Source organism: Kogia breviceps, chromosome 4 (assembly GCF_026419965.1).
Source record: "Kogia breviceps isolate mKogBre1 chromosome 4, mKogBre1 haplotype 1, whole genome shotgun sequence".
In the NCBI taxonomy this organism is placed as follows: domain Eukaryota; kingdom Metazoa; phylum Chordata; class Mammalia; order Artiodactyla; family Physeteridae; genus Kogia; species Kogia breviceps.
The window spans coordinates 179,103,362-179,153,931 of record NC_081313.1 but is presented as its reverse complement, the minus strand read 5'-3'; the positions used below and the strand labels follow the sequence as shown (position 1 = coordinate 179,153,931).

The window sequence follows — 50,570 nt, the reverse complement described above, 5'->3', positions numbered from 1 at the left end:
CTGAGATTCTGAGTTAATTGGTCTGAAATGGGGGCTGGGTACATAATTCAAATGCGCCACCAGGGTGTAGTATGGTCGTTCTAGGTTTCCTAATTTCCTGAAAAGACCAAGCTCACCCATGTTTCCAGGTCTTTGTGAAGCTGGTGCCTCTGCTGGAAATCCCTCCCACTTGCTCTGCACCTATTTAAGTCCTCCATGACTGACTTTCTCTTGTCTTTATAATCATTTATTTTTAATTTTGAGAAAAGTGAAGAAGAGAGAGGGCTTCCCTAGTGGTGCGGAGGTTAAGAATCTGCCTGCCAGGGCTTCCCTGGTGGCGCAGTGGTTGAGAATCTGCCTGTCAGTGCAGAGGACACGGGTTCGAGCCCCGGTCCGGGAGGATCCCACATGCCGCAGAACGGCTGGGCCCGTGAGCCACAACTACTGAGCCTGCGCGTCTGGAGCCTGTGCTCCGCAACAAGAGGCCACGACAGTGAGAGGCCCGCGCACCGCGATGAAGAGTGGCCCCCGCTTGCCGCAACTAGAGAAAGCCCTCGCACAGAAATGAAGACCCAACACAGCCAAAATTAAATAAATAAATAAATTAAAAAAAAAAAAAAAGAATCTGCCTGCCAGTGCAGGGGACACGGGTTCGAGCCCTGGTCCGGGAAGATCCCACATGCCGCGGAGCAACTAAGCCCGTGTGCCACAACTACTGAGCCTGCGCTTCTAGAGCCCGCGAGCCACAACGACTGAAGCCCGTGCGCCTAAAGCCCATGCTCCACAACAAGAGAAGCCACCGCAATGAGAAGCCCGCGCGCCGCAACGAAGAGTAGCCCCTGCTCACCGCAACTAGAGAAAGCCCGCACGCAGCAACGAAGACCCAAAGCAGCCAAAATTAAATCGATAAATAAATAAACATATAAATTTATTTTAAAAAGTGAAGAAGAGAGAAAAGTGCAAAGACGAATATAGCAAACACCTGTGTGTCTTCCACACAGGGCTGACTATAAATGGTTAACACTTGTCATATTTGCTTCAGGTCTTTTTCATCTTTTTAAGAAACAAACAAAATGTTAGAACGTTTATATATGTACATTCTCTCAAGCACATATATCCATGAACAGTGAATAGGATTATTTTGTGCATTAAAAAAAAAATACAGGGAATTCCCTGGAGGTCCAGTGGTTAGGACTCCACACTTTCACTGCTTTCGTGGACGGGGTTCAATCCCTGGTCGGGTAACTAAGATCCCACAAGTCTCGTGGCGCAGAAAAAAAAAAAAAAAAAGACATTAATGTACTCATGGTATATATAATTCTGCAACTTATTTTTTTCACCTAATGTTGCATTTTTGACTGCCTGGGTTTGAATTCAAGCTCTGCCATGTGAAGGCTCTGTGACTTTGAGAAAGTTACTTAGCTTCTCTGTGCCTCAGTTTCCTCACTATTTCAGAATAACAAAATACTCTAAAACTTAACAGTTTGAAAAAACAAACACTTATTATCGGGACTTCTCTGGTGGTCCACTGGTTAAGACTCCATGCTCCCAATGCACGGGGTCCGGATTTGATACCTGGTCAGGGAACTAGATCCCACATGCTGCAACTAAAGATCCTGCATACTGCAACTAAAAAGATCTCACATGCCGTAAGGAAGATCTCGTACGCAGCAACAAAGATCCCGAGTGCTGCAACTAAGACCCAGCACAGCCAAATAAATAAATAAATAAATAAATAAGTAAATAAGTAAATTCAACAACAACAACAAAAACAGCTATTATCTCATTTCTAAGGGTCAGAAATCTGAAAGTGGTTTAGCCGGATGGTTCTGGCTTGGGGTCTCTTATGAAGCTGCAGTCAAGACATTGGTCCTGGGACTTCCCTGGTGGCGCAGCAGTTGAGAATCTGCCTGCAAATGCAGGGGACATGGGTTCGAGCACTGGTCCGGGAAGATCCCACATGCCACAGAGCAACTAAGCTCGTGCGTCACAACTACTGATCTTGCGCTTTAGAGCCCGTGAGCCACAACTACTGAGCCCGTGTGCCACAACTACTGCAGCCCACATGCCTGTGCTCCGCAACAAGAGAAGCCACCACAATGAGAAGCCCGTGCTCCGCAACGAAGAATCGCCCCCGCTTGCCACAACTAGGGAAAGTCCTCACGCAGCAAAGACCCAACGCAGCCCAAAAAAGTAAATAATTTAAAAAAAAAAAAAGCCAGTCACTAAGTCCAGCCCACCCTCAAGAAGAGGAGAATTAGTCTCCATCTCCTTGAAGAAATCATCAAAGAATTCATGGACATATTTTAAAACTCCCACATTTGGAAAATACAGGTACTAATACTCTTTTTTAGCAGGTACTTTTTAAAAAAAATTTTACTTATTTTAAAAAATTTATTTATTTTTGGTTGTGTTGGGTCTTTTGTTGCTGCGCGCAGGCTTTCTCTAGTTGCTGCGAGCTCTTCGTTGCTGTGCACTGGCTTCTCATTGCGGTGGCTTCTCTTGTTGCGGAGCACAGGCACGTGGGCTCAGTAGTTGTGGCTCGTGGGCTGTAGAGCACAGGCTCAGCGCACAGGCTTAGTTGCTCCGCTGCATGTGGGATCTTCCCAGACCAGGACTCGAACCCATGTCCCCAGCACTGGCAGGCAGATCCTTAACCACTGCACCAACAAGGAAATCCCTAGCAGGTACTTTTTAGTAGTTGTTTTAGGGTCGTTTTCTAAGGGATGCTATTTGTTATTGCACACAGAGTGCTTAGCACAGTACCTGGTTCATTGTAGGTGCTCAATAAATGTTAGAAATTATTACTGTATAGATCTAACTACGTCCTTTTGGACTGTTCTACACTATTCCATTGTTTGAATATGGCTTAATTTACGTGCCTGTTCTCTCAATGGATTTTTAGGTCAATTCCTGGTTTTTAATTTTACAAACACTGCTGCTGTGAGCAGCCTTTACATATCTCTTTATGTACTAGACAAAGTATTTCTCTAAGGACTATGATTAAAAATGGAATCGCTGGGTCACTGGATGGATGCACTCAGTAGCATCAATTCTTCTCCCATCGTCTCCCATCTGTCCCCAAAACAACGGCTCACCAGAGTTAATGCCTCAGGGCCTTTGCACATGCTGTTGCCTCTGCCTGTACCACTCTTTCCGCAGATATCCACACAGCTCCCTCCTCACTTCCTTTAGGTCTCTGCTCAAATGTCACCTCCTCAGAGAATCCTTCCATGAACAGCCTGTCCCTCTAGCAACCTGCTTCATGTTTGATGAGAGAACTTACCACTTGTCATTATATTATGCATTTTATTGGACTGTTTATTGTACGTCTTCCCCACTGGAATGTCAGCTCCATGAGGGCAGGGATTTATGTGTTTCCTCCACTGCTGCATCCCCAGCATCCAGAACAGTGCCTGGCACACAGTAGGCATCCAGTAAATACCAGCTGAGTGCTGATCCGATCTGGGTGGAGCTCTTAGGGGTCTTGACTTAGTCTCTCTCCCCCTTGGGTTCCATCCTGAATGCTCCTGAGCTGAAATTGAGGATTTCACTCCTCTGGAGGCTCTAGGGAAGAATCCATTTCCTGCCTTTTCCAGCTTCTAGAGGCTGCCTGCATTCCTTGGTCCATGGCCTCTTTCTCCATCTTCAAAGCCAGCCAAGGCTATCAGGTCCTTCTCAAACTGTTACTATCTTTCTCACTTTGTCTTTTTTGCTTCTGTTGTCACATCTTGTTCTCAGACTCCGGCGTTTCTGCCTCCCTCTTATAATTACCCTTGGGACGAGACTGAGCCCACCCAGGTAATCCGGGATCACCTCCCCATCTCAAGATTCTTAACTTAATTGCATCTGCAAAGTCGCTTTTGCCACGTAAGGTGACATACGCAGAGGTTCCGGGGATTAGGACATAGACATCTTTTTTGAGGGGTAATTATAATTCTGCCAACCACAAAGAGATGCCGACATGGATAAATTCGTTCATTCCACAAACACTTATTGAGTGCCTACTGTATGCCAAGCTGTCCTAGGTGTGGCAGGCAACAAGGCAGACAATCATTCTGGCCTTCATGAAACATAAGTTCTAGTGAGAGAGACAGACAGGAAACACATTCAATGAAGCAGACAGAATACCTGATGTTGGCTACCGGGGAGGGGCTGCCTGAGGGGGTGACATCTTGACACCTGGCCCTAGAATCCTGTGGCCAGTGTTGCCCAAAGCTGCATGCCCCTTGTTCACAAATAACATGACTGCGGAGGGTGCTCGGCAGGGTGTGAAATAACCTTGAACTCCAGTTGCAAAGAGACTCTTCTTAAATGTCATTTCCATCTTCCCCAAGTCTCAGCTGGGTCCTGGGGGAGGGGGTGTCTGTAACGCCTTTTCTACCCTCTAATCCCATCACAGGATCAGTGCCTCTGCAGGTGGCAGTAACCGGTGAGATTCAGATCAAATTGTTTTTTCAGTTACCTTCTATCTACGATGAGAAATGCTGATTTTTCTTTCACGTTTGTGATTAAGAGAAAAGGACTTCCCTGGTGGTGCAGGGGTTAAGAATCCACCTGCCAATGCAGGGGACACGGGTTCGAGCCCTGGTCCGGGGAGATCCCACATGCCGTGGAGCAACTAAGCCCGTGCACCACAGCTACTGAGCCTGCGCTCTAGAGCCCGCGAGACACAACTATTGAGCCCGCATGCCTAGAGCCCGTGCTCTCCAACGAGAAGTCACCGCAACGAGAAGCCCGCGCACTGCAACGAAGAGTAGCCCCCGCTCACCGCAATTAGAGAAAAGCCCATGCACAGCAACAAAGACCCAACACAGCCAAAAATAAAATAAATAAATTAATTTTTTTAAAAAACCAAAAATCAAGAGAAAAGGACTTTCAAAAACTCCTATGGGGCTTCCCTGGTGGCGCAGTGGTTGAGAGTCCACCTGCCGATGCAGGGGACACGGGTTCGTGCCCCGGTCCAGGAAGATCCCACATGCCGCGGAGCGGCTGGGCCCGTGAGCCATGGCCGCTGAGCCTGCGCGTCCGGAGCCTGTGCTCCACAATAGGGAGAGGCCACAACGGTGAGAGGCCCGCGTACCGCAAAAAAGAAAACAAAAACAAAAACCCCTATGGGTATTGATGTTCCAGATGTGAGCAGGTTTAAAGGAAAATATTAATTAATTACAGGTGTGGGGAAAACAGAAAATGTAAAAAAATCATTGGCACAAGTTTGTGAAATGTCACATGTCCACTTTACAGACTGAGAAACAGAGGCCCGGGAAAAAGGAAGGACTTCCCATGACCACAGCCCACTGGTGGGCTGAAGGTCTTTCCCCAGGAGGGGAGGGGTGAAGGCAGCAGAAGGTGTTTCATCATTTCCATACCTTCACCCATTTGTGAGCAGGAGTCTCCCCGACCCTCCTTGCCCGCAGCTGATGAGAAGAAGCCCTACGAAGATATTCGGGAAACAGCATCCCAGGCAGAGGGAAAGGCCCGTGCAAAGACCCTGGGGCACAGGACTGTGCCTGGCATGTTGGAGGAACAGCGAGGAGGCCCATGTGTCTGAAGCAGAGTGATCAAGGGGGAGAGAGGGAGGAGGGGGAGAGCAGGGGGAAGACATGGGCTTTAATCCCCAGGGAAGTGGGAACCCTGGAGGCCTGTGGGCAGGGGAGAGGCCAGACCTGACTCAGGTGCTCACTGACGCCCTCTAGCTGCCACAGGGAGAATGCATTGAAGAGGGAGTGCAGTGGCCGAGGGGAGACCAGTCCCAGCTCTGTCTCTCACTCGCTGTGTGTCCCTGGGCAGGTGAATTCCCTCTCTGAGCTCAGTCTCCTTACCTGCTAAAGGTGGACCTTAACAACTCCTTCTTCCTGGGGCTGCAGCAGGGACTCTGCGATAACACGCGGATGGTGCCTGTTGCCCCGGATTCTGGCTGCGTGTGCTGCTACTGAGTTATTATTTTAGGGTGTCAGGGTTCTGCTAACACACTCTCCCCAAGGTGGGAGGATGAGGTGAGCAGCGCCCCCTGCTCAGGCCCCGATGAAGTCAGCAAGACAGACGGGTGGCAGTGAGGACAGCCGTGGAAACAGATTTCCCACCTGCGTTTTGTGCCTCTGGGAGAGGTGAGGATGAGCAACACCAACGGGAACATCACACTTCACAGGCTGTGAGACCCAACACACCTCGCTGCCTGGGAGCCCCCTCCTGCAGGAAGCCCTCTCAGATTGCCCTGACTCTCTGGGGCCCTGCAGGAAGCTGTTGGGGGGAGGGGGAAGATCTCAGGGAAACAGTAGGGACCCCAGAGAGGCTGGTCAGATGGAGGGAAGGATAGTCAGAGAGGACTGTGGAAGTGCCCAAAATGTGTGGGAAAGTGCTTAGCAGGATGGGAAGTCAGGCAGGTGTGGGTTAGAATCCTAGCTCAAACTCACTTGCTCTGTGACTCTCTCTAGATGACTCCTTTCTGCTTTCTCAGCCACCAAGTGGGGAGAAAAGTCTTTTTTTTTTTTTTTTTTTTTTTAAACCAGGGATCCAAGCCGTGCCCCCTGCAGTGGAAGTGTGGAGTCCTAACCACCGGACGGCCAGGGAAGTCCCAAGAAAGGTCTCCTTAAGTTGCTTAGCAAATGTTTAGTGAGCACCTACTGTGTGCCAAGCCCTGTTTTGGGCACCAGAGACACAGCAGTGAACAAGGAAGATCCAGCTCTGCCCTCCCAGGGCTCTCAGGACTGTGGGGAAGGCAGACGTTTAGCTGGGCTGCTAAAATACAGGGGGACCATAGGTGTGGGGGGGGCACCTAGGGCTTTGTGAACCCCAGAGGAGGACCAGATTCAGCCTGGGGAGGGGGGTCAGGGAAAATCTCCTTCTGAGATGACCCCTGCGGAGTGAATAGTTCTCCAGGCAAAGGGGTGAGGAAGAACTGCCTGGCAGCAGGCTCAGTACGGGCAAAGGTCTGGAGATGAGAGAAGTTCTGGGTGATGTGGTGATGTGAATGCAGGGCTTGCCTGGAGGAGAATGTTGGATGTGATTGTGCCTGGTCATGGGGCAGATTAAACAAGAAAATCATCATAAAGTGCCCGGCTCACAGCAGCAGCCCCCGTTTCTAGGCTGTGACCTTGCCAAGGGCAGAGACTTTCCCCAGCTCTGTCCCCAGAGACTGTACCTCCAGCCAATACCGGGCCTAACACACAATAGTTGCTCATTGTACAGACGACACAGTTAAGGCTCAGAGAGTGCAAATCAGTTGTCTGGAGTCACACAGCAGGTAGCTGGCAGATAGCTGGCAGAGCAGGGATTTGAACCCATCTGGTGAAGGTTTGTTTAATGAATAAATGATCATGGGTTCACGGTAGGGCTCTACTTCCACTGGAACTCCTTTGTGGCTCCCTTTTGTGTTGGGATTAAGTCTCAGGTCCTGATTTTCATGGTCCCTGTGGATCCTTCAACTCAAATCCCATCCTCCCCTGCCTACCCAGCTCCAACTGACTCAATCATTGTGAGTTAATTGCTGGTTTCAGACCTCTAAACCTTTGCCTGGGATGTTCCCTCTTCCTGAAACACTCTCCTCTGCTTCTATTTTCTCCTGGAAAACTCCTATTCAGCCATCAAAACCCCAGTGCCAATGCCCCATATTCCATGCAGCCCACTAGGACCTTCACAGGCAAACTCCTTCTCCCTTCTGCTGCCTGAGCTCTTGGACCTCCCTTTGCTAGGAGGGTCTAGGTAGAGCTCTGTTTTCCCCAAGACTGGGAGCTCTTTGAGGTCCAGGTCTGGTGAATGAGATCACTCTGGATCTCTGATCTCCCAGCACAAGGCTGGACACACAAAGGGATAGGGGGTTTATGATGTGAACATGAAATGAATAAATACCATTTTAAGGTTTTTATTCTGGAGGTCTACAGCACTATGAACTTTCTTCCTGACTCACAGCTCCTGCCCTCCACATACACAACCCCTGCATACATCCTATGAAGTGTTAGGAAGGAGATGTCCTTGGCTAGATCCACAGATTCTATAAATTTATTTTATATTTATTTGTTTATTAGTTTTGACTGTGTTGGGTCTTCGTTGCTGCATGCAGGCTTTCTCTAGTTGCGGCGAGCAGGGGCTACTCTTCGTTGCAGTGCAGGGGCTTCCCACTGCAGTGGCTTCTCTTGTTGCAGAGCACGGGCCCTGGAGTGCGTGGACTTCACTAGATGCGGCGCGTGGGATCAGTAGTTGTGGCTCGTGGGCTCTAGAGCACAGGCTCAGTAGCTGTGGCCTATGGGCTTAGTTGCTCCAAGGCATGTGGGATCTCCCCGGACCAGGGCTCGAACCCGTGTCCCCTGCATTGGCAGGTGGATTCTTAACCCCTGCACCACCAGGGAAGCCCTGGATCCACAGGTTTTAGAAGCAAGAAAGTCCAGGGGCTTCAGGCACAGTTTGATCAAGGGCCTCAGAACTCAGCCTCCTTCTCTGACTTGGCTCTACTGTCCTCCATTGACTTCTGTGTCAAGCAGACAGACCTCGCAGACCGACCCTTGGCAGATCCCAGCTGATGTCTCCCCAGTTTAGAGATGTCTTTCCTATAATTATCAATCATTTCCCAGGGCTGGTTCCCCTTGGCTCACACTGAGTTGTGTGCTGTAGCTCTCAGAGCCCTGTATCTCTGCAGCACTCACAAACACTTAAAACGCTCTGCTGTGGGGCTTTCTCTCTGCCCAGAGCCAATATTCCTGGGAGCAGCCCTCAGGCAATGCTGGTTGAAAGTTGGAGCATGGATACCCCAGCTCCCTCACTTTTGGAGAGGAACAACTGTGTGGTATAGTCTACACTGTTGTCTCCCAGAAGTCCTCAGCATGACTGAAGCTTGGCTCGTGACACATCCTATATCGGCTGCCTTTCCTTACTTATCTAATTTTCTGCTCTCTTACTGGTGCTAAGCAGACCCCAAGACAAGATTCTGGCTGCAGACAGCTTATCTGGAAGGTTGTGGTGATTTTTAAATATGCCCATAAATTCTCTGACATGCTTACCTTCAAAAAGTGAAGGCTAATTCCCCCCCTCTTGAGTGTAGGCTGTACTGAGTGACTCACTTCTAAAAAATAGAATACGGCAGAAGTGACAGTGTGACTTCTGAAATGAAGTCATACATACGAGGCATGTAGCTTTCTCTTTGCTCATTCTCTCTCTCTCTCTCTCTCTCTCTCTCTCTCTCTCTCTCTGATCATCCATTCTGGGGAAAGCCAGCTGCCATGTTGAGAGGACACTCAAGCAGCTCCTGGTGATGCAGAAGTGGCAAAGAACTGAGGCCTCCCGCCAACAGCCATGTGCTGGAGCCAGCTTGGAAGCACAGCACAGACATGGGTACATACACACCAGCCATGTGGCACGCCCTCGTGTGTGCACACAGGCCACTTGCTGCCTCACATACACCCCACACCAGAGATGTGTCAGATACTTAACAGCCAAGGTGGCCCTGGCATTGACTACCCAGATCAGAGGGTATGGGAAGGTCTGGAGGTCCCAGGGGAGCAGCTGGCATTGAAACTGAGGGTGTGTCAGGGACAGGAGTGGGGACAGAATAGTATCCTCTCCCTGAGCTTCAAAAGAGAGTTTTCTATCCCACTCTGGTGCCACTTCTCTGGCCTTCCTCATACAGGCCACTGTCCCTCTGCAGGCCCCCACCCGCTGTGCCATGGGCTCCTGCCGCTTCCTCCTTCCTTCCACCGGACACTGGCACATGCCGTGGTTCTTTCTGCTTCCCCTCATCTCACCCTAGCCTGCACATTTGATGAATCTCAGAGTCACACCTACCTCCCCACCCCAGCTGTACCAAGTGCTCCCTGCTAAAAGCACTCACAATCCCCTGCTCTTTGCCTTTCTTTTTCTCTTTTGGCAGTATTTTATTTTATTTATTTATTTAAAAAATTATTATTTACGTATTTATTGTGGCTACTCTGGGTCTTCGTTGGGGCACACGGGCTCAGTAGTTGCAGTGCGTGGGATCTTAGTTCCCTGACCAGGGATCGAACCCAGGCCCCCTGCACTGGGAGCTCGGAATCTTAACCGCTGGACCACCAGGGAAGTCCCCATAAGTTTAGATTTACTGAAAAGTTGTAAAGAGAGTACGGAGAGTTTCTACTCTTCACCCAGCTTCCCTTAATGTTAAAAAACAGAACTACCATATGACCCAGCAATGCCACTACTGGGCATATATCCTGAGAAAACCGTAATACAAAAAGAGACATGTACCACAATGTTCATTGTAGCACTATTTACAATAGCCAGGACATGGAAGCAAGCTAAATGTCAATCGACAGATGAATGGATAAAGAAGATGTGGCACATATACACAATGGAATATTACTCAGCCATAAAAAGAAATGAAATTGAGTTATTTGTAGTGAGGTGGATGGACCTAGAGTCTGTCATACAGAGTGAAGTAAGTCAGAAAGGGAAAAACAAATACCGTATGCTAACGCATATATATGGAATCTAAAAATGAAAAAAAATGGTACTGATGAACCTAGTTGCAGGGCAGGAATAAAGACATAGACATAGAGAGTAGACTTCGGGACACAGGGTGGGAGGGGGAAGCTGGGGCAAAGTGAGAGTAGCATCGACATATATACACTACTGAATGTAAATAGTTAGCTAGTGGGAAGCAGCTGTAGAGCACAGGGAGATCAGCTCTGTGCTTTGTGACCACCTAGAAGGTGGGAGGGAGGGAGACGCAAGAGGGAAGAGATATGGGGATATATGTATATGTATAGCTGATTCACTTTGTTGTACAACAGAAGCTAGCACAGCACTGTGAAGCAATTATACTCCAATAAAAATCTGTTAAAAAAACCCACAAAAAACCTTACATAACCTCAGCACATCTGTCCAAATGAACAAACCAGCATGGGCACGTTCAGATGATCAGACACAGGACTTCCCTGGTGGCGCAGTGGTTAAGAATCTGCCTGCCAATGCAGGGAACACGGGTTCGAGCCCTGGTCCCGGAAGATCCCATAACTAGTGAGCCCGAATGCCACAACTACTGAAGCCCCTGCGCCTAGAGCCCGGGCTCTGCAACAAGAGAAGTCACCACAATGAGGAGCCCGCGCACCGCAAGAAAGAGTAGCCCTCGCTCGCCGCAAGTGGACCCAATGCAGCCAAAAATAAATAAATAAATAAAATAAATTTATTTAAAAAAAAAAAAAAAAGATGATGGGACACTCCAGACTTCCTTTGGATGTCTCCCGTTTTTCCACGAATGCGCCTTTTTTCTGTTCCACGGTACAATCCAGGATCCCACATCGCACTGAGTGTCCACTGCCTTTTAGAACTGCATGATTGTAATTTTTAAATTATTTGCATCATTCCTGTTTCACGCCTCTCTGGAAGTTAGCTCCGTGAAGGCGGCAGATAAAAGAAACTGAGGCTGGGGACTTCCCTGGTGGTCCAGTGGTTAGGGCTCCACGCTTCCACTGCAGGGAGCACGGGTTCGATCCCTGGTGGGGGAACTAAGATCCCACATGCCGCATGCTGAGGTCAAAAAAAAAAAAAAAAAAAAAAAAAAGGCAACTGAGGCTGATACACCGATAGTTACTTGGGTCTGAGCCGGAAACAGCCAGGTCTGTGTGATAAAGGAGCTAGACCTACTCCCTTGTAGAGCTGTCTCACTGACTGAGTAGAGGGGTGCTAGGTGGGTTCCGAGGGTGGAGGGAATGGCACGAGCACTGGTGTGGCAGTGTGTCCTCGAGAAACTAGGTGAGTTCTGTCAGGAGGGAGGGTGATGGGGGTGGCAGGTGGGGGGGGGGAGGGGGAGGTGATGTGCAGGGAGCTCCAGGATAAGGTCTGGCAGAGCCTGTTAGAGCCGCTGCAGGTTTTGGAGCAGGTGATGATCTGAGCAAGCGCGGGGGACCTTGGGAGTTTCTTAGCCTCTCACTGAGCAGGGCCCGTCTCTCTGGGCCCTGGGGAAAGGAAGGCAGCCTCTTCTTTTTTTTTTTTTTGGCCGCGCCGCAGGCATGCAGTATCTTAGTTCCCCGACCAGGGATGGAACCTGCGTCCATTGCATCCCTGCACTGGAAGCACAGAGTCCCAACCAGGGAAGTCCCCGAAGGCAGCTTGTTTGGATGTGGGGTTGACAAAGCCCCAGAGGGGATCCAGAAGAGATGCATCCCCCAGGAGAGACTGGAGGCTGTGGGATCTGGGATCCCTGGAGCCTGGGGCCAGGAGGGGGTGGGGATGTCACAGAGGAAACAGGCTCAGCACAACACTCTGCCCTTGACTCTCCCTTTGCCTTTACCTTGTCCTCAACTCCAGCCACGTCCCCAAGCATCTGGATTCCGAATCTTGCCAATGACCACCCCCCAACAGCTCTCACCCCCACTATCTCCCCCAGGAAAGACAGCTCAGCCAGGTCCTCTGAACTCTGGCTCTGCCTGGTCTACCCTCCTCAAGATCTCCAACAGCTTCTCCTCTGCCCCTTGGGGGTGCAACTGGGGCAGGGCATGGCAGGGCACCTCCTCTCCTTCCCCACAGCCTCCTCCTCCCTGGCCTCCCAACTTCAGCCTTGCTCCCTGCTGTCCACCCCACACTGGCCACTAGAGAGATATTCCAGTACATTCTCTAATCTCGTCCAGGCTCTAACACCCTCTGACGCTCCCCATTGCCCTCAGGATAAATTCTGGATTTTCATATACAACGTTTGATGTCCTGAGGGTCCCTGTGGTCTGATCGGGGCACACACTGTCCCCTGTCGGCCCCCAGAACTTCGCAACCTCTGCACCCTCGCTCACACCTGGGGTGCCTTTCCTTCATCAGCACTTCAACGCTTTCTAATGTCCTTATTCCTCCATAGCCTGGGAGCTCCCGGGGGCAGGAAACACAACCCCCACAAATAATAATCATGCATCCTCGTCCTGGGTTAAGCACTTCCTGTATCCTCTCAGTCAGTCTTTGCAACTGCCCTGCAAGGTGGGTGTCATGAGTCTGATCAACAGATGAGGAAACAGAGGCTCAGAGTGGACCTATGATTTGCCCAAGGTCAGTCAGTAAGCCAGGAATAAAAGGGACCCTCCCTTCCTGCTTCTTCCCATGGCCGACTCCTGCTCTTTCTTTAAGTCTCAGCTCAGCTGTCATCTCACCCTGGGCTCCTAGGTGGGGTCAGGGGCCTAGTCTGGGCTCCCACAGCTGGAGGTGATCACTGCATGACTTATGTGCCAGGCCTCCGCTGAGCATCAGCACTGTGCCCCTGCAGTCTTCACAGATCTCTGAATCTGGTGCTGTGACTGCCTGCACCCATCTTCCAGGTGAAGCAACTGAGACGCCAAGAAGTGAAGTTTCCTCCTGCTGGGAATGCGTGTGTGTGTGTGTGTGTGTGTCTCTGTGTGTGTGTATCTGTGTGTGTGTATCTGTGTGTGTGTGTGTGTGTGTGTGTGCACACACTACCCTCAGAAGCGGCAGCGGATCCAGCCATCCCCTCCCCAGCCACACAAGCCCGCACAAACACCCGCGCGCGCACACAGGCCCACACCTGGCCGTTTATCCCTGCAGACTCCCGCCTCCCACACGCAGGCGGCCGGCTGGCGTCTGCGCGGCTGGCGCTTGTAAATACATCCTCCCGCTGGGGCCGACTTGCTTCTCCGCTCCTTCGCTGCCACCGGGAGGGAGATGGGGGGGATGGGGGCGACGGAGGCACAGGACTGAAATTGTTCTTAGGACCTTCCGGCCCCACTTTCCTTCTGCCTCCCTGATGATGGGGGAGAGGGGGGTCGCCCGGGCCCTGGGTCCCCACTCCAGGCTGAGCCCGTGACCCCGCGATGAAGACAGCCCCTCACGCTCAGTGCCTTTGGAAAAGTTTCACGGGACCTCGTGGCCTGGCCCGCGGTAGAGGCTCAAGCAAGGTTCGCCCCCTTCTCCCGTCCCCCGTCTGGGCCCGAACACCCACTCCCTTTCTTAAGTGGCCTTGGGAAGTGTCTTGCGGGGATAGACAGATGGGCTGGGGACAGACGGATCGCGGCACGTGGGAGTTACGCCTGGGCCTGGGCCGTGGGAGGGTGGTGCTCTGGCCACCGCCACCATCGGTCCCCAAAGAGCTCTGGCTGCGGGGAAGCCGCCAGGCGGGGGAGAAGGGGCTCCCGGAGGTTCCTGGAGAACAGGCTTTCCTACCATCTCCCCCGCCGCCTCCACCACTGTGGTCCCATTGCGCAGGCGCGAGGAAGACGCGCAGAGAAGGGGGTCGCTTGCTCCGAGTCACACAGCCCCGCCGGTGCACGGTCTGATCTCGGGGTGCAGGTGACACTGGATGGGCCTAGGGCCTGGGGTGACTTGGACTTGGGGGCCCTGTCCCGCACTGCATCTCCCGTCCACCCGGGCGACCCATTCCCGGGAAAGCTAGGGCGCCGCGGGCCCCGGCTGTGGGCAGAGCACGCCCCCTGCCGGCCACGGCAGGAATCGACGCAGCTACGAACCCCGGGACCTTGGATGGAGCACCCCACTCCGAATACAGCACCCACCCAGCTCCCCGCTCGCCGCCGAAACTGACCCCTGATAGAGCTCCCGACGCTGCCCTCAGCCCCAGGTCTGAGCTAAGCTCCAGACTCCGAGCCCCTGGTCTCAGGCTAAGCACCCAATTCCAAGTTGAGCCTCCGACCCTGGATAGAGCCCCCGGTCTGTTTTTCAGACCCCTGCTCCCTAGGGAGACCCCCAAGGATGTCCGACCACCTAGAGGAGCTGTACACATTGCTCCCGACTCAGAATGTTACAGGTTCTAATCCCATCTCTTCCACGACCTGGATGAGTGGCCTCAGACAGGTCACTTGCTTCCTCTGAGCCTCACTTTCGTCATCTGTGAAATGGGACGCTTGTACCCCATCACAGTGTTGCTGCGAGAATCTGGTGAGTTAATGTACGTAAAGTGCTAACAGTCACTGGCACGTAGTAGGCGATCAGTAAATCTTAACTACAGTATTATTATTATTACCAGATGTACTGCTAGGCACTTTAAAAGAAAAACAGCTTTGTAACTTCCCTGGTGGTCCAGTGGTTAAGAATCCGCCTTCCAATGCAGGGGACTCGGACTTGATCCCTGATCGGGGAACTAAGATCCCACATGCCGCGAGGCAACTAAGCCCACTCGTCACAACTACTGAGCCCGTGCGCTCTAGACCCCACGCGCCACAACTAGAGAGAAGCCAGCAAGCCACAGCGAAAGATCCTGCATGCCGCAACTAAGACCCGATGCAGCCAAATAAATGAATAAATATTAGTTAAAAAATAAAAGAAGGGCTTCCCTGGTGGCGCAGTGGTTAAGAATCCGCCTGCCAGGGCAGGGGACACGGGTTTAAGCCCTGGTCTGGGAAGATCCCACATGCCGCGGAGCAACTAAGCCTGTGCGCCGCAACTACTGAGCCTGCCCTCTAGAGCCCGCGAGCCACAACTACTGAAGCCCACAGCCTAGAGCCTGTGGAAAAAGAGAAGCCACCGCAATGAGAAGCCCGCGCACAGCAACAAAGAGTAGCCCCCGCTCGCTGCAAGTAGAGAAAGCCCGAGGGCAGCAACAAAGACCCAACGCAGCCCAAAATACATAAATAAACTTATTTTTTAAAAAGTTCAAAAAAAAAGAAAAACAGCTTCATCAAGACATAATTTATATACCATACAATTCACCCACTTAAAGCATACAATTCAGTGGTTTGGTATGTTACATTATTCATTTTCCAAAATTATGGTAAATATATAATAAAATTTACCATTGTAACCATTTTTAAGTGTACAGATCAGCGGCATTAAGTGCATTTACAATGTTGTGCAACCATCACCACCATCCACCTCCAGAACTTTTCTATCAACCCCAACACAAACTCTGTCCCCATTAAACACTAACTCCCCATTCCTGTCCCCCCATCCCCCAGCCTCTGGTCACCTCTATCGTACTGTGGATTCGCTCATTCGAAGTCCCTCATATAAGCAGACCATACAATATTTATCATCTTATGATTGGCATCTTAAACCTATATTTTCAAGGTTCATCCATGTTATAGCATGAATAACTTCCTTCCTTTTTATGGCTGAATTATATTCCACGGTATGGATGGATCACATTTTGTTTACCCATTCCTCTGTTGATGGACATTTGGATTGTTTCCATCTTTTGGCTATTGTGAATCATGCTGCTATCGACATTGTTGTACAAATACCTGTCTGAGTCCCTGCTTTCAACCCTTTTGGGTATACATCTAGGAGTGGAATTGCTGGATCATATGGTAATTCTATGTTTAGTTTTTCTGAGGAACAACCAAGCTATTTCCACAGAAGCGGCAGCATTTTGCATTCCCACCAACAAAGTACAAAGGTTCTAATTTCTTCACATCCTCCTGGACACTTCTTATTCGTTCTTTTATTTTTCTCATTTTTATTTTTACTTTTTTTGGCTTGTGGGATCTTAGTTCCCCAACCAGGGATTGAACCTGTGCCCTCAGCAGTGAAAGTGTGGAGTTCTAACCACTGGACCACCAGGGAACTCCCCTTATCCATGCTTATTTGTGGACCCGTAGGTTTTATTATTCCCATGTCATAGTGCATAGGAATTATCGACCCCAAATGCCAATACATAGTGCTCAGGATGAGAAACCCTGAACTCAGGAGAGGATAGTACCTGGCTGTGGATGGGAGGAGGTAGGACAAACATTCCTGGGTTTGAATCCTGGCCCTGCCACTTGTGCCTGCATGTCCTCAGGCAAGTCACTTCCACTCTCTGGGCCTCAGCACCCTGTCCAAAAAGAAAAAGGGGCGGATGAGATAAAGAGACATTTCATTTATTTTTGCCTCATGAGGTCTGTGCCAGGGTTGTGTATCCCCCACGTGCAGGGCAGGACTTCACATACATTGGTTGTCCAGATTGCTGTGGCCCTCCTGGTCCTATAGCCGCAACTGGGACCCAGGGTTGGGGATGCAGGGAGGAAATGGGGCAGCAGGGGAGCTGGGAGCTGCTACTGGGCCCGGTTCCCAGGACTCACAGCTGCATCCTCCGGGGGCCCCAGCTGTCCCCACTCCCCCACCCGCTGGCGGGCTGGAGGCCCTTGCGTATCGCTGGTTTATTCCCACGGACACCGAGGCTGGATCTGAGAAGTCCCCTGGTGGGGTCTCCAGGGTCCGTCCACGTAGCAACTGCCACAAACCTCACCCGCAACCCAGAAAGATTTATCTTCAACCTTGGGTCAGATTCAGCCCGTCTGGGAGGTATAGCAATCTACATGTTTAAGGGGCTCCCAGGTCCTTCTGCTGTAAAGTGTTCCCCGGGGCCGTACTTTAAACGGAGTCCCAGGGGTAGAAAGAGGCCTTCCCAGAGCCACGCGGTTGTTCTGTTTCTCTTTTTGGCTCTTTCTCTCCCCGACCACCATCTCTCTCTGTTTTTGACTCTTAAGTCTCCTTCCTCTCATTTCTTGGACGGGGCCCGGAGTTGGCCTCTCCCCTCGCATCCGGCCCCTTTCGCGATTCCGGAGGAATCTCCCAGAGCTGCCTGGCCCCGCCCCAGGTCCCACCCCCTCCACGCGGCGGCCTGCTCCCATTGGACTCTTCGTACACAGCCCGCGCTGCCATTGGCTGAGCCTACGTCTTCGCCCTCCCCTCCCCTCCCCCTCAACGGGTCCCTGAAGGTCCTTTGCGCGCGGGCGGGGGCGGGGCCGCTCAGAGGGGCGGGGCAGTTTGAGGGCGGGGTCGAGCTTCCTGCCCCGCCCCGCCGGGTCCCAGTCCTCAGGCACGAGTCTTGCGGCCACAGCAAAGCCCCCTCGGAGGCGGCCGGACAGAGCCCTGACCGTCGGACCGACGACGGAGTCCCAGAGAGCAGGTGAGCGAGCGGTGCCGGGGCGCCCCCCAATCTCGGCTCAATCTCGGGGGCCACCTGGCCTCTCTGTTTCTCTCGCCCCCTATGTCCCTGACTCCCCTTCTGTCTGTTTCCCTCTCCCTCTCCGTTTCTCCCTTTCACTCTGTCTTCCTGTCACTCTCTTGATGTGTGGGTTATGGGGAGGCATCCTGGGTCTGAACTGCCCACCCTGGCTTGGGGTGGTGCTCTGGGACCAGCACCCCCCTCCTCCCAACAAGAGGACTCTGATGGACTCTGCCCCCTTTCACAGTGCAGGGCACCAGGTGCCAGGGCCAGATTCCAGAGCTAGGAGGGCATTCCAGGTGGTGGGCAGCCAGGCCAGAGGCGTGGAGGTGGGAATGAGTGAGCTGGTCCAGGCAGCCGAGACAGTCAGAGCCAGGCCCACCCAGACCGGCCACCTGGGAGCTCCCCAGTGGCCTGAAGCCTTGGCCTCAGTTTTGCCAGCTGTGAATTGGGACCTTTGTCGCTGAGGTAACTGGCAGTTGACCTGACCCAGATCTGCATGCATCACTACCTCCTTTCTCCTGGGGGGCTTTTCTGGAGGAGGAGCAGCCCCAGCTGTAAACAGGCCTCTGAGGCTACTTCCTGAGCAGGTCTGATCCCAGCTGGGGGAGGTGGACGCCCTGGGTTGGGGGGTGCCATAGCAGGGTGAGGGCAGTTCAGCCCAGTGGTTGGGTTGGTTCAGCCCAAGCTCAGACCTTGGAATCAGACAAACCTGGGTTCCTGCTCTGCCACTTATCACTGGTACCTTGAACGAGTGAGTCAATTCTCCAAGCCTCAGTTTCTTGTCTGAGGGACATAACTCCCTGGGGGTGAGGGCAGCTTCCAGAATTAAATGCAGGAATGTGGGCACTGCAAGTCTCTACCTGGCTTCCATCTCCTCCCTCTCTCCCCCTTACTCACTCTGCTCCAGCCACACAGCCTCCACATTGCACCAACGCGCCAGGCACCATCCTGCCTCAGGGCCTTTGCACAGGCTGTTCCCTGTACCTCCATGACAGGTGCACAGGCGCCAACTTTAAAACATAACAAGTTGCCTAGATGGGCTGGGCCAAGGGACTGCCAGGCCAGGGCTGGGCGGCTGGGCGGCTGGGCTGCTGGGAGGGGCGGAGGAGGAGCCGGCCCAGGGACGCTGTACCTATGGAAACCGGAACAAAGAACTGTCGCCCCAGCCACGTGAACACCTGGGCTGAGCTTCTCCCACTTGGCAGGCTTGGTGGCCTGGGACGCAGGTGGTGGGTGAGTGCCCAGACCTCTTGGAGGGGGGCGAGTCAGGGACTCACACCCCACTCTGATGGGGGGCAGGGGTCCCTAAGTGAAGTAATCAGTCAGGCAGCTGCAGATTGAAGGCTCTGTAGTAACCCCTTCTGCTGTGTGGCCTTGGGCAGGTCAGGTGCCCCCTGAGCTCAGTTTCCTCATCTGAGGCCTGGGTAGGGGAGGGTCCTTTTGGTTGCTTGGTGATCTGATGTGATGAGTTCAGGGGGCCTCAGTGTCCCTGTCTGTCAAATGGGGCCACCAGAGGGTGCCTAGGACAAAAATCCATCTGTTGTCATGGAAACAGCCCCAGAGGCAGATGCTGAAGAAACGACACATGCTTGTGCAGGTTCAGTCCCAGGTGTTACAGACTCAGATGGGGACCTAGAGACAGGCAGGACTTGGCCCAGTTACGGAGAACTTGGGCTTTTACCCCAGAATCCCCCACATACACCCCTCCATGAGACAACTTCCCCTGGAATCCCACCACCTGAGGGATTCACAGAGGCACCCCTGGCCCAAGAGTCCTTGGGATCTTCTAAGGCCCCAACTTCCAGGCCTCACTTTTCCCTTCTGTCCAGTGGGGCAGTGGAGGTTGGGGAGTGTCCACTGGGGGAGAGCCCCTTCCAGAAGGGTTCTTGCTGTGCTGCTGTGTGACCTTGGGATATCTGTTTTTCTTGGGGCCTCAGTTTCCCTGGCTGGACAATGGGACCCTTGGATGAGATATCTGACTCTGTGCCCCTCTGGTGCTGGGAGGTCATCTATTCATTCAACAACTGGTTCTGAGCCCGTACTGTAAGCCAAGCCTGGTGCAGGGCGCCAAGGACCTGGCAATGACCAAGGCCCATCTGGTGTCCCCCACCCCCCACTCAGTTCACAGACTGGGGTTGGGAGAGATGGACATTCATCCAGAAAAGTCATTAGGGTTAGGTGTAATTGCATGAAGGAGTGGACAGACAGATTGATGGGGAAATTAGTTTAGATGGGGGATCTGGGAGGGCCTCCTGAGGAGGTGACATTTGAGCTGAAGTTCAATGGCAAGAAAGAAATGGCCATGTGGAGACCTGGGGGGAAGAGCAATCCAAGCAGAGGGCACAGCTCGTGCAAAGGCCCTGGGGCAGCACCATGCGTGGCGTGTTGGAGGAACAGTGAGGAGACCCGTGTGGATGGAGCAGAGTGAGCGAGGGGGAGAGAGGGAGGAGGGGAGGGCAGGGAGGAGACAGGGAAGGTCATGCAGGACCTTGTGGGCCGCGGGGAGGACCTGGGCTTTTACCCCGAGGGAGGAGGGCTCCCTGAAGGGCTGTGGGCAGAAGAGGGGGAGGACCTGACTTGGGTGCTCACTGGCGCCCTCTGGCGGCTGCTACGGAGAGGAAAGACTGTAGGGTGCGAGGGCAGGAGCCCGGAGACCAAGATGGAGGCTGTGGGGGCGGTGAGAAGTGGGTGGAGCCCGGACTTATGTAGGGGCTGCATCCACATTCCTGCCAGGTGACCCTCCAGCCTCCTCCACTTGCCGTTAAAAATCTTTTACTTGGGAATTCCCTGGCGGTCCAGTGGTTAGAATTCCATGCTTTCACTGCTGTGGGCCTGGGTTTGATCCCTGGTTGGGGAACTAAGATCCTACAAGGCACGCAGCGCGGCCAAAAAAAAAAAAAAATTTTTACTCAGCTTGAGCCTCAGCCTGTCCTGTCTTTCTCTGTAGACGGGTGGGATATGGTCTCCCAACATTCATTTTTGCCCACTGGTGTCCCCCCGCCACCCCATCCCAGCTCTTTCTTCAGTGGAGATCTGACCACAGTCCAAAGTGTCCCAACTCCCACCGCAGCCTGGCAGCCAGACCCCTCCCATCCTTGGGGTGGCCCCCGAGGGCTCTGGGGAACCCGGTTTGAAAACCACTGGTATCTGCCCCCCCCACCTCAGAAAAGCAGGTCTCCCCTTTTGCCATATCAAAATGGGCACCGACTGTGAGGTCTGAGTGATGGTTGATAAAGGGCTGGAAGCAGTGGGTGCCCTCATGCTGGCAGAGGGTAATAGTGTGGGAACCAGGACCGTGGGGGCATTTGCCAGGTGGGCGGAGACTTGGAGCCCCTGAGGCCACCCTGGGCTGCTGCAGCAGGGGCTGAGGGAGGAGGCCCCGCCGAGGGGGTCCATCAATTATTGACACCCTTTGTTGTGACATAAAGAATTCATGTGGAGGGCGGGCTGCTCCGTGGACCAGTGGCATACTGAAGCCAGCATCCGCCCTCTCCACTCCGCTCACGAGAGCCACTTGCTGTATTGTCAGGAATTTCGCGACCCCGTTGTTAACATCACCATTATTAAAAAGGACAGACCATCAATAAAACTGGAAAAATAAAATTTTTAAAAAAGACATACATGAACTTCCAGTTAAATACATAATAATTAAAACAAAGGTATGGATGGGAACTCCCTGGCAGTCCAGTGGTTAGGACTCGGCGCTTTCACTGCCGAGGGTGCAGGTTCAGTCCCTGGTCTGGGAACTAAGGTCCCACAAGCCGCTTGGCAGGGCCAAAAAAAAGAAAAAGAAACTCCCCCCCAAAGATATGGAATATTATTCAGCCATATAAAGGAGTGAAGCCCTGGGACTTCCCTGGTGGTGCAGTGGTTAAAAATACGCCTGCCGATCCAGGGGACACGGGTTCAAGCCCTGGTCGGGGAAGATCCCACATGCCGCGAGGCAACCAAGCCCCGTGAGCCACAACTACTGAGGCCCGCACGCCTAGAGCCCGCGCTCCACAACAAAGAGAAGCCACTGCAATGAGAGGCCCGCGCACCGCAACGAAGAGTAGCTCCCGCTTGCCGTAACTAGGGAAAGCCTGCGCGCAGCAACGAAGACCCAACGCAGCCAAAAATAAAATCAATTAATTAAAAAAGAAAACCGCTTTAAAAAAAAAAAAAGGAGTTAAGCCCTGAGCCTTGAAAACATGACATTTAGTGAGAGAAGCCAGACACATAAGACCACATAGTGGGTGATTCTTTTTATAAGCAAAATAGGCAAATCCATAGAGGCAGAAAGTAAATTAGTGGCTGCCAAAGGGCTGGGGGAGGGGGATGGGGAGTGATCGCTAATGGGGAGGGGGTTTCTTTTTGGAGTGGTGAGAATGTTCCGGAATTAAATAGTTGTGATGGTTACCCAGCTCTGTGAATATATAATATATACACTGAACTGTACACTTTAAAGGGTGAATTTTATGGTATGTGACATATACTTCTGCCCAACTTATAAAAAAGCAAAGGTCAAAAATCCTAATTTCTAATTATTTTACTGCACTTTGCAAGGATCTATGCTCTTGAGGTTATTTTCGTCTAGTGTATCTGTTTGGCGGAGATGGTGAGCAGTTCTGCCCAACTCCATGTTCAAGTTGGAAGCTTGAAATTGGCCGTGGTGAGAGAATTTATACCATGGAAATTGACAAATGCTACAGATCAGGGTTTGATATATTGTTCTATCATCATCTAATCCGGAGGTTGGCCAACCTGTTTTTAAAATTTATTTATTTATTTATTTTTGGCTGGGTTGGGTCTTCGTTGCTGCACGTGGGCTTTCTCTAGTTGTGGCGAGTGAGGGCTACTCTTCGTTGCGGTGCGCGGGCTTCTCATCGCGGTGGCTTCTCTTGTTGTGGAGCACGGGCTCTAGGCTCGCGGGCTTCCGTAGTTGTGGCACGCAGGCATCAGTAGTTGTGGCTCGTGGGCTCTCGGGCACAGGCTCTGTAGTTGTGGCGCACAGGCTTAGTTGCTCCGTGGCATGTGGGTTCTTCCCGGACCAGGGCTCGAACCTGTGTCCCCCGCATTGGCAGGTGGATTCTCAACCACTGCGCCACCAGGGAAGTACCCAAGCTTCTTCTATAAAGGGTCAGATAGTAAATTTTTTTGGCTCTGCCAGCTGTTCTGCCTCTGTTGCCTCTCTTCCAGGCTGTGTTCCAGTAGGACATGAATGGGCGTGGCATGTGCCAATAAGATATTATTTACTTATTTACAAAAACAGGCAGCAGGCCAGAATTTGCCACCCCTGGTCTAACTTCAGGACACGTCAATAATGAAAATTAAATTTTAAAGGGTGGCCTGTCTCTAGCTGCTTCCTTGCGAATAGCGCAAAAGCACTGAGGGAATATTCTGTCACTATTCGAAAGCTGCCATCGGATTCGGCAAAGAAGTCGCTCACTTGGCTGACAAGTGAGTGAGTGAAATCCGAATTCTCCTTGTTCGTATGGAAGAGACCATCCAGCGACATCCGTGTCAGACTGCTCTCCTTTCTCCGTAGCAACTATAGATTGGCTACTGGCACCAGTTTGACAAAACTCACCAAGAACACATACTGAGCCTCGGTTGGGTGTGAAATTCACCCGTGCAAAACCCTTTCTTCTGTCTGTAAGTTGCATGGGGCACATCCTTTATGTCAGGAACATTTATGGTAAACACAGGTATGTACCTACATGCCTACATCTATTTTTCCTGGAAAGCTGGTGGCTAAGAATTTTCCAGCGCTTAGTGAATGGGGTGGGACGCAGCATTCACGGTGTACCCGGGGGGGCACTGGGGACCCTGGGAAACAGGATCTTCTGCCCTGTGGAATCCCCATCCCCCCCACACCTAGCAGCCAACACTGGGAACGTGTGGGTTGAGGGGCCACCCCAGCGCACCTGTGACCTGGGTTGGATGGGGGGCCATGGGAGGAGTCTCCCCACCCGGGCCTCCCAGCTGGCAGGGCCTGGCAGAGGCCCTGAGACTGGACCGTGCCTAGCGTGTTGCAGTGACAGCAAGAGGGGAGATGAAGGGGGGGAGGTCATTGATGTGGGGAGCGGGAAGGTTGGCCCTGCTCCAGAGTTTGGGGACAGAAGGGACTGGGAGGAACGAGGTCCACCGGGGCCAGTGCCATCCACTGCTGTGTGCCCTTCCCCTTGGGGGAGGCTCACATTCAGTCCTTCTTCCACCCCACCCTCCCTCCAAGCCCACCTTTGCCTGTGCGGGGAAAGGATGCTGTCAAGTCTAAAGCAACCCGAGGCTCCACCGTCTGTGGCCAGTTTGGGAGCTGGAGTGTCCAAAATGGGGACGGGAGCAAAGGTCAGAGTCAAAAAGACAAAGTGGGGTTGGCAGAGGGTGAAAGTCTGAGCGTGGACAGAGGGCTGAGGTTCTGGGAAGAATGTGGGGTGCAGGGCAGCAATCAGCAGAGCCGGGGACTCAGTGACTAGACACCCATTTCACAGATGGGAAAGTGCCTTCAGGGGCTGGGGCTTGTCTGAGGTCATGGAGGGGAGACCTCAGAGCTGTGGGAGGGCCCCGACAGTGGCCTCCTCGGGGGCTGTGGACTAGCCTCCGGTTTCCTCCCTGGCACTCTCCTGCCCCAGGGCCTTTGCACCAGCCATTCCCTCTGCCTGGCTCACCCTCCCCCAGACCCTGCCCTTCCAGTCCCAGCTCCAGGGGCTCCACCTCGGAGGGGCCCTCCTGACCACCCAGCCTAGGTCACCTGCCATGCCTGGCTGTCACTGCCCCCCACCCCCGGGCCTTATCTGTCCCTGAAATTATCCTGTTTATCTCCACGTTCACTGCTTCCTGGTGCCTTCCCCTTCCAGCAGGGGCAACACCTCTTAGGGGGCCATTTTGGAAATTCAGAGGGCTTTTTTTTTCCCTCCCACTTATGATAATAACAGGATATGCTAGCATTTGGGGGGCAGGGACCAAGGTACTAGGCGTCTGGCCACGCTCAGGGCAGCCCCTGGCCCTCACAACGTCCTAATGTCCTGCCAGAAACAGAAACCGATGACTAGGGGTTTCAATATTCAGTGAATTTTCCTGAAATGCAACTCCTGGGTAAATCAAGGGAAGATGGAGCTTTTTTTTTTTTTTTGTGGTACGCAGGCCCTCACTGTTGTGGCCTCTCCCGCTGAGGAGCACAGGCTCCGGACGCGCAGGCTCAGCGGCCATGGCTCACGGGCCCAGCCGCTCCGTGGCATGTGGGATCTTCCCGGACCGGGGCACAAACCCGTGTCCCCTGCATCGGCAGGCGGACTCTTAACCACTGCGCCACCAGGGAAGCCCCGGAGCTCTTTTTTGATAGAAATTTGTAGCTACGTGTTCCCTGTGATGCCCCGTATGGGGCAAACCTCTGACAGATGCACTCCAACATTGAGTGCAGTGGGCCTGAGCTTTTAAGGAGGAAAAAAAAAATTTAATACTTCTTTGTGTATTTATTTGGCTGCACCAGGTCTTAGTTGAGGCCCACGGGATCTTCGTTGCTGCATGTGGGATCTAGTTCCCTGGCCAGGGATTGAACCTGGGCCCCCTGCATTGGGAGTGCGGAGTCCCAACCACTGGACCACTGGGGAAGTCCCAGGAAAATTCTTTTTTAATCAAACATGTATTGAGCATGTACCATGTGCCTGGCCAGGTGGAAGTGATTTGCAAATCTCCGCTTGTGTAATACTTTTCATTTTAAAAAAAAATTAATTTATTTATTTATCTTTGGCTGCATTGTATCTTTGTCGCTGCGTGCGGGCTTTCTCTAGTTTCGGCGAGTGGGGGCTTCTCTTGTTGCGGAGCACAGGCTCTAGGTCTATGGGCTTCAGTAGTTGTGGCTCACGGGCTCAGTAGTTGTGGCTCACGGGCTCAGTAGTTGTGGCGCATGGGCTCAGTTGCTCCACGGCATGTGGGATCTTCCCGGACCAGGGCTTGAACCCGTGTCCCCTGCATCGGCAGGCGGATTCGTAGCCACTGCACCATCAGGGAAGTCCCTGTAATCCTTTTATTTCTGTTTGTATTACTGCTTGGGCCAAATCCTGATTTTTACATTTTAAAATTTATTTAACTTTTTGATTTTGGCCGTGCTGCGCGGCATGCGGGATCTTAGTTCCCCGACCAGGGATCCAACCCTCACCCCCTGCAGTGGAAGTGGGGAGTCTTCACCAGTGGACTGTCAAGGAAGTCCCAATTTATTTCACGTTTTTAAAATGAGGCATGGGGCTTCCCTGGTGGCGCAGTGGTTGAGAGTCCGCCTGCCGATGCAGGGGACACGGGTTCGTGCCCCGGTCCGGGAGGATCCCACATGCCGCGGAGCGGCTGGGCCCGTGAGCCGTGGCTGCTGAGCCTGCGCGTCCGGAGCCTGTGCTCCGCAACGGGAGAGGCCACAACAGTGAGAGGCCCGCGTACGGCAAAAAAATAAATAAATAAATAAATAAATAAATAAAATGAGGCATAAAATATAGAGAGAGTAAGGGGCACAAAGGTATAAACTATATACACTTGATATATGTACAGTAAGTGTTCAGCTTGATGACACAGAATTCACATATTGTAAAATTCACTATTTTAAAGTGCTCACATTCCAGAACATTCTGCCGCCCCCCAAAGAAATCCCATCCCCATTAGCAGTCCTTCTGTGTCTGGCTTCTCTCTCTGAGCACTGTGTTCTCAAGGTCCATCCATGTTGTAGCGAGTGTCGGTGCTTCACTCATTTTTATGACTGAATAACATCCCAGTGTGTGGATGGACCACAATTTGTCCATTTACCTGTTGGTGGGCATTTGGGTTGTTTCCACATTTTGGCTATTACGAATCATGCTGCTATGCCCATGTGTGTATACATTTTTATGTGTTTTTATGTGTACGTATGTTTTCATCTCTTTGGGGTAGGTACTTCGGAGCATAACTGCTGGGTCATGTGCTAACTCTGTGTTTGTTTGAGGAACTGCCAAAAAACTGTTTTCCACGGCGGCTGCACCATTTCCTATTCCTACCAGCCGTGGATGAGGGCCTCCAGTTTCTCCCATCCTTGCCAGCCCTTTTGTCTGTCTTTTTGAAACGGCCATCCTAGTGCGGGTGCGGTGATGTGTCATTATGATTTTGACTTCTGTTTTCCTAGTAGCCAGTGATGTTGAGCATCTTTTCAGTTGCTTATCGGCCATTTATATATCTTCCTTGGAGAAATGTCAGTTTTTTAAAAAATCAAGATACAACTCACATACCATAAAATTTACCCTTTGAAAGTTTACAGTTTTCTGGGGTCTAGTGTATTCACATTTCTTTGTAACCATCGAGCTCGATGACTTTTTACGTTGTGTAGACCCAGATGGAGACACAGAACATGAAACATTCCAGGGACTTCCCTGGTGGTCCAGTGGTTCTTTAAGACTCTGCGCTTCCACTGACAGGGGGCGTGGGTTTGAAAAGAAATTTTTTTTAATTAAAAAATTAGGGACTTCCCTGGTGGGTCCAGTGGTTAAGACTTCGCCTTCCAATGGAGGAGGTGCGGGTTCGATCCCTGGTCGGGGAGCTAAGATCCCACATGCCTTGCGGTCAAAAAACCAAAACAGAAGCAATACAGTAACAAATTCAATAAAGACTTTAAAAATGGTCCACAACAACAGCAACAAAAATCTTAAAAAAAAAAAAATTAAAAAATTAAAAAAAAAAAAATTCCAGAGCTCCTCCCTGTACAACCCCCCTCACCTTTATCACCACATATTAATTTTATTTTTATACCAGCGGGTGGAGACAGACGGCACTGCCCGTGGATTCCATTTCAGGGAAATGGGGGCACCCAAATTCTTTTGTAATAAGGAGGTGGCACGGTGTCTAGAAGGCTGGGATCCCTTGGAAGGCAGGGACGGGATCTCTTTGGGTCACTGCTATGTCCCCAGTGCCTGGGACACAACTGGCGCTCCGTAATGCTCACTGAGCGACTGAGTGAGTGTTCCAGCCGAGCCCCTGAAGCTTTATTGGGCTTTTCTGGCTTGTGGCGATAGTGGGGTGATCTGGCATTTGGTGGGCGGGGGACAGGGACACTGGCCGTCTGGCCGCTGAGCCCCTCCGCTGTCCCTGGGAAGGGCCTGCCCCAGAAGGGCTGCCGTGGTGCAGCCGGGCCCCTCCTGGCTTGTCTGCCCTTGGACTTGGATGAACGCAGCTGGCAGGAAGGAAGGCTGGGGTTTATTTTGGTCCCCAGCATGCTCCCCTGGGAGAGCAGTCATCTCCCTGTCTGGCTGCTTGGATAGAGGCGCTTCTGGTAGAACAATGGGTCAGCGGCTGGTGGTGGGGGGGGGGGGGGGGGGGGGGCGGGGAACCACTGACCCATTGCAGCTGGGCTGGTCCAGGTGTCACAGGTCTGGGGACTGCCCCAAGGGGAGTAGGGGCAAGGACCGTGGAGGCCAGGAGGGAAGGCTGCAGCTGCCCCCGCCCCCGCCCCTTTTCCTCTGTGCTGGGTAGGGTGGGTGTGGGGCGGCACTGCTGCTGAGGGCCCGGGCTCTTCCTGAAGCTGGCAAACAGGACAGGCTTCCCCTCTGAACCGACACGCCCGGCCTCAGGACTTGCAGAGGGGAAGGTCAAGGCCCAGAAAGAGGCAGAACCCTGCCTGGGGTCACACAGCAACCAAATAGGCAGAAAGACCTGGGCACCAGAGTCCTTGGGATCCAGGGAAAGGCCTTCTCCTCTCTGAGTCTCAATTTGTCCATCTGTAAACTGGGGAGCTGGTGATTTCCCCGCCCCCCACCCCGGGTTCCAATGTTTGCAGACATCCCTTCCCTCATACATTCAACAAACACTTACTGGGTGTCTGCTGGGTACCAGGCCCTGGTCTGGCCACCAGAGACATGGCGTGAACAAGAAAGATGCAGGGGAATTCCCCGGCAGTCCGGTGGTTAGCACTCCGTGCTTCCACTGCAGGCGCCAGAGGTTTGATCCCTGGTTGGGGAACTAAGATCCCGCATGATCTGCGACACAGCCAAAAAAAAAACAGATGCAGCCCTACCCACGTGTCAGGCCAGGGAGATGGACACTGAAACCAAGGTACTCGGGGCCGTGATGGAGGATGCCCCGGGCACCATGGGAGCCAAGGGGGCACCTGGCCCAGCCTGGGGCATCCAGAAGTCTGCCAGGAGGAGGTGACAGTAACTCTGAGACTTGAATGAGTTTACGGGATGAGTGATGGGTGGGGGAGGGGTCTAGGTAGAGGGAATGGAATAGAACGTTCTAGAGAAACGCAGGTGAGAGGACATCCTGGAAGCATAGTTATTCTTTGCTGCTGCTCTTTTTTTCCAGACAACATCACAGAGAAATAGGTCTCTACATTCAGGGAGCTGAATGGCATAGAGCTTGAAGGTCAGAAGTCCAGGCAGTGGTGTCCAGCCTCTTGCCCGGGGAAAGCTCATAGCCTGGGGGACACTCAGGTTGGCCACAAGCTTCTGCCCTAGGATGGAGTTAGTTCTCCCTCCTTACAGCCACCATCCTCCATTTTACAGATGGGGAAACTGAGGCACGGGGCAGTTATGCTGCTTGACCAAGAGGTTAGAGCCAGAAGCAGGCCCTAAATTTCGGGGCTGGCTTTGTCATGGGGGACAGCCCCCCAAGACTCAGGGCAACTCGCAGGAGTCAGCTGGGGAAGCCAGAGAGTGTAGGGGTGCAGAGGTGGTGGGGGCAGGCAGTCCCTGTGTTGCTGTGTGGCCTTGGGGAAATGGCTCAGCCTCTCTGAGCCTGTGTAATTTCTTCTGCAACCGGGCAACCAGCTGAATACAACACTAGGCTGAAGTGATGAAATGGGCACACGCTGCTGCTCAGGGACTGCCACGCGGTGCTGAGTCACCCGCACCCCTGCTCTGCCCCAGCTTGTGTACAGGGTCTGGGGCTGGTGTGGGAGCAGGGAAGACTGGGTCATTCATCTCCAGGCCCGTCCCGACCTCTGTGGGCAGGGAGAGGGCGGCCGAGGCTTGGGACTTCTCCCGGGGTCTGAGCTGACACACAGATGGGCTTTGTCGGGGTTCCTGTGGCTGAATGGGCACCCACGTGGCATTCCTGGTCTGGCTGGCCTGAGGCCGGGGTCGGGGTGGATTCCCACGAGAGCCCGGGGCAGCAGCGGGTCAGGGCTGGGGGTGGGTCTCAGGCTCCGTAATTCATTTGGCAGCTGTTTCCGGAGCCTCCAGAAACACAGTGGTGAAGGAATCAGGCCTATTACCTCCCCCGTGGCCTGCGGTGAGGCAGACCATGGAAGAAGCAAAGCCAGCGGGGCAGAGCAGTGATGGGGGCCGCCTGGGGTGCTCTGTGGCTCAGAGGAGGTGTCTCACTGTCAGTTTGGCTGTTTGGGGGTGGCTTCCTAGAGGAGGTGGTGTCAAGGCTGAGCTGAGGGATGAACCTGCGAGGGCGAGAGGCAGGGGCTTAGGGGCCAGGGCTTTTGGGGGATGTATATGAGTCCAGCAGAGAAGAGGCAGGGGTTTGGGGGCCAAGGTGTTGGGGGATCTATAGGAGCTCACCAGGGAAGATGCAGGGGCCAGAATGAGGTGTGGGCTTTGGTCCTGAGAGCCATGAGGGGCTGCCAGCTGGTTCTTACAAGGAAAGGGCTAAGCCCAGATGCGCAATGTAGGAAGAATTCTGGCGCTGCGGGAAGGAGGTGCTTGGAAGGGGAGCCTCCAGAGCCTGGGGGATCTGGAAGACTGCCATGCAGGAAGGACAAAAGGACAGAGAGAGGTCCAGGCTTCTGTGGTTGGAGGCCTGGTCACTGTTTCCAGAGAGCCAGCCTGCCATTCACCTTGGCCACCTCCCTGGCCCTTTCCTGGGCAGAAGCTGATGCAAGTCAATATTTCTGTATCAGAGGAATCAGCAGAGTGACGGGTTTCCAGAAACCCCACAAATGGTCCTGGGGAACCCCCCACCCAGGTCACTGCCCCCCTGACTCATTCAGGGCCTGACTAAGGTCTCGGGATGTCTGTTGTACACTCAAAGGGGTGAGGAGGCCAGGAGGATTGGTACCTAGGCTCCTGCACCCTGAACAGCCCAGGGGCTGGGCTGGGACCCTGTCTCATGGAGCTGCAGGATGAGGGGAAGGATAAGCTGGACCCCCCACCCCCACCCCGTGATAACCCACCTTGAGCCCCTTCTCAGCTCAGAGCAAGGATACAGTGGGTTTGCAGGGCTGGTACCAGGGACCACAAGTAATGGGATTCAGAAGGCCCTGTCCATTAATTTCCAAAATATACAAACAGCTCATACAACTCAATAACCAAAAAAGAACCCAATCAAAAAATGGGCAGAAGACGAAATAGACATTTCTCCAAAGAAAACATAGAGATGGCCAACAGGTAACATGAAAAGATGCTCATCATTGCTAATTATTAGAGAAACGCAAGTCAAAACTACAATGAGGTATCTCCTTACACTGGTCAGAATGGCCATCATTAAAAAGTCTACAAATAACAAATGCTGGAGAGGGTGTGGAGAAAAGAGAACCCTCCTACACTATTAGTGGGAATGTAAATTGTTGCAGCCACTATGGAGAACAGTATGGAGATTCCTCAGAAAACTAAAAACAGAGTTACCATATGATCCAGCAATCCCACTCCTGGGCATATATCCAGACAAAACTCTAATTCAAAAAGATAAATGCACCCCAATGTTCACAGAAGCACTATTTACAATAGCCAAGATACAGAAACAACCTAAATGTCCATCAACAGATGAATGGATAAATAAGATGTGGTACACATACACAATGGAATATTACTCAGCCACGAAAAAGAATGAAATAATGCCATTTGCAGCAACATGGATGGACCTAGAGATTCTCATACTAAGGGGAGTAAGTCAAAAAGAAAAACAAATACCATATGATAAAACCTATATGTGGAATCTAAAATAGGAAACAAATGAAGTTATCTACCAAACAGAAACAGACTCACAGACATAGAGAACAGACTTGTGTTTGCCAAGGGGGAGGGTGGGTAGGGGAAGGAAGGATTGGGAGTTTGGGATTAGCAGATGCAAATGAGTATATACAGAATGGATACACAACAAGGTCCTATGGTATAGCACCGGGAACTAGATTCAGTATCCTGTAATAAACCAGAACAGAAGGCCCTGCCCAGATTTCACCATTACACATTAATTCCTTTGACTTCTTTTAGAAACAAATTCCCTTAGGGTCCCTTGGGTCATCATCTCTTCAGTGTGGATGCTATTTTTTAAACGAGCTTTTCCTAAAAATAGCTTTTGCTATTTTTTTCACAAGTTTCTGCTGTTCTGTGCTCCTGCTACTTGGAATTTCCCTCCCCTAGGCCTTGGAGCATGGGGAACTTCCCTCCTGGGATGCCCTCCCCATTTTCTCACCTGTTCCTCCAGGAGGTCAGCCTCGGCCCTCTTGATCTGCTGGGGTGCCCGTGCTACGTGGGCTCTTGCAGCTTCCCGGATAGTAGCACTTGCTGTGTTCCCAGGGGCTCGCTGGTCGGCTCTGTACTCGGCACACACAGTAGGTCTGTGGAATGGGCACGCAGGCTCCCCTGGAGATAGGCGGGTGGCGTGCGCCCATTTCCCGGATTGGGAAGACGGTGGTCGCCAACGTTAGCGGCCCGCCCAGGCAAGCCCCTGGCAGGCGGGCCGTGCGGGCTGACGGCGGGTCTGTGTCCCCACCCCCGCGCAGGGCGGATGGACACCTTCAGCACCAAGAGCCTGGCCCTCCAGGCCCAGAAGAAGCTCCTGAGCAAGATGGCATCCAGGGCGGTGGCGGCCGCGTTCATCGACGACACCAGCAGCGAGGTGCTGGACGAGCTGTACCGCGCCACCAAGGAGTTCACCCGCAGCCGCAAGGAGGCCCAGAAGGTGGTCAAGAACCTGGTCAAGGTGGCCGTGAAGCTGGGCGTCCTGCTGCGCAGTGGGCAGCTGGGCGGCGAGGAGCTGGCGCGGCTGCAGCGCTTCCGGCAGCAGGCGCGCCGCCTGGCCATGACCGCTGTCAGCTTCCACCAGGTGGACTTCACCTTCGACCGGCGCGTCCTGGCCGCCGCCCTGCTCGAGTGCCGGGACCTGCTGCACCAGGCGGCGGGTGCGCACCTGACTGCCAAGTCCCACGGCCGCATCAACTACGTGTTCGGCCACTTGGCTGACTGCGACTTCCTCGCCGCGCTCTACGGCCCGGCTGAGCCCTACCGCTCCCACCTGCACAGGATCTGCGAGGGTCTCACCCGGCTGCTGGATGAGGAGAGCATATGATCTCCGACCTGACCTCCGACCTCCGACCTCCTCGCTCCGGCGTCACGCTGGGGGCGGGGCTTGCGGGGGGCGTTTTAACCTCTTTTCTCCCGGTCTGACTCTGGCCAAAACCACCCCCCCAACACACACACACACACACACACACACGCACCTGGAGACCACAGTCTTCACACACACACACACACGCACACGCACACACACACACACACACGGGCACCTGGAGACCACAGTCTTCTCCGGCGCACCGTTTGCACAATAACCCTTGAGCCACCGGTCTGAACCCCTCAAATCACTTGGTGTCTCTGACAGCTGGCGGCTTCCCACTTCATCATGTTGCCTGGGCTTTTGCATTCCCGCAGAGAGGGTCATGGGGAACCAGGAGAAAGGGAGTATTACACAGTGAGCTGTTCCCCGGCCCCAAGTTCCTCGAAGTCCTAAGCCCCAGGGCCTCTGAATATGACCTTATTTAGAAACAGGGTGATTGCAGTTGTAATTAGTTGAGTTCATACTGGAGCAGGGGTGGCAAATCCATTCTGAGTGGTGTGCTTATGAGAAGGGGACATTTGGACACAGACTCAGAGGACAATGCTATATGAAGGTGGCGGTAGAGACTGGGGGGAGGTGTCTGCACGACAAGGAACACCAAGGACTGCCAGCCACCACCAGAAGCTGGGAGAGAGCCTGGAGCAGCCCTCAGAGGGAACCAGCCCCGCCGACCCCTTGATCTCAGGCCTCCAGAGGTGAGAGCGAACAAGCTTCTGTTGTTTCAGCCTCCCAGGCTGAGGTACTTTGTTCCGCAGACCAGGAAATGGGCCCTGGGAGCCACGCGAGGGCCGCGGTGGGTGCAGGTGTGTCAGTGGGGACGCCTCCTCCCTCTGGTCGGCATCGTGGCCCAGACTCCCACGGGGGAGAGGAACGGAGTGCGCCCCCGATGCAGGGAGTCAGGGGAAAGCTGTCTGAGATGCGTGCATGTTTTTAAATGATGATTTCATATTTGGAAAACAAACACACAATTGTTTCTATAAGACAGGCCTCAGAAACAAAGCTCAACAACTCTTGGCTTTGGCGACGCTGGTGTGGCGATTCTTAACTTGGGGCACGGATGGACACGTTGGGATGTGGGAGCGTATTTGCGATTTGTCAGAAGTGGGCATGGGTTTTAAAAGACTGCGAAACCCGGCTGCAGGTCTGGCCGTGTCAGGGCCGGGAAGGTTATTTTGGGCACTCAGGGGGGAGCGGGGGAACGATGTCTATTTTTGCAGAACCTGGTCTGTTTAGGGCAAAGACTGCAAACAGGAGGCCCGCAGGCCTTATTAGGCAAGGAGATGGGTTTGCTTAGCCCCATCTGGTGTTTGAGACATTTGGAATTAGTTGCCAACACTTAAAACCAAGGAAATTGCACGTCCCGATCTTGATCTTGGCGTTTCTCTAGAAAACGCGCCTGCACTGCCCAGTGGTGAAGCTGCATAGAGGTTGCCTGTCTTTGCTTTGCCACAGTCCCCACCACTCCCTTTTGCCTCTCCACGGCATGCGGGGCTGGCTGATAGATTGGGACCCCAGATTCAGGGCAGCATTTCTCTGTTTGGTTTCTGCTGCTCTGAAAAAGTCAAAGGCTTTCACTCAGGAGCCAGCTGTTCCTACCTCTGCCCTCCACTTCCAAGGCAAACTTTCCCTCTTATCTTGGGTCAAAAGACATCTTCAAATGAACAATCGTGCATTTTGATTACGCCGAGAAGCCCCACATGAAATCCTTTGCCCTCTGCTCTGCTGGCGTATATCCATGTGATAAGGCTTTGTACCTGTCTGGACTCTTTTCATACACTTGAGATTTAATTTAAAAAAAACAAAGAGCGCTACAAAACTATGTAAATAAAAGCATGACAGTTTGCTCTCACCCACCTAGGGTTTTGCCTTTTGAATCCAGGTTGCACATAAACGTCACACACCCGCAGCCTGTTGGCAGGTTTGATTCCCGCTGCGTTGGATGACAGCCTAGCAGACTAGCAGGGGTGGCAGAGCTTGGCTTCTGCAGCCCAAACAGGGCTCAGTCCAGCTCCTCATCATGACCAAAGGTCCTGGGGCTGGGCAGCTTCGCTCACCAGAAAGCTCCATAAAGGCACATGCACACATCACAAGGAGTAAAGGGGAAGCTTCTCTGTGTCCAGAGGTGCCCTGCTGTGTCCCAGCACATTACACCTACCGCTCTGCACCCCTGCTGGCGCCCAGTACTTGGAAGTGGTAAGTGACTCCAGGCTGACCATAGAAGAATCAATATGCCTCTCAGCCAGGCTCTGGCCCTCACGCACCTCAGGGCCCAGGGTGCACCACCGTCTCCGCCTGTGTCCAGCTGCCTGGTCTTTGCAGGAGGCCCTGGGCAGTCATCTCCTGGGCCCTCCTGAGAACTGCGGGTCGCCGTGCTCGGTGGAGCGAGCCTCCCCGGGGACGTATGTGCCTCCAGAGCTGCTCGCGAGGTGTGGTGCAGATCGTGTGCGCTTGACCGCTGAGGCTGCTGGTGCCCCGCCCCTGCCCCGAGTACCGTGGGCCCAAGGTCCCCCTCAGTGATTCTGAGAACAGCTGTTCATCGTGCTTGCGCCTCTCTCTGGAGCCATTCCTACACCAGCACCGCTGAGGCCCCGGGGCAGGCGGGGTCACAGCGGCACCGGGCTCCTGGGTGGCATGAGGGACGGCCAGGTGAGTGACAGGAACAGAGAGGCCTCAGTCGACCCAACGTGGTGATTCTGATCGTCAAGGACCCGCTTCACGGCTGCGTGGTTTCTTTCCTCACAGTCAAGAGGTCAGGGTGACAGTCCAGTGGGGGTCAGATCCCAGGCTCCCCTGAGTGGCTGAGGCCTTTGGGGCTATCGTTTATTTATTTTGGTTTGCTTGCGGGTTTTTGTTTCTTTTTTAAAGTCACCGAGCTGCAATCCAACCTCAAAAAAAAAAATAAGCAGAGCCAACCACAGGATGCGGAAGAGCAGGTCTGCCCTGGAGCGCTCACCCTCTGCTGGGCACGGCCCCACGGGCTCGGTGGGGTCCAGCCGCCTCGGGAGCGGCACGTCTGCGCCTGCAGAAAAGGCCCTGTGCGCAGGGTGACGCGGCTTACCCGTCTCCAGCAGCGAAGGGAAGTAGGGGCCCCCAGCCCCACGTGCCCAGCCAGGTGGACACCAGCGCCAGATGCCAAGACTGTGTGGTTACTTTTTAACTGTCTTATTTATTTAAATATGAAAGAACACTTCACTTCTGCCCAGTGAGTCTGAAAGTTGGTCCCTGGGGGATGACAAGGAAACAGCCGGCTGAGGGTCAGAGCGGCGGGGCGTCTCTCCCCAGGAGCATCCCGGAGCCTGGCCTGATCCAGGGGAGACGCTGCTGGCTTCAGAGAAGCTGCGACCCCCGTGAGCCCCGCCTGGTGCCCTGATGCCTCTTCCAATAAGAAGAGCAGTGGGTCTCAGAGCCACACTCTGAGGGGAAGGTGGGAGCCAGGAGAGTCCTGGCCCTCCGGACTCTGCCCTGGGGGCCTCAGCTGCCCTGCGAAGCCCTCTGAACGGGGCAACATCAGCCTGGGTAGAAAATTAACAGCCCCCACCCCCCCCGAAAACAAGTACTGGGCCCTCATGGGGCCCAGCTCCTTCAGCGGAGATGAGGAAAAGCTGCCCTCAAAGGGGCTCCCGGTCACAGCTCACTGCGTGTCGCCTTGGCCACGATCACCAGCTTGGACAGCTCAGCCTTGAAGGCCCCGGGCCTGTGGGACACTGCAAAAGAAGAAACTCTTGGTCAGCCCTCGCCTCCGCAAATCCTCCGGGTCCTGAGCTGGGCGCGAGCAATGATGGGAGCAGGGCAAGGCAGGGGAGCAGTCTCCAAGTGGACTCCACAGGGAAAGGCCCCTGGCCCTGGATGTCTTACGGGTGAGGGGTAGGAGAAAGGCAGAGAGGCTGTGGGCCTGTCCTGAGGGCAGTGGGAGGCCACGGGAGATGTCGATGTGGGAAGAGCCGTGGTCATTTTTGCCACACAGAATGGCTGGGGTTTGGAGGTCTGCACTGGCAAACTTGTCTGACGCTCTTCGGGCAGGGTCAGGGAACCTGGCCACCCCCAGCTCTGCACACCCAGCCTGCCCCACACTCCCTGTCCATCCTCACCGTCTATGCTCCCTGGGACTCAGGGTCTGCAGGAACCCAATCCCCTCTGTCCTTGGTCTCCACTCTAAACGGGCCCCTGACCCCACCCGGAGGGCCTGTGGGCAGGTGGGGCCTCCTTCTAGGCTCTCCTAAAAGCCCTGCTCATGCCGCCCACTCCCCTCCCCTCTGGTGTCTGGTGACGTCCACGGCCACATGGGTTCCTCACCTCATCTCTCCCCCATCCTTCAGGACCCTCGAGGCCCCCCGACTCGGCTCAGTCCCGAGTTCACTGTCTCACTCACTCGTCCCCCCTTGCTCTCGCACCCTGAGCCCCAACTTGGGTGCCTACCGCCCCTCTTTCTGCTCGGCATCTGGCCTGCATGGCTACAGCTGAATGGGGGTCAGAGGCCACGGGGGTCTCGGGGCCCCAGGAGGTGACCCCTGTCTCCCGTGTCATGCACGCACAAGGTCCCGACCGCGCTGCTTGAAGCTGTCACGGAGCCCAGGACGGCCAGGCTGTGTAAGCGTCAGACCCTGCGTCCCCCTGCTCCCTGGCCTCCTATGGAGCTGAGTGTCCCAGGACGCAGCTCTCCGAGGACAGACTCTCATGCTCTCCGTTCTCTGCTAGGGATTGGGCAAGTGTGCCTGCCCCCTGTGAGCGAAGGGTGGTTCCTACATTTTCAAATAGCTTTAATAAAAATCAAAGGAAAAATGGCATCCTGTGATATGGGAAAGTGATATGATATTCACAGTTCAGTGTTCACGAAATAAAGTTTTATTAGAAGGCAGCCGCCCCCATTCACTGACTAGTGGCTTATGGCTGACTCTGCCTTACGGGGGGCTGGGTCGAGTTGTTTCAAAGGGGGCCCCAAAGCCGAAAATATTTACTAGCTGGCCCTCTGTGGAAGCCATTTAGGGATGGCAGCCTCCTCTCACCACAGGGCCCCTGGATCGCCCTCTAGCGGGGGTCTCGTCCCCTCTCTCACCCCCTCCCTGCTTGAGAACCTAGATTCCAGCTCCACAAACCCCTCTGCGTACCTGCTGTTCTGGTCACTTCAAATTCCTCGTTTTTCAGGGGCACATCGCTCTCTCTTTCAAAAGCAGCTTTCGACTGAAAGGGAACAAGTGGAAACTTTTCTAATCGGGAAAGAACACGGCTCGCTTTGCTTTGCAGAGCAGCAGAGGCTAAAGCTGCATGCTTCTGCTGAAGAGCCGCGAGATGCTTTTTTAAGCACATAAAAGAATCCAGCAGAAGCAGTGAGTTAATCCACTTAAGAGATTGTCAACTAGCTTAAAACTTCATGCCTTCCCTGCAAATCGAAGGGAATATTTTTTTAGTTAATTTATGGAAATGATACTAGCATGGCAGTCTCTTGCATGTAATTTTTAAACAGCAGAATTGTCTTTTTCAAATCAGTAAACGTAATAGAGTTTTAAAGTAAGAAGGGACCCCAGAGAGCGATTAGTTAACGGTCTGATGGACAGTCTGATGTGTCACTGGAGCGGCCACAGTCCCCGTTATACAATCAGATCCTTGCTGGGGTTGCTAGGAGGGAATTTTGTAGATGTGACAGAGGCTCATCCTGAGCTGACTTTAAGTAAAAGAGATTATCCTCGGGGACCTGGGTGGGCCTGATTCAATCAGGGGGAGGGCCTTCAGGGCAGAGCTGAGGCTTCCCTGGAGGAAGCCCCCAAAGCCAGGCTCCCACAGTGGAAGCCGATTCCTGGCAGTGAATCTCTCTCTTTTTTTTTTTTGTGGTACGCGGGCCTCTCACTGTTGTGGCCTCCGCGGCATGTGGGATCTTCCCAGACCGGGACACGAACCCGTGTCCCCTGCATTGGCAGGCGGACTCTCAACCACTGTGCCACCAGGGAAGCCCCAGTGAATCTCTTAATGCCTGTCTCCTACTGGTTCTGCTTCTTGGACTGATAAGGTGGTTTTCAAACTGTTTCTGACCCAGGTGGAGAAGCTGGGTGGGCTCTGCAGAGTGGCTGGGCTCTGGAGGGGCCGTGGGGGTCAGGAGTGCAGCAGAAGGTGCTGGCTGGGCTGTGAACCACAGGTCACTGGAGCCAAGGGGCGTGGGGCCCTCCCGACACCAATGAGCCACTCACCTGCCCCCGGGCCAACTTCCGCCTTCGCTGCCCCTGTCCCAGGGCTGAGCCCCCTTGCCCCTGACTTCCTGTTGGCTTTGCCAGCGGGGGGCACTGGTGGGAGGCTGGCGGGCCTTACAGGAGGGAGGCCAGGTGTCTCTGGGGGTCAGCCAGGGTCCCCTCTGGGCACCGTAACCCTGGCCCCCCACGCCTCCAGGCCTCCCTCTAAGGGCTTGGTGTCCATCTCCTCATTCCCCCCACCCCCCCGGGGTCTCCAAGTTGCAGTCCATGGTGGCCCAGCCAGGCGGCCACCCCATGCGCAGGTGACACTCACGTAGGCCATGCCGTACTCGATCTCAGCACCCCGCACCTCCACCTTGAACTGCGTAAAGTACAGGTAGGACTTGCCCTGGGGCCTGCGAAGAAATGTCGGGTGACGGGGTCAGCCCAGGGCTGCACACCCCCCGCTCTCCAAGACGGGATCTGCTGCCAGGCATTTCTGGGAAGGATGGATGGGGCGCCCTCCATACGATCCACTCTTTCCTCTTTGCCAGGATGCTCTTCCGGCTCGTTGATGGACAAGCCTCTTTCCCCTTCTGGGTAGGAGCTGTTCTAGATCGGGGCCTCCTCTCGCATCCGCTCACAGAACACTTCTCATCCAGTGGACAACATCCCAGGTGTGCACTAGGGCCGAGGCCGGGCCACATCCCGGGGGTGAGAAGGATGGGGGTTAACTAGGAACGGCAGGGTGTCTGGGGCTGAGCGTGTCCTTGGGGGGCCACTGGGTGGCCGGCCGAGAGGCTGAGGGCTGAGGACCCCGCTTTGGGCCAGTGAGCCTGGGTCTGTGCCCAGGTGGAGGGCCGGTGCTCACGAGCCTGTGTGAAATGGTGGTCTGCTGGCGGGGGATGCAGCCCTGATTACTAACCTGTAAGTAGGGAGCCCCCCGCCCCGGCTCCTTGTGGCTGGGATGCTTCTCTCTGAGGCTGGGAAGGGGCACAGACAGGGTCTCCCCTCTAAGCGGGGCTGGCGGTAGCACGTTGAGGACACAAGGCTTCTGCCCCCACGAGAAGCTCCCCAACAATACTTGGTACTAAAACGCCTGCAGTTTGCAACGCATAGAGCAGGAGACGGGGATTCTGCGCCAACACCTGCAAGCGTGTTCTTTAAGTAAATCTCGCTGTCGCTGCTCTCTAATGTGTCCCGCTTCTTGATCTGTCCCCTATGTTGACCCCGGTCCCGTGAGGGCGAGAATGCGGCTGGACTTCTATGTCAGGTGCGTGGCAAACGTGTGAGAAATCTGTTCTGCTCGGGCAACACATTCCAGGCCGTGAGGCCCGGGGGAGAAGGGCGAGGAATTGGTGAAGCTCCATCACCCTCACCCTCCTCCCCGTCAGAGGGCCCTGCACCCTGTTCTCGGGCTCATGGAGCTGGGCTCCAGGAAGTGGGATTACGAGAAGGGTGGGCACAGCGCGAGATGAAGGCCTTGAGCAAGTAATGTGACGGGGTGACCATGAAGGGGGTGGCGTCCGGGGAGCCCGGCCCCGCTCCTGGGGCTGCAGCCGCTGCCTAGATGCCGCCTCCCAGCGCCCCTCCCCCCCGCCCCCTCTCGGCCTCAGTGTCAACGTGCTTCCCTGGGAAGCCCTCCTCGCCCTCAAGTCCCACACAGGACGGTGCCCCCTCTCCCGCCTGCGACCCTCCAGGGGCGCGGGACGCCGTCAGTATGGGTACCGCCCAGAGCGAAGGTGTCGCATCGAGGAGGAGATCCCACCACCGGACCCTCGCTCACCTCCAGATGGTGCAGGTGAAGTGCTGGTGGTCTTCGCTGGTACCCAGACTCATCTGCCACTTCTGGGGAGAGAGGACAGGCCTGTCAGTCAGGGACACACAGCCTCGCCATCATCATACGTCTGTCCAAGCCCACGGCACACACCACACCGGGAGTGAACCCTGACGGCAGCTCTGCACTTGGGGTGATGACGTGTCCGTGTAGGTTCATCAACGACTGTCACAAACGTCCCACTCTGGTGGGCGATGGTTGGGGGGCAGGGGCTTACGGGAAATCTCTGTGCCTTCCGCTCCATTTTGCTGTAAAAAATAAAGTCTACTGGGCAAGATAAAAACAAAAATAAAAGAAGGAAAGACAATACACCCATGCTTGCTTGCATAAGCATAGCGCAGTCCTCAGAGAAGATGCAAGATTTTAATAACCCTGGTTACATGTAGGACGTGGGTGGGAACTGGGCCAACAGAAGGCACTGGAGAGCTTTTCATGTTCTTTTCTTTTTGAATGACGTGTTAGCTTTTTTATTTTTATTTTTTTGGCCACACGGCATGCGGGACCTTAGTTCCCCAACCAGGGATCGAACCCATGCCCCCTGCAGGCAGTGGAAGCGTGGAGTCCTAACCACTGGACCGCCAGGGAAGTCTCTGTGTTAGCTTTTTTTTTTTTTTTTTTTGCTGTACGCGGGCCTCTCACTGTTGTGGCCTCTCCCGTTGCGGAGCACAGGCTCCGGACGCGCAGGCTCAGCGGCCATGGCTCACGGGCCCAGCCGCTCCGCGGCACGTGGGATCCTCCCGGACCGGGGCACGAACCCGCGTCCCCCGCATCGGCAGGCGGACTCTCAACCACTGCGCCACCAGGGAAGCCCTCTGTGTTAGCTTTTTTAAAAAAATTAAATTAAAAAAAATTTTTTTTAATGGTTCCAAAACACACCGCTACCAGTTTATTCTCATTTTCAGGGCCTCTGAAAACCCAGCCAAACGCAAGGTCTGGTGACCTGCGGCGTTTTTGCGTTTTGCTAGGGAAATGAGAGGGTCTCGTCCTCTCCTGAGAGTAAAGGTGGAATCCGATTGCTGATCATCTGGTTAAATGCCAGAGCTTTTCCATTAATAGAAACAAGGCCATTTGTATGTTAATGATAACGGGAGTACACGGTGACTTGGAAGTCTTTTGCCTGCAGCATGAAGGTAGAAGCCAATTACTCAGGTAGGGCAGGCACGGCAAGGGGACCTGCCCAACACATTTATTTTCTGTTTAAAAACTGCCCACGGCTCCAGGCCTCTGAGCACCTGGAAAGAGTTTTACGCTGTGAAATATATCTGGGATGGTTTTTCCATAGCTCTTAAAAGATTCATGAAAATGAGGCTTCTTTTTTTATTTAAAAAACGTATTTATTTATTTATTTGGCTGCGCTGGGTCTTAGTTGCAGCAGGCATGCGGGATCTAGTTCCCTGACCAGGGATCGGACCTGGGACCCCCGGCATTGGGAGCTTGAAGTCTTAACCACTGGACAGCTAGGGAAGTCCCGAGGCAAACATTTAAACATTTTTTTAAAAATTATGAAAGCAAACAAAATTAAAACCAAGAGCTTCTTAGCAATAAGGTCAACATCCCTCTGAGTGGTCTTGTTATATGAACTTGACCTTGGTCTCGAGGCCACAGGCCGGGGTGGACAGTAGGCGCCCTCGGTAAGGCTCAGGTTTTGGCATCAGACACTCACACGAGGGTGTGTTTTGGGGCAGCCTGTTCAGCCCGAGCCTCTGTGACCTTCTCTCGGAGGCTAGGGGGCTCAGGATCTCAGTGGCTGGGTGTAATCGAGGACAGGTAATTGGTAACCGCTATTATTTTTTATTAGGAGACAAGTAGCAGATGGTGAAATGGACCCATTTCAGTGTCTGTTCTAGGAGTTTTGACCAATGCACACTGTGTATCCACCGCCCAGTCAAGATGCAGATCAGTTCCATCTTCCCAGTTCTCTCTCCTCCATCCCTCTGGAGTCAACCCCTTCCTGCAAATTCCAGGTAACCACCGATCTGCTCTGTCCCCACAGTTGTGCCTTTGCAAAATGCCACCTGAGTGGAATCACACAGGACGTGGTCTCCTGCGCTGGTCGGTCTCACTCAGCCGAACACATATCAGATTCACCCATGTGGCTACATGTATATCAATAATTCACTTACCTTTAACAGCTTTACTGAGAAACAGTTTACATAACATACAATATGGGGCTTCCCTGGTGGCGCAGTGGTCAAGAACCCTCCTGCCAGTGCAAGGGACGTGGGTTCGAGCCCTGGTCCGGGAAGATCCCACATGCCGCGGAGCAACTAGGCCTGTGTGCCACAACTACTGAGCCCGTGCGCCTAGAGCCTGTGCTCCACAACAATGAGAAGCCCGCGCGCCGCAACGAAGAGTAGCCCCCGCCTACCGCAACTAGAGAAAGCCCGCGCACAGCAACGAAGACCCAACGCAGCCAAAAATAAATAAATAAATTTATATTAAAAAACAAAACATGTATAGACGATACGCTCTTTTAAAGTGCATGCTTCAATGCTTCCTAGTACATTCAGAGCTGTGCAACCATCACCTGTATCTAATTCTCATCACTCCCGCCCCCCCAAAGAAGTCCCATCGCCATGAGCAGGCACACCCCCATCCCCTCCCCCAGCCCAGCAACCAGGAACGCACGCTCTGTGTCTGGGGATCTGCCTGTCCTGGACGTTTCCCATCAACGGGATCAAACCCTGTGTGTCCTCCCGTGTCTGGCTTCTCTCGCCGAGCATCGCGTTCTCAGGCTCCATCCACGTTGCAGCGAGTGTCAGTGCTTCTCCCCTTTTCATGGCGGAGTGATGTGCCCGTGTGCGAAGGGACCACACTGTGTTTATCCGTCATCGGCTGGGGGGCACTTGGGTTGTTTCCACTTGTTGGCTATTATGAATGAGGCTGCTATGGACATTGATGTACAAGCTTTGCGGGGACATAAGCTTTCATTTCTAACGGGCAGATACCGAGTAGCGGAAGCATGGGGTTGTATGTTTAACTTGTTAAGAAAGGGCCAGTCTTCCCAAGTGGCCACATTCCCGCCAACCTTGGACGAGCTCTCTGGCTGCTCAGGATCCTGGCTGGCGCTGAGATGATGAATAACCCTGTGCCTGCTGTCACCCGGCACCAGCCGGCCTCTCGGGTGACCCTCTGGAGAAACGAAGCACTGTCAAAGCAGCCTGGCCTCCTGCTCTCTCCAAGCCCAGCCTGCATCCCGGGCCCCCTGGGAGCCCAGACCACAGACCCCTTTCCCCTCTGTTGACGACGGCTCTAGAGAAGCACGACGTGGGCCTCTGGGGCTTCCGTTCCGGCTGCTCCGAGGGGCATCTGGGCAGGGCCCCCAAGTGTGGCCAGGCAGATCCCGGAGAACATCTTGGATGGCCCCTGCACGTTTGCTGAGAATCCAGCCGGCTGTTTGCTCCTAAGCGGGCGGCAGGCCAGCAGCCAGAGAGCCCATGCGTTACACCGTTGGGTTCACGCAGCTCTGCAGTCGGCCCGTGGTGTCTGATGATCGCAGTTCTAGGCTGGTGCTGCTGGAGCAAGTTGGTGCTGGACATTTCTGCTGTGCTCTTAGGTGTTTCCTTGAGGATGAATCAATCCCCTCATCCGAAACGGGAGAATCAAGCCCGATGCTGGTTTTAGAATTTGTGACCCAGCCACCTTTCCAAGAGCGATCCTAGCTCTCTTCCTCTACGCTGCTGTGGACTGTCCATCCCAAGGGTCCCGTTACGGGGGCGCGGGCGCTCTTTTCCTAGCTGCTGGTGACGCGGGGCGTGTCCTAGCTCAGGGTGGCGGTCAGGGGCCTGCGCCTTGGGGACCTTGGTCACGTCCCAGCTTGGGGAGCCAGGGCAGTCTTCAGCCTCTGGGCCACTGTGTCCTCGGGTATGAGGCGGGGATAAGGACAGCCTCCTGGGGTTCTGAAGAGGAAACGAGACGTGTATCTGTCTCAGCACATTGCAGGCCGCCCGACAAACACCAAGGCGATGGTGCTATCACAATTTTATTGTATAATGAATTGATCATCTACACAACAAAGGAGGCATGGAAAGGGCTGACTTGGGGAGGAAGGCGCTTTGGGACTGATCTGGAGCTCGTGGCAGGGCACAGCTGGACCAAGGGGCCTGGACCAAGGGAGAATGTTCCACCACTTGTCACCATCCCACAATGGAGTGGACCACCTGGAGAAGCAGCGAGGCCTGGAGGTGGCCAAGGATGGGGTGGACGATCGCAGGATGCCTGCTGTCCTGGAGGCAGAGGGAAGGGCGGCGATGCTCCCCAGCAGAGCTGCAACCCCCCGGTGACACCGCTGGGAAGGGTGTCACCAGGTGTTTGCTACATATTGTTAAAATACTGTCGCTGGGGGACTTCCCTGGTGTTCCAGTGGTTAAGACTCCATGCTTCCAATGCAGGGGGCGCCGGTTCAATCCCTGGTCGGGGAACTAAGGTCCCACATGCTACGTGGTGCGACCAAAAAAATAAATGAAATAAAATACTGTTGCTGGGAAATCGTTTACTTTTACTTACAAACTGGAAATATCCAAAATAAGGACTGCATTTCATGTCACTCTTGCCCAGTGGCTTTCACTTGGGGACCCTTTCATCCCCCAGCGCACACTGGGTGGGGCAGCTGCTGGCATCAAGTGGGTGGGGACCAGGGAGGCAGCCCAGGATGGCCCCCCACAGAGAGCGACCCTGCCTCTAAAGTCAGCAGTGCCCGGTGGAGCGGGCGGACTAGCTCTCACCCTTTTTTTGGTTTGTTTTTGGCCGCGCTGCCCGGCTTGCAGGATCTTAGTTCCCTGACCAGGGATCGAACCCGGGGCCACGGCAGTGAGAGCGTCGAGTCCTGACCACGGGACCCAGGGAAGTCCTGCTCTTGCCCACTTTAATGTGCTGCTGTGAGTCGGGGAGTGGTGGGGGAAGAGATGGACTCAGAACCAGGATGCTGGGAGGGGTAGGCACATGGCAGGCAAACATGGAGTGGTCCCCAGGCAGCCTCCATCTCTGGGACTCTCCGTTGTTAGGGGACACAGTGCCATAGACTCTTCTGGAAGGACAGCAGTGTTCCCTACAGCCTGAGGGTTGGGGAGGAAAGCACAATTTAGGGGTACAAAAGACGCTTTACACTGACTTTCGCAGGGACAATTAATTCTTCCTTTTCAATTATCTTTCATTCTCTCTAACAATCACGAGGAGAAAGTCTGTTTTGTGTCTCTTCTCAAACGCGTGTGCTGCTCCCCCCTTCAGGCCGGTGTCTAGTCAGAATTTAACAACAGTTATTTTATCCTCAGAGTATTTATCTGTAATGGTGCACTACTGGCTGTAACGGTAATCTATTGCTGTGTGTATTCGTTTCCTGGGGCTGCTGGAACAAATCACCACAAATTTGGTAGCTTACAGCTGAAATCTGTTCTCTCACAGTCTGGAGGCCAGCAGTCCAAAATCAAGGTGTGGGCGGGGCCGTGTTCCCTCTGGAGGCCCCAGGGGAGAATCCTTCCTACATCATCCAGTTTCCGGTGGCTCCAGGTGTCCCTTGGCTTGTGGCCACATCACTCTACCTCTGCCTCCATCTTCACATGGCCTTTTCCTCTGTGTGTCTTCTTTTTATCAAATCTCCCATGTGTGTCTCTTATAAGGATGTGTGCCACTGGATTTAGGGCTCACCTGGGTAATCCAGGATAATCTGTTCATTTCAAGATCTTTGACTTAATTTTATCTACAAAGACTTTTTCTTAAAAGTCACAGGTTCAAGGCACTAGGATGTGGACATATCTTTATGGGGGGGGCCTCATTCAACTCACTACACTGTGTGACAAATTACCACAAATTTAGTAGCATTAAAAGCTGTGTCGGACTTCCCTGGTGGCGCAGTGGTTAAGAACCCACCTGCAAATGCAGGGGACACGGGTTCGAGCCCTCGTCTGGGAAGATCCCACATGCCGCGGAGCAACTCAGCCCGTGAGTCACAACTACTGAGCCTGCGCTCTAGAGTCCACGAGCCACAACTACTGAGCCCACGAGCCACAACTACTGAGCCCACGTGCCACAACTACTGAAGCCCACACGCCTAGAGCCCGTGCTCCTCAAGAGAAGCCACTGCAATGAGAAGCCCATGCACCTCAACGAAGAGTAGCCCCTGCCCGCTGCAACTAGAGAAAGCCCGCGTGCAGCAACAAAGACCCAACGCAGCCAGAAATAAATAAAAAAGAATTTTTTTTTTTTTAAAAAGCAATGCCCATTCATTAGCTCACACTTCTGTAGGTTAGAAGTCCAGGCGTGGTGGGGCTGGGTCCTTTGCTCAGTCTCATAAGCTGACATCAAAGTATCAGCCAGATTGCATTCCCGCCTGGAGCTCTGGGTCCTCTTCCAACTTGTGTGGTTGCAGCAGAATTCATTCCTTGCAGTTGGAGGACTGAAGCCCTCATTTCCTTGCTGCCAGCCGGGGGCCGCTCTCAGCTCCTGGAGGCCACGTCCTCCATCCCACGTGGTCCCTCAAAGCCAGCTGTGGTGCACTACCTCCTTCTCGTGCTTCAGATCTCTCTTACCTCCTCTTCTGCCTCCAGCTGGAGAAAACAGCCAGCAAGGAACTAGGGACCTCAGTTTCACACCGAAAGGGACCGAATTCTGCTAACAACTGGAATGTGTCTGGACGAGGGTTCTCCCCAGAGCCTGCAGGTGAACACCCAGCCCAGCTGACACCCTGTCGCTTTGTGAAGCATCCAGCTGAGCCGACCGGGACTTCTGACCTCCAGAACCGTGGGATAATAAATGGGTGTTGTTTTAAGCTGCTCAGTCTGTGATAATTTGTTACTCAGCACAAAAAATGAACGAAATACCCTTAACAGAGACTCATGAGAATGGCAGAGTCACGTCTCACATCCCTCCTTCTGTCCAGACGTTTGTTCACTCCGTGGAATTATGAATGGAATCTGCTGTCATTATGTAACTCAAGCACTGTCTTTTATTGGTTAGGTAAGAATAGTCTGATGTCCAGTGTCCCCTAGAGAGCATCTCTGTACGACAATGGATACTGTCGTACTAAACCACGTAGAATTTTGAACAACTCACCTCATTGGTCCCTCCTTGAGACGCGTAGGTGAACACACAGGTATATTTGTCCTGGAGAATGGAAGGAAGAAAAAGTCTCAGTAGGAGATAATCGTTAGTGTTTGAAGTACAGGGTCTCAGGATATCCTTCTGAGATCCAGAATCAAGAAGATCCTGCTTTTGAGTATCTGCACTCAGAGAAAGGAGGTGGAGCCAGATCCCTCTGGCCGATGTCCCTGGAGGCCAGCCCTGCAAGGCCTTCCAGTGTCTGCAGATCTGGAACTCCTGCACCTCTCTCCCTACTTGGGAGATCCTGGGTCAGGACAAACAACCCAGATGGCTTCTGGGGGATGAAGAACAGGAAGGGGGAGGTCACATCCCCCTCTAGCACCCACCCGTCTAGGAACATGAACTTTGGAAGCAGGGGCACCTAGGGGCCCATCTCTGCTCTGCTGTGGACCTTGGAAAAGTGCAAAGCTTTCTGAGCCTCTGTTACTTCATCTGTAAAATGGGCCTCACATAAAGAATTTGGCACAATATCCTTTGGTTATAAGGAAGTACTCAACAAATAGTGATGACTGATATCGTTGCTACAGGCAGGGAAAAGGAGACTGGGAGAGGAAGCGACTTCTCCAATAAGCTAGGGACGGGCTAGACTAGACCCAGGCCTGCTACCTCCAGGTAAGGAGGGCCTGGCCCCACATTTCAATGAAAAAAGACGGGGGGACCTTGTGCAATGGAAGGAAAGAGCAACGCCTGTCCACTTCCTCCTTGGTCAGAGCTACAGAGGGACGACCTTCTGCAGGCCCTGCAGGCATATGCCCATCAGCCTCCAGCTCCCCTCTCCCCATCTCTGGGCCCGTCCTGCCCTCCAACAGCTAGGGAGTCACCTGGGTCTGGGGGTTAGGGCTGCTTGGGCACGCTGGGCATGAGACAGGAATTAGGGACAAAGCTAGTAACCCAGCCTTCCCAAAGCCGCCAGCCCCCAGGAGCCCCGCCTCCCTTCTTAGTTCTGTCAGGCCTCGCTACCAAGTCCCGCCCTCCATCCTCAGGCCCTACCCGCGCCGGTCCGCGACCCCTCAGGCCCCGCCCCCTCCGGTCCGTTTCCCCCGCTCCCCCCAGACCCCGCCCCGCCAGTCCGCGCCCCCTCCCCAGGCCCTGCCCCCGCCTGCACCATTGCTCAAGCCCCCGGGGTGGCGGAGGCACGTACCCCAGGGCCCACGTTCTGGGAGAAGGAGTGCACCACGCCGCCGGGCCGCACGTCAAAGGCCACCGTCGTGGGCTCAGACACGGCCCGTGCCGGCCTCAGCGCCACGGCCACCAGGAGCAGCGCGGCCCACAAGCTCACGGCGCCGCCGCCGCCATTCCTTCTTCTGCTGGGCGCCGCCATCTTGAGATCAGGTTCGCTGGGCAGAGACGACGGACGGAGCGCGGCGAGGGACAAGTGGGGCGTCGGCCGGAGGCCACGTCGGCGTCGACACGAGCACGTGATCAGGAGCGCCCCGCCCCCCGGCCCGGGCCGCCATCTTGGGGCGGGGCTTGGAAGTACAGCTAGAGTCCTGGGGTGCGTGAAATTGGAACAGGTTCCTTGGTTTAGGGTCCATTCGTCCCTCACTAGGCAAGTGATTGACCCTTCAGCTCCTCCAGTTCGTACATGTAAAAGGAGTGAAAGAAATAAAAGATCACCACTAATATTCAGATTAATACCTGTAGGCAGAATGAGGGAAATGACAGATCACTGTTGAGCAAACACCTCATGATTGTTACAGCCAAGATCCGTGGATCGCTGCTAAAAACTGGTGGGAGAAACGTATGGTGAGAAACAGGATATTTGCGTTGTCTCAAAGTATTCCCCCCCCCAAGATATATATTAGTTACAAAGGGAAAGTAGTAATTTTACAGTGGTGACACCATCTTTAGCCTAGTGATCAAGTCAACGTCGCTAAAAATGAGACAGTGACACTATGGAGCCGCCAACGGGATGCAGAGAAGGACATTCTCAGTGGCACCTCCGTGGAATTCCTGTCCAAAATGGACGACCTCAGTTTAATCAAAGAAAATACCAAATGAACCCAAGTTGAGAGACATTCTACCAGGATAACTGGCAGTACTCTTTAAAAGTGTCAGGGAAGGGGGCTTCCCTGGTGGCGCAGTGGTTGAGAGTCCACCTGCCGATGCAGGGGACGCGGGTTCGTGCCCGGGTCCGGGAAGATCCCACATGCCGCGGAGCGGCTGGGCCCGTGAGCCATGGCCGCTGAGCCTGCGCGTCCGGAGCCTGTGCTCTGCAACGGGAGAGGCCACAGCAGTGAGAGGCCCGCGTACCACAAAAAAAAAAAGTGTCAGGAAAGACAAAGACTGAGGAACCATCACAGAGTGAGGAGACCAAGACATGGAAAGTAAAGTGGGATCCTGGATTGGATCCTTGCCTTAGTCTGGGCTGTTATAACAAAGTCCCACACAC

The 50,570-nt window shown here is 53.8% G+C and overlaps 2 protein-coding genes across 2 annotated transcripts; one reads left to right on the top strand and one right to left on the bottom strand.

Annotated features, from left to right (window-relative positions):
* The first annotated feature begins 17,653 nt into the window (after nucleotides 1–17,653).
* Nucleotides 17,654–34,941, top strand: TNFAIP8L1 (TNF alpha induced protein 8 like 1). The gene is made up of 2 exons (XM_059062081.2): nucleotides 17,654–17,779; nucleotides 32,478–34,941. The coding sequence occupies exon 2, from the start codon at nucleotides 32,483–32,485 to the stop codon at nucleotides 33,041–33,043; it is 561 nt and encodes a 186-aa protein (XP_058918064.1). The 5' UTR covers nucleotides 17,654–17,779; nucleotides 32,478–32,482; the 3' UTR covers nucleotides 33,044–34,941.
* Nucleotides 34,942–36,234: 1,293 nt separating this feature from the next.
* MYDGF (myeloid derived growth factor) lies at nucleotides 36,235–49,566 on the bottom strand. Its single transcript, XM_059062082.2, has 6 exons — nucleotides 49,320–49,566; nucleotides 48,131–48,181; nucleotides 41,033–41,094; nucleotides 39,581–39,662; nucleotides 38,194–38,266; nucleotides 36,235–36,792 (listed from the first exon to the last, which is right to left on the bottom strand). The coding sequence occupies exons 1-6, from the start codon at nucleotides 49,497–49,499 to the stop codon at nucleotides 36,713–36,715; spliced, it is 528 nt and encodes a 175-aa protein (XP_058918065.1). The 5' UTR covers nucleotides 49,500–49,566; the 3' UTR covers nucleotides 36,235–36,712.
* Between the last annotated feature and the right edge of the window lie 1,004 nt (nucleotides 49,567–50,570).

Bases quoted from the DNA above. Each gene is read 5' to 3' on its own strand.
- TNFAIP8L1 (XM_059062081.2), top strand. From the start codon at position 32,483: ATGGACACCTTCAGCACCAAGAGCCTGGCCCTCCAGGCCCAGAAGAAG.
- MYDGF (XM_059062082.2), bottom strand. From the start codon at position 49,499: ATGGCGGCGCCCAGCAGAAGAAGGAATGGCGGCGGCGGCGCCGTGAGC. The intron at 48,182-49,319 runs GTACGTGCCTCC...TCCATTCTCCAG, and splicing joins CCCAGAACGTGGGCCCTGGG to GACAAATATACCTGTGTGTT. The intron at 39,663-41,032 runs GTGAGCGAGGGT...ATTTCTTCGCAG, and splicing joins TTCACCTGCACCATCTGGAG to GCCCCAGGGCAAGTCCTACC.